The following is a 72,089-nucleotide window of genomic DNA, read 5'->3' as shown; positions in this document are numbered from 1 at the left end:
TTAATAGTTTAAAATAAAAATATTCAATGTGTAGTTAGTTTTTTGGTTGCTAAATGTTAAATGGCAAAAAAATATGCTCGATATTTGCATTTCGCATGCTGTAATGTTCGTTTAGAACTAAAACAGTTTAGTGAAGTTAGTTCAGAGAAAAATATTAAAAGTTTAAATGAAATTCGAAAGAAAGAATTGGATTTGATTAAGAAAAATGATAAAATCTGTAAAAAGTGTTCAAATGCTTCACAACGAAATAAAAAGTAATAATAATAATGAAGAATCTATAAACGATAATTCAATTAATACTGGGAATCCTGATAACTCATTTTCATTTCCAGTAAGCGATTTATCAGTATTTTCAGCTAAAAGTGTAATAGGCAACAAAGATAATTCTAGAGTTTCAAATTCACAAGTTGTTTTAAAAGAAACAACTGTCAAAAAATACAATCCTGATGATGAATCAATATTTGTAGATTTTTTTTGTACTCTTTCATCTCACAAAAGCTGTTTTGTTTGTGGAAAGAAAAACTTATACAAAAAGTTGGAAAACATTTCTAATAAAGCGATTGTTCAAGTGATTGTTCAAAAAAATATATTGATTTCACCTGGTTCGAGGTGTTGCAGCATTCATTTTTATCGGTCATTAGCTCTATTAATCAAACAAAGTATGGAGACATTATCGATTGGTAAAGCTAATATAAAACTCAAAAAGAAAAGATTAAATCTTTTCAAAAAAATGCGTAATTCTGTACTTCAAATTTCTCTTTTTCATGTATAAAACAACTTTGATTGAATATAAATGTCTTAAAATAACTGGATTTACAAGAGAACAATTTATTGAAATAAGCGAATCACTTGATTCAATGAGAAATTCAATCCCACGCACTGAAACCCAGGCTTTGGCAATATATCTATTCTGGCTCAAAACTGGTTTAGATCATTTGACAATATCGATGTTTTTTAATTTGGAAGTCAAAGAGTCACTTACCATTGATTTTGTTTCAAATAATCTAAGCGTGAACCACATCCAAAGAAACGAATTATTAAAATACATTAGCCTTATTGCTAAATTGGTGATCAATTGATATTATTAGCAGATGGAACTTAATTGTCTATTGTCTAAAGAGTAGCAATAACGTTTTTCAGCGTGAAACATAGTGTCCAAAAAAAGAAACACTTGGTAAAGCCACTTGTGATATGTTTTTCTATTGGATATATCTTAGATGTTTATGACCTTTTCGAAGCAACAAAAAATTGACGCGACTATATTAAGTGAGATTCTAATAAGGATCGAAGCTTATGTTATGTAATTCAACCAAATGATGTCATTATATTGGATCGCAGATTGGTGATTGTATTGAAGAGCTTAAGAAAGATTATAAACTTGATCCAAAAATGCCAGCTTGTCTTTGTCACACTTCGTTACAGAGACTCGATAGGTTAGCAAAGTTATCTATATCTTCCTTAAGCAATCGTTTTGAGGCTTTGATAAAGTTCGCAACATAAGACTTGTTCGTATGCTAGATGGTTACCAGATTGTTGCTGTGTTGGTTAATAAATATTTTGGAAGATTACTCTCCATTAATGACAACAAAGTAGAAATCATTAAAACTATGAAAGAGAACTTACTCAGAAAATTGGTCAAAGAAAAGAAGCTTCACATTAAAAGTGCCTAAACTAAATTGGAATCCCAAGATATTAAAGATTTTGTGGTACTTGATCAAAGCACAATTCAAACCTATATAACTATAGGTTCCTATCAGTTTTGGCAAAGCTTGAGTTATATATTGAAGCATCTTAACAAAGGAAAATTTGAGTTAAGACTTAATGAAATAATTAATATAACCCAACCTTCTAAAATAATAAACAAAGGTGTTTGGTCATACCCAACATCAATGATCAATTTGGCATCGATTCTTGGTATTGTACCAGTAAAATAGGAATGCATACTGTCTGTTGCTGTAGTCACATCGCAAGCATTATTTTATTTTTTTTAAGCGACAAAAAAAGAGTTAAAGAATTTAGTGAAAGAAAATAGTGATGATGAGATATAGAATGAAGAAATGAAGATATAGAATGAAGAAATGAGATATAGAATATAGAAGAAAATAGTGATGATGAGAATAGAAAATAGTGATGATGAGAATGATGATGATAAACAAGTCTACGAAAAGAAAATTGAAAATAAAAGAAATGGCAAAGGTCAAGAGCTAGGTTGAGTGAGTCAGAAATAGTTAAAGTTCAAAACTCTGACAAGAAGAACACTTTTCCAGATGATTCCTTACAGATACTGTCATCACTAAAGAAATTCAAAACTTTTTAATCACCTTATAAAAACAAAAACCTAGAATGGTTCTTTTTAAAAATGCCTAAATAGGGATATAAATGTACAATAAAGTCTAATTCAACAGCTCTCATTACTAATAACACTTGAACAATTGATTGTTTTCTTTTATTCCTTTGGACATCAGTTCAACTCACACCAAACTTGTTGAACCTTTTGCAAAGCAGTCCTTTGAAAATCTTTATATGATATAATTCAGCTAATAGATAAAGATAAATGGGATGAAGCAAAAAGTAATTGGATAGTAAAAATCTGTAAGATTTTACCATATGGAAGCTCTCTAATAGATCATTTTGGATCTGAATATGAGTTTTTCATTAAGTATTTAACTGATTTATAATCTTACGAAGGCACAACTGAATGCAAAAACTGTCAAACTACTAAAAAGAGACTTATAAAGAACATTTTTTTGATATTAGCGATGTTGTTCTAAACATGCAAAAAGAAAGACTATGTTCAGATTGTGGCAGCATTATGACTATTAAAAATTGCTTTTTTGAGAAACCTTTTTTTTTATTGGTAGAAACAGCCCAGCAAACAACTTTTACAGTTGATGACCTCCCTGACAAGCTTTATCTATAGAACAGAATAACCTATCATTTTTTGTGCTGTACATTTTGTAAAAACAATCACTTTCGATCAATTTTCCAGCTAAACTCAATGGCAGGGCTCAAAATAGGCGCTGGACATTTAATTTATTTAATAATTAGTTAATAAATTTAATATTGTATATAAACTTCATTTTTTGCACTTTTAATTTTTTACCCTAAACAAAAATTGAAGTTGAGCACACAGCTACGTTAATAAAATATGTCATTTTTTTGAGTTAATTCATTTTTTAAAAGACCTCAAAGTATCAATTAAATAGCCCGGTTTTTATCATTTATATTAAAAGGTCGCAATTAGTTATTAATTTAAATTTATAGTTTAGTATTTATTTAGTTTAGTATTAACAATTTACAAAGCATTTCGCATGGTATAGTAATTTTTAAAAAAGGTAACAAATATATTTTCCTTTTCAAGTTTTAGTTTTCTGAGCTTAGATTTTTTCTTTTTCTTTTAGATTTTATTTTTTTAGATTTATATTTGGAATTTATCTTACAAATTTTCTTTTTATTTTCAGTGCATTTTGAAACGCCTAGAGTTGTCAAAACAAATTGTGCGGTCAAGTTGTAAAAATAATATATTCTATGCGTGGTCAGGAATGGCAATTGATCACACTTTTTTATTTTTTATCGGACATGTCCGTCAAACTTGAGTATTTATTTTTGAGTATTAAATTGTCTGGAATGAAAAAATTCATTATACTGCAATAGCGTACTTAATCAATGATCTTAATCCAACTCAACATGACTTGGCTATACCTAACCACTCGGTTAACACAAGCTTCTACTTTTTGAGTAATTAAAAATTTACTTTGAATTGAACTGATTGCAAAGTATTGAAAAAAGATATGATTTTTCAAAACTTTAAGATATTTTTTGAGTAAAGAATTGTAAAAAAAAATTAAAATCAGCATAATTGTTAACTCATGTTGTTGTTTTTACTCTTTAATGTAAGCATATATTGATGAAAATGCATAAATTATGATAATAAAGAAAAATGACTTTCAGATTGTTTTTTAGGAATGTTGCCAACAGAAATCTCATTATATCTTTTTTTATTAATAATCATTTTATTATTATTAAATCTCTTAATTATTAAGAAACTTTAGAAGTTTAAATTATTTAGAAGTTTTAGGATCCCGCTTGGCAATAGGGTGGCTGGAGAGAATATCTTATTGCGTCATTTTAATTTAATTTTAATTAAATTTTATCAATTTTTAAAAAATTACAAAATTATTAAACTGATAAGGTTTTTAAAAAAATGCAAATTAATAAGCTATATTGTTTTTAAAAACATTCAAAAATAAAATAATTCAGAATGTTTTTATTTTTATTTTTTTACTGTTTACATACATCTACTGACAAATTAGTAGAGCATGCAAAAAGTGCTGATATATCGACTGACAAATAGACAATGAGGAGTGAGGAGTGCTGCTACATTGACTGACAATTTTTTTAAATGTTAATTCACCTCCTTAAGGCCCAGAAAGCCACTACAGACAAGGAGGCTACTTAATTGTGGTTACAATCACTTTTATCACTCAATTCTATAACTTCGAAACACAAACCTTCTCAATTCTATAACCGTCGAAACAAGGTTGCTGTGTGGAGAAACAAGTTGATAGCAGTACTGCCAGGGGTGTGGTGAAGATCAAACTCGAACCTCTTGCTTAAGAAGGTAGATTAGCGTAATATAAGTAGGGGTAATATATATATATATATATATATATATATATATATATATATATATATATATATATATATATATATATATATATATATATATATATATATATATATATATATATACGTATATATATTAGGGTGGTTGAAAAAACAACTTTTTTTAAAATAGTCTGCTGCACTTAACTAAATGTGTTCTATATAATAAAAAAACACTAGCGAAATTTTTATGTTAAATTAATGAAATTTAATTTTTCATAAAGAAAATTATGTTAGCTAGAAATCTATTCCATTTTTGTTTGAAAAATGCATGAAAAAATTTAGTTTGGACTTTATTTAAAGATACCAATTTTGTGTAATATGAGCATGCTCAAAATACACAGTATTTTTTATTGAAAATGCCTAATTTAAAGTCATTAAAATTGCAGTGGTTTTAATTGCTTTTTGAATAAAAGCAAAGCAGTAAAAATTTTTAATATTTTAACAATACTAAATATCTTTCTGTAATTCAAACTCAAAAAATTTATTGTTTAAAGGTTTGAATTATTAAAATTGAAAAAATAACGAACTAACTTTTTTTAATGTGTAAAACAGTTATATTGCTTCAATAAAAAGTGCTTTAAAATTTGATATTTTAATGATAAGTTTTGTTAATAATGAATCATTATATTCCACAAATTAGCTCTAATTGTCAGGTTGGTATTTTTTACTTAACTAATGTTGAGACGTTAACAATTGATCGTGTATACCCGAAATGGCTACCCTGTGGATCCTCCTCCTGTCTAGTAATAATGCTGCGCGTTGGGCAACTTTCACTAATAATTCTTGCAGGGGATCTAAATGGCTGCTCTACTGATTTTATCTGTCGTTCTCACCAACTCATTCACCTTAATGCACATCCTACCTGAAAATCAACTATTCTCAACATCATCTTAAGCAACCCTTGGAATTAGGAAAAATGAGGTTGACAATAATTAGCCAACCTCAATCTTTCAGAGGTTGGCAAAAAAAATTTAATACAAAGGTCTTACCATAAAACATAGAAACGAGGTTGGCAATATTTTGCCAACCTCAAATGCTTTAAGGTTGGCCGTTAGTTCGGCATTGCTGAATACCTACCTTAATTCCAAGAGTTGTCTTAAGTAATGGAAAAACTGATTTTTAGTGAAAAATCATAGAGATTGCAGATGAAGGACTAATCACCACCCCTATCTCTGGACATTAGCAAACCAATTAAACGATCATTTTCATAGTGTTTGTATCAGTAAGAAACAACCTCACCTCTAGTTCTTCATCTACTGAAAAGTAAACTCACCTTTTAACCCCCATTTTTACACTTGATAACATTCTCAACCAACTCAACATACTAAAGATAGGATCATCAGGACCAGATGATCTTTCTCCACTTTTACTCAAGTCTGCTTGCTTTGAAATTGCCCTATCACTCTGTTTCCTATTTAACTGCCTCATAGAAAACAGTTACCTACCTGACTAATGGAAATCAGCAAACATAATACCAATTCCTAAAATATCTAAGTTTTTGAATGCATTATTACAAGTTTCATTATCCATCAGACCAAGCACATATGGGTCTCAAACAAACAGTTCAGTTTCCTTCTAGGGCGCTGTACAATGGATTCTATTATTCAAATTATAGAGGACTGGAGTTATGTTAAAGATAATAACAAATCATTTTTTGCAATATTCTTTGATTTTGCAAAAGCATTTGGTCTTGTCAGTCATGCAAATTATTGTTCAAGTTAATAAATAATCTACCTAGCTGGCTCACTTCCTGTATTGCAGCTTACTTATCTTACTGTCGCCAAAGGATTAAAACAATTGATCTCACCACTGACTGGAAATTCATTGAAGACAGAGTAATTCAAGATTTCTTGGTCCAATTTTGTTCATTCTCTTCATTTCTGACATTAACTCCCATCTCCCACCTGAAATTATTCTCCAAAAATATTCTGACAACAGCCTAACTTGTATAATCTACAATAAAGTTCCTGCCAACTTACCTTAATCCATTTTAAATGGTGTTGTACTATGGTCTGTTGTCAATGGAATGAAACTTTATAGCTCTAAATGTAAAATCATTTGAATTAAACCTAGGTGCTCCGAAATTCAAGTTATACCTTCTCTCGTACTCAGCAATGCTAAGCTTAAAAATGTCAACTGCTACAAGTACCTTGGAATCATGCTCAATGAGAATCTTGATTGGGATAAACAATGCCAAAAGTGCACAACAATATAAAATCAGTACCATATCTACTCAAATGCCTTAAGCAAATGAGGCACACTCAACTCAACCTTCTACAAGTCTATAGATCTTACGGTATTAGTCACTTGATATATAGTGCTCCTGTTCTTACTTCATGCAGTCCTGCTGCAAAAACAAGAGATGCATTTCTATAAAAATGCCCTAAACATTATTGGAATTGATGTAACCAATTCGAGCAGCTTCAATATTAGTTTTTCCATTAAAGAGTTACTAGACAAGATCTGTATTAATCCTTAAAAGGATCCTTGCTGACTTATACCATCCTATAACCGCTAATTTAGTTCACACCAACAGCAGAAATCCAAGCAGATACCCATTTACTCTGAGCACTGCAAAGACCACCACCAATCAACAATCTTTTATTTAAAAATACCTTTGTATTCTTTGTTATGGTGTCAGCGACTTCTACCTGCCGCAAAACATTGGGAGCTCTACTGCCTTTTTAATACATAAATAATGCTTGCCTGCATTTTTGATAACCTTTTTTTTTAGTATTTAATGATGTATATAAAATTGTACAATAAAGATTTATAAATATAAATTAAATAAAAATATATATATATATACATATATAATGTTTATTTTGTTTATATGAAAAGCTAATAATTTTATTTTATAAAAATGTCGAAGAGCTACTAAATAAAAAAACAGAGTTGATTTCCAAATTTCCACGAAAATAAATTTCTATTAAGCAAACACAAACCTGAAGATTAGATACACGTGCTTGTAACAATAGTTTTTCTATTATTTTATCTTGTGGAGATAAAAGTGTAATAATGTCTAATTAACTTTTTTATTGCTTACAAAATTCCTTTTAAATTTTTTTTTTAAGAGAATCAAAAAGAAATCTGTATTTCAAGAAATTAAGTTATGCATATATTATAAAACATTTGACAGATATGAATCTTCTTAAAATTATTGATGAATTTTGTTGTGTGAATATTTTAGTTATAATTTTACATTATTTTGTTCATATTTTTTTCCTTAATAAAATTCTTAACAAGATTTCTACATTTAAAACATCAATAACATTTATTAACTCTATAGTATTCATTTAATCATTCATATTTTTATTTATTATATATTCATATATATATTTTTGATGGGAGAAAAGCCAGGATTCTTAAAGTATCTAAATATATCTACTACAGTTTTTTTGCTTTTTTTAATTCAAAACTTTTTCCTTAGTGGTTTACTTATTAATTTGATATTATTTTATGTTGCAAATGTTTGGCCTTTCCAAATTACACATTCTTGAGTATTTCTTAATGCAGTTTGAAGATTTTAATGAAGCATTGTACGGTTCACATCGTTGGTTGGATAGATTGTAACATTCCTTGCTTGTTTTGGTATCTATTTTAGCTCTAAATTGTTTAAATATTAGCAAATATAGGAGAGATTTGTACAGAAATAACCAGTGAAAACCGAAATGTATAATGAAGCAGCTTCAACTTCTTATTTGTTATTGTTTACAAAATAATAGATTTTAAGATTGCATCAAGAGGTACAAAATTTTGAGTTCTAATAGATTTTTTATCAAAAGTAATTTTTCATGAATAAATGCATCAAATTAAATTAGCTCAACAAATATATGCATATTTTATAATTGTATATAAAGTTAATTCTGTTGCAAATGTGTCACTTTGATTCTGTATTTTGTAATATGGTAATTAATATATTTTAGAAATGTTTTGTTATGCAATCATTAAAAAAACTATTAAAAAAATTACATAAATAGTTTGCAAATTTGTTTTGCATCTGTTTTTAGTTGTTTTAAGTAGTTAAGAGTTGATTCTGCCAATTGACTATGCTAAAATAACCTGTGGTAGTACTGAAATAACCAGTGTGGTTATTTAAATGAGTGTATATCAGTACAGCCACTGTCTTCTCACATGTCAAAAGTGCACTCTTCAGAGTGAATTGAGATATTTAGATATTTTATAGATTTGAGCAAGCTCCTCGAAAGTTAACAGCAAGTAATATGAACAGATATTTAAAAGAGAGAGATCATTACATTGTGACTATTTTGCACGCAAAAGTTGCGCAAAAATCATATGGTAATGAGAAAAGGTAAAATTTTTATATGTTGTTTACAAATCAAAATCATATTTAGGTATTTTTCAACTTTCACTCGTTTTAATTTAGTGATATTTGCAAAGAAATCAAAGTGCTAGGGGAAACTATGGTAATCAAAACTAAATAACTAAGAACCTAAGTGATTGAAAAGATTTAAATAAACCTTTTTTTAGATTTTCAAAAAGTTTTCAAAAATTCCTTGAATTATAATTGTCATTTAAAATTTGCGAGCTTTTTAATAAAATAATATAGTAAAGAAATAATAGCCTTATAGCTATGAATAGTTAGAGAATTTTTTTCTGAATTATATTAATATATTTATAATTTCAAATCAAGTCTAGATGCAGAATTATTTTAGTGTTAAAATGAGGCTATAAATCTGAGGCTTCATGTTTTGCTTGAAAGTGCCAAAATAAATACTAGCAGACTTCAAGTCAAATGCTGAGAAATAAAAAAAAAACTGTGTATAACTGTGTATATAAACAAAAAAATAAAATTGTATATTAATTTAATACTTAAATTTTAATGCTTTTCAAAAGTTGGCAAGAACCTTTTACACAACTAAGTCTGAAAAAGAAAAGAATTAAGCTGTAGTCATGTAAAAAAAACTCAGTGGCAGCTGAAAGATTTGCACCATCAGTCATTATTTTAAGCATAACTTCATAAAACAGTTTGTCTAAGCAGGTAGGAGGGATTAGGCTAGTTCTTCCATGTAACATTTTAGTTTGACATAAAAATGTTTTGCATAAAAAAGTTTTTCTGAATTATTTGCAAATTTCATCATCAAAAGCATAGATTTTTAATGAACACATATGATAACTAAAAATCATGTGCAGTACAACATAGGGCTGTTAATTTTTGAAATGAAAAAGCTGGTATCAACATTTAATCAAGTTGTTTCAAGTCTGATAGACAAAAAAAATTTCCACTCTAATTTTGATTGATTGAGCAAAAAACATGAAAACTTGAAATTTTACAAAAACATTGATTACAATTGTAATTTACAAGGAAACTTCATTGAGATTTCCATGCACTTATCATTACTACTTTGATAAATTTTTTGTCTTTGTTATGCTTAAGCCAATAGAGCTTCATCTATTGATTGGATCACTCTAAAGTTTCATGTTGTCATCCAACACATTTTACAACTCATCCAACACTATAATAGTTCTTTGAGAATTTAAACAGAAAGCAATTGAAGCACTTCCTTATCTTTATAATTCCAACTGGCAAAGGAAAAAGAGATCAAGCAACCACCCAGAGTATGAAAACAGGCTGTAAAGCTGTAGAATTTAACAGCATAAACTTGATTAGGAACATTAAAATCATTTAAATAGAATGTTTGTAAATCAAGACAAGAGAATTAGGAATGAACCATGTCAGAATTTAAAAAAGTTATTTATCTTTAAATTTACTTTAAAGATAATTAAATAGTTATCGTTATTTATGATAATGATACTGTTTCATAGGCATTACTTTCATGTTGTAGGGATAAAAATTCTTGCTACCACCTTTGTTCATTTACTTATTGATTGTGATTTGATGCAAAATTTAGTTTTCTCCTGCAGAAGATATAACCAGATTTAGAATTATATTTTGGGATATCCCAAAATATAATTCTATTTATAAACCAAATCTTATTGAGACGCTTCCCCCATTTATTTACTTTTACATGCTATCATTAAAAAAACTTTATCTCAAAACTAAACTGGTTTTAAAAATTAGAAAGTATAAACTCACTAATAAAAATACATTTAAAAATTCCCAACCACTTGTTTAAGACCCTCTTCCCCCTCTTCCCCCCTCCTTTTTTCCCTCTGTTTATTACATCCGGACAAATCCCACCAACCCTTTTATTCCCACCCCAAACCTTGTATTAAAGGATATTCTGGGATCATGATATCAAGTGGCTTTTCTTTTTTTTCTGTTTTTAAAACTATAGCATACAAAATATATAGCTAGGCAACAACTGTTAACTTACTAAGTTACCACACCACATAACATATTGCTAGGTTAGGCTAACAACACCACATAAAAAATTATGTAACTTCTTTTTTTTTCTTAAGTTTTTGAAAAAAATTTATTCAAAATTTTATATTATCTTTTTTTAGATTTTTTTGCCCACCACCATGCGTATATTTAAGTGGAAAAGGTTGGAAAAAGCGTAAGGAGGAGAAAGGTGAAAGCTGCCAATTATATCCATTTGTTTTTACCAATATTGGATCGCCAGATCAACCAGGTTTTCAACAATATGATATCAATGAAAAAGTTAGAACTTATGTTAAAACATCCAAAATGTTAATATAATCATTTATTTAATAATTTGTTAGACACTGACTCATTTTTACTTCATTGGGCTTAAAAACCTTTAGGAAAGTGAGATAAATTTTAATTTTGTCAGTTTTTTAATTATTTTTAGTTGTTAGTTTTAGTTGTTATAACTGTGTTTAATAGTTTGTCAATTATTTCATATTGTAGGAAAATATTGCATACTGTTCTGCAAAATCAATGTATATATCTGATGTAGATAAGCGTAAAAATTTTATAATACACTCTCAGCTTATATTTCAAGATGGAAAAAACTTGGGTATTTTTGATTCAAAAAGAATTAAGGTATTTAAGAATTTTTTCAAAAATTATACTTTTTTTTGTAAGCTAATTAATTGACAAGCAACTAAAATAAAAATTCATAATTTTTTTCATATTTTTAGACTTTCTTAAGAGTTTAATTTTTTATAATAGGTTATATCAAAACCTTCAAAAAAGAAACAGTCATCTAAAAATACTGAATGTATGTTTATCTTTTTTCAATATATTTTTCTGTTTTTTCGGTATATGTTTCTGTTTTATTGATAAGTGTATATGTTTTTTTTTTATGTATGTTGATGTTTCATTTGTATATTTAAGTTATTTGGTAATAAAAAATTTATTTATTGAATAATTATGTTTATTATTTAAATCAATAAAAAGTTTAAAGTATTTAGTAATTAAAAGTTTATTTATTTTAAATATTATAGTATGCATATCTTCAAATTCAAATGTTGCATTATTTAATCGTTTGCGTTCACAAACTGTAAGTACACGCTACCTTCATGTTGAGAATGATAATTTTATAGCAAGCAGTTTGCAATGGGGTTTTTTGTCAATTCATTTATGTAAGTAATTTTATATTTTTGAATTTTGTAGAAATTTGAGTTTTGTATTTTTTTTTTTGAATTTTGTGGAAAATGATAATCTTTTTAATTAATTGTTCACTTTTTTAAGTTTATTTTGAAATAAGTTTTAAGAAAAACTTACTAAAAATAATTATTTAGATATTTGCAAAAGGCAATGCTGGTTGTATTTTAACAAAAATTCTGATTTTTTTTTAAAGAAAAGAATATTTTTAAAGATGCATATATATTTTTTTCTTGAAAAATTGGTCCAAAAACTGGAAGGACTTAAATCCTAACAGAAACACCAAAGATACATCTGGACTCGAATCTTAACAGAAACACTAAAGAAAAATATGGACTCACATCTTAACAGAAACACCAAAGAAAGAACAAAAACAAAGTTGCAAAAGATAAGAAGAGACTAAAAGTGCAAGAAAAGAAAATACAAAAATTACACCTTAAAAATGCTGTTTTGCAGATTTATGCAATAAAATTTTTCTTTCAATTTTGCGCTTTGGTTGCGAAATTCACAAATTAAAAAAAAAACATTTCAATTAAGTCTGGTCTCTCCTAAGTTGACTTTTTTATTTTTATTTAGTGAATCATTTATTGTGTAAAAATGAATTTGTTAAAGAAAATGTTAAACATAGTAAACAATTTTCTAAGTTAATAAAATTGATTTAATAAAGTTAAATAAAAGTAAATTAATTTAAATGAGTTATAAATGAGTTGAAGTTATTAAAACAAAATTAAAAAAAGGTTTTATAAAACATGACTAAGTAAGTTAAAATATAATGTAACAAGATAGTTAAGAAATTAATTATTCTTATTCTTTTTTTTCTTGATAATATTTAAATCCTGAGGTTTTACGCAATTTAAGTAAATGCAATTTCAGGCTCATACTCTTGGGTAATCAGTAGGACATAAATATAACTGAGTGGATAAGTCTTAGACAAAATATTTTATATGAAAGTTGTTTAATATTGTATTTGTATATATACAAAAAGTGATAACAATTTTAGAACATGTTTGTATAACCTTTAATAAATATTTCTTATTAGGTAATGATAATGAACCTGATGGAGAAGAAGTCACTGTTAATGAAGGCATTGTGCATTATGGACAAACAGTCAAACTAGTTTTTGTGAAAACTAATCTTGCTACCCCAATGATGGTATTTTTTGTTGTCTAATTAAAAATTTTCATAGGTTAAAAAGCATTGTGGAAACCATGTACTTTGATTAACTGCATATGACAAAACAGTGCAGAAACTATGTAACCATGGAAACCATGCATCCTTAAATTTTATGTGCTTTTTTTGTTACAATTTGATGTTAAGTTTTTTCTAATATTAATAAGTGCAGCTTTTTGATTCCTAAATTTTTTTAGGATTACAGCTATTTCACAGTAGAGGATAAACCTAAATATTTCTATTAATCTATAACTATATAAAAATCTATATAATCTATATTAAAATAAAAAGAGCGAATTGACAAAAATATATAAATAGATAATAGCTAAAGTCAAATGAGTTTTAAATTATCTTTTTTGGGCTAGTAGATGTCTAAAAAGAAAAACATATTACACAATAATGATGTCTAGTTGACACTGTTTAGAAAGAAGTAATTCTTTTGTTTAACTAGTTTGTTATCTTCGTTGTTGTTATCCTTGTTGTCTTTTTACATACTAAAGCAAACATCACAAAAAACTACAAGGAACACTTTCTATAAATTTTCAAAAATAATTCATTAATTGTAATTAAAAAAATAAAAAATTAATCTGCAATTAGTAATTTGAAAATATTAAAATTTCCTTTAAAAAGGTGTTTGAATTTTCTTAAAAAATTTCTTGAATTCAAATTGTTTTGAAAACAACCTTATTTTCTGTGCTCAAAATCATCTCTACTCCATCTTCTGATCATCTATTATCTTGTATCCTCTAGTTTATATAGTCATTCAAAATTTTTCTTGCACAACGAGCTATTGTACTGAGTTGTTTTAGGTTTTCTTTTAATTTACATATTTCAGATTATACGCAAAGTTGACAAACAAACTGTTGTACTTGATGCTGATGATCCTGTTTCACAATTACACAAGGTTGCATTTTATGTAAAAGGTACCAATCGAAGTTATTTGAGTATAAATCAAGAAAAAGTTATAATGTTTCAGGTGCTTCTTTAAATTTTCATATATAGTATAGATAATTTGTCATTTATTTTTTGTAATTTATTTAACTCTGTCAAACAGGTAGATGTTAATTTTTTTAATTTCTTTTTTTAATTATTTTCTATATGAGCTTATAAAATGATTTTTTTGACATTTAGTGTGCTTTTAAAGTGTTTTATATTGCAATAAATTTCTTCAGTTTAAAACATAATGTTCATCAAAGTTTTTATTTACAATTTCAAGGCATCGCCGTGTTCCAAAGACCCAAAAAGAGATGTCATATCAGATGCTGCATCATGGACAATTATCAGTGCAGGTGATTAAGTTAAATACCAAATAATGACCAATTAGGGTAATTTACTCTGGTTTGATTGTATTTAATATAAATAAAGATTTTAAGTTTATTTAAATTATACATCTCTATGTTTAAATCATTTAAAAATTTTCTATAACTTTTGAGAGCATTTAATTAAGTTTTTAGAACATTTGTCAAAAACTTTTGCAAAATTTTAAAAATAACAGTTTTTACAAAATAGATTTTAAAAAATTTCAGTAAAAAATCAATAAGGTTTTTTTATAGGATTTTCAATACATTTGGAAAAAGTTAAGTTTCATATACTGTGAAAAATTATGCATTATACTGTAAAAAATTAACAATAATACTGTAAAAAATAATATTTTTATAAAATATATATAATAAAATAATAAAAATAATAAAATTTTAATATAATTTTTTACAATTTTTCAAAATGATTTAAAAATGACATCAGTAAATATAAAAATAAAGGTAGAATTTAGAGATGTGTCATGCACCCAGCTTAACCTCTGTTTTTTTTTGGATCCAAGCTGAACACTTTGCAAATCTATATATTTCAAGTAACTGCCAAAACTGCCAAAATAATTTGATTTGGGTATCTGGAACATATATACCTGGTACCCAAGAAAATTTCCAGAATAGATGTGGGAATTTTTCCCTGCTACTCTGAATATAAAAGTGCTGGGTATTTTTACTTTTTTAAACATAATTACTTTTTTAAACATAATCATCTTTTAAATTTTAAACACAAATCATTAATTATACTTAGCCTTTTGTTTGTAATACTTTAACCTTTTTTTTTTGTTGTTTTGTTAAACCATTTTTAATTCATTTTTTAGTATATTACTCCGAGGTTGAGAAAAACTACCAAAAAAAATTTAAATTACTAGGACAACCTACAACAAAAAACTTCTTTTTTAAAAAAATCAACTTTAAAATCATCTGATCATAAAAAAAAATTTTCAACCAATCAAAAGAAAAGAGTATTTAAAAAATTGATAATAAATGCTTGTATAAGACATGAAAAGTCAATAATCAACAAGTAAAAGTTAAACCGAAACTACTATCCAAATATACAAATATAAACATACAAATATGAAAGTAACTAAGTAAATAAGTAAGTATATGCAAATAGACAAATAAACAAGTTAAAAAGACAACAAAGAGTTTAATAATGTTTGTATTTAAATGGCTTCCAGTATCAATTAAAAGTAAGGCAGTCTTATTACCACTTCTTTTTAATTTATCAAAGACATGCCTGAATTAGTTAACTGTATCTGTAAGCTATTTGCAGATGACAGTAAATTATTTGCCATAATCAAAAATACAATATTTAGTATCAAATTGTATTCCTGTTTATAAAACTTAAAAATTTATAAAAAAATTTGTATTTAGTTTTTAAACTTAAAACTTTTAAAACTTAGTAAATTTAAAAACAAGTACAATAGTTTATTGTCAATTTTTTAACTACAGTTAGCAACTATACTTGTAGAATTTCTAGAATTATATTATATTTTACTATAGTTCTAGAATTATATTATATTTTACTATAGTTCTAGAAATCCTACTCTGCAAAGGTTTGTATTATCTTTGCTGTGGAGAAATAAATAAAAAAGTTAGTATTTTTTTGAAAACTCTTCGACATTAAAGAAAGAATTATGTTTGAGATGATTTGCTGTAAATGATGTGATTCAGAATTTACTAAACCAAGTCCTTGAAATCTTGTTGTTCATTATGCAAAGCATGGTTTTTTTAGAATTGTTTCTAGATTGCAGAGCAAATGTAAAAAGTTTCTAGAATGCAGGTATTCATAAAGGGAGGAAAAAAAAAAGTATGAGAAAACAAGTTTTAAAATTTAATTTTATCTATGTTTAAAGCAAAGATTAATTACAAACAATATAATACTTTTGTTTAAGAAAAAAGAAAAAAAGAAACAAGTTCCAGAAAAATAATTTTAAAAAAGCAATCTTTCTATTAAAATATTTTACATATCATTTTTTAAAAATATATTGTTATCTATTTATTAGATATTTATCTTTAGATAAAAGTACTTACAGGTTTTGTGAGGGAGCTGGTCCAGTTCAAAGCAAAATTGCTCCAGTTCCATTTGTTTCTAATTTGCATGTAAGCTCTGTATTTTTTGTTGTTGCATAAACTTGTTTTTTTTTTAAAAATAAAGCATTTAAGTTAGCATTTTGTTATTTACAGTTAACTGGAGGGGGTGATGTTGTTACAATGGAGGTCAATGGTGAGAAATTTACTTCAAACTTAAAAGTTTGGTTTGCTGATGTTGAGGCTGAAACTATGTATAGGTATTTTAAAATTAATTGTTAAAAATTGAATAAATTATTATTTTTATTGATTAATTTTGTTTTTTATAGATTGAGAGTTATAATACAGGGTACTAATTTATCTTAAAACATTAATAGTATTATTATTAATATAATAATATTAATAAATAATAACAATAATAAAAATAAAGTTATGAAGTAAAGATAGAAACAAATATTTTTAGTTTTTATTATAGGCAAAACAAATCAATTTTAGAAAAATAAATTTTCTCTAAAATTGAAATAATATTTCATTGTTTGGCTAAATTTGACATTTGTTTACTAAATGAAAAAAACAGCTTTGTTGGTAAATTACTAAACAGTGTCATAGATTGATCTCTAAATGGAGAGAACAGCTTTTTTTGGGCAATTACTAAATGTAAAGCATTATAGGTTATTTAGTAAATAAAAAGTAATGGAAATCCAATGCTGGAAATTTTTACGTATAGTGAATACACAAAAGTTTAAATGTGTTTTGTTTTGAAAGTGTAAAAAAACTTGTTAAAAATTTTGCTTGATCAATTTTAATTCTAAAGAGCTTATTTGCAATGTAAAAATAAGATTTCTTTCTTTTTTTTTTTATTCACTCTTTGTATTACTTTTTATTATTTTTACTTATTATTACTTTTTATTTACTTTTTTTACTCTGGAATGCATCTTTGATGATTGATTTGAATTGATTGAAAAGTTTGGCGATTGATTTAAATCGTTTGAAAACTGATTGAAGTGCAAGTAGGTTTGAAAATTGTGAATTGTGTTTGCTATTGGTAAAATGTGTTTGTTATCAGTGAAGTGTTTGTTATTAGTGAAGTGTGTTTGTTATTAGTGAAGTGTGTTTATTATCTGTGAAGTGTATTTGTTGTTGATAAGGGCTTTTGTTTTTACTTTTCTCCTATCATTTGTTTTCATTGAAAAATTTCAATCCAGGATGTAGTGATTTCTTTTCAAAAAATTTATTTACCTTCTTTCACTTTCATATTTGTAGTCATATTCTTTCAAAAGAAAATTTTTTTTCAGTCTTTCAGTCTAACATACTTTTAAAACTGTTAAATTGATCCAAAGTATTGTTTGATATTTTTCATTGTTTCTTATGAAATTCTTCAGTTTTCTGCTTACTCTCATTTTCTTTTAAAATTGCTCAAATTTTAATTTTATAGAGCCCACATTAAAGTTACATACAACTTTTTAGAGTTGTATGTAACTTTAATTAGAGTCTTGTACTTCTTTGTAGTGTTCTTTCAAAAGATATATATTTTTTATATATAGAAATATTAAGTTTTTGTAACAGACTAGCACTTATGCAAAAAGTTATATAAAATCTTTCCTATTAAATTGTTTAGCAAAAGAACAAACTTATCAAGTTTTTGTTCTTTAACAAATAAAATGACCATAACCTTACACCAGCACTTACAGATGTTTTGGTCTAACTAAGCATTTGTTTGGAAGTAAACGTAAATATCTTTGTGCCATGCTAACTTTTTGTCTTTTTAAATGTGTTTTCCTTGACCTCCAGATGACTATTGACTTCTAAAAATGATAGCTTTTGTTGCTCTCCTTCTGCCCTAAGCATAATTTGAACACTTTTTCAAATCCTTAGCCTGATTGGTAGATCCATGTATTATGTGTTGCCGCTTGACCTATGACATACTCATAAGTTTTCTTACCATGAACAACAAAGTGGAGTGGTTTCTGGTCAACACTGAGTTTTTATGCTGGTTGTTAGCGTCACTATTGCTGTCAAATCATGGACCTTGACACCTGTTTTGATTACATTTACACTTTTCTCTGTATGTCACATATGTTGGAACTATTTCTTTTTTATGTTTCTTTTTGTTCCTTTGTTTAGATTTCATTTATGATGTTTTTTTCCACTTTTGGATTAATTTCTAATTGTGTTATCCTAACTTTATCAAAGTTTGGAAAATACAATTATGTATTGAAAAAACCAAAATAAGATTTTATGCTTAGCGATGGGTTTAAATCCACGAAATCATCCGGGTGTTCAGAGGACGTCGCACTAAACCACTAGGCTATTGAAAATTTATAACATATAGAAAAACAAATCAAATTATAACCTTTTTAAACTGATTGTAATGGTTTAACATTTTTAAAGGGTACTTTAATCAAGTCCAACTATATCGCATAGCAGCATTTCATAGAAATTTATAAAAGAAATATTTAAAAACCACAATCATTTATAAAAATATATATATTTATTTAAATGTGAAAAAATCTGCTTATATAACGTTATGTACAAACTTCTGTAAGTTTAAACGTCAGTTTAGACTTACAGAATTATTTTTAACATTTTTAATTTATATATATATGCAACAGTTAAACAAACATCAACACAAGTTTCTTTCCTCATTTTTCATTCTCCTTAGCTTCATAAAAAGACATTACATTACTAAATTTTTAAAACTTTTTTAGCAATTAAAAGTCTTTTTGTTTATACTGTTTTGAATTTTTGTTATTTAGGATATTTCATTTTAAAAAAATCAATAAGATTAAAAAATAAAAATGATATTTTAGTACCCAAGTAAACTATTTTATTATCCAAATTTGATGACTATTAACATACCGCTCAGAGAGCATCATACCTAAGCATCGAGCTACTAATGCTTTCGATAAGATTTCAAAATAAATTCTTTTATGAAAATTAATAATAGTTAATAATATGCCATGACTCCTAACTCGCCCACCCCTCCCTTGATAGTTCTGCTTGCTGGAATTTATGTTCTAATTTAATAATCCGCTAAAACCGGTATTAAACAGCTTCATTAAATTTTTTTTTTTGTTGAGAATTTATTATAGAAAAATTGCTACAAGGAAAATCTTATAGATAGAATTAATTTATTTGACATACCTGGCTCCCCGTGACCCATTTTCCGAGTCCTCTTTTGTTTTGTAAATAAATGTAATCCTAATGAAAGTTTGAAATTTTTTAATTTCTTAACGTAGGAAGATGTTTAACTTTTTCTTTCGAAATAAATAAACAGGGTAAGAGTTCTAAAAAGCTCCAAGTATGCGAAAAAAGTACGCATGTTAATTTTTTTTTTTTTGTTGCTCTAAAAGCAATATTTCAATAAATTATTTATACATACATACATTCATACATAAATAGATAAACTGGTATATAATCAGTTTATGTATTTGTAATAAACTATAAATACTATAATAAACTGGTAATAAATAACTGTTAAAAGAAATGCAGGTAAATTTTTAAAAAATGAAAATTTAAATAAATAGTTTTTAGCATTATATAAATTATTTTAAAATAGAAATGAATACTTCTTTATAATCTACACCCAAAGCTGCATAAGAAAAAAATATTTTTATTTTAATAGTAAATTCTTTTATTCAGTTTTGTATTTAAATAAAAAGTATATGTGAGCTATTGAAAGTATTAATATCTAAAGCTCTTTTGAAACAACTAAATTATCGAAGTCACTTAGTATATGATTTTATAACAAGAGACGAGCGATCGTTTTTTAGAATTATTTTAATATTTTATTAACATTAATAGAACTTAATGTTCTTTTAATTTTCTATTATTTTAATATTGTTTTTGATTTTTGCAGGAATGACGTTTAAATTTCTTTTTATTACTTATTTGACTGTTTTTTTGTGATAACGATATTTACGATTATTTTAGAAGTAGCGAAACACTCATTTGTCTAGTGCCTGATGTTTCCTTGTTTAAAGATCGATGGAAATATAAGCAATCGGATTTTAGTGTGCCTGTTTCTTTAGTAAGAGATGACGGCGTAATATATCCTACGGATTGTACGTTCACGTTTACTCCTGAACTTTATTTTACCGATGAAGCTGGTTTACATGAAAGAATATCTCGCTATGTTGCTCCCACTAAACTGCTTTAATTTGTGCAGATTTTTTTTTTATGACTAGTAACGAAAACTGTGGGCTTTGTTCTCTATGGATTTCTATAGTTTTACGTTTTAGGATGCAAAAAGAAAATATTAGCATAGTTAGATTTTAAAATGACACGAATTATGTAAATATGAAAAAATGTTTTATTTATTTTTTTATTAAGTGCATATACAAGCATCAGAGTAAAAAATTTTTTTAACCTTATATTATTATTGTATATTATTGTGTGAGAAAAAAGTTGTAGTTATCGTATTAGCTTATGGTTGCACATTTTGTATTATAATAACATTCAAGCATTATTTGCATTTTATTTTTGCATTTTTGGTGTAACCAATGCTTTGGACAAATACGTTTTGCCAAGCAATAGCGAAGTGGTATTTGCCAAGCAATAGCGAAGTAATATAGGTAGTGTATAAGGGTGTAGTGTATAAGGGTGTAGTGGTATTTTAGTTGCAAAACTTATTCACGTCAGCTCAAAATCAGCTCAATTACTCAAACAAAAAAAATAGGAAGAAATCGATAAGAAAAAAATTTAAAAAGAGTAAAATAATACAAATAGTAAAAATATTTTTATTTGATATCATAAGTTCTAGTATAATATATATATATATATATATATATATATATATATATATATATATATATATATATATATATATATATATATATATATATATATATATATATATATATATATATATATATATAGACACATACATGGGCAATTCCACGTGAAAACATCCAGGGCATGCAACCCTAAGTCTCAGAATTTGCTGATTTTTGCACCACTCAAAGATTTTAGTAAGTTATGAACATCCCCAAAATTTTATCATCTAATTCCAACCCGTTCCAAAGATATAGCTATTTTAACTTTGACATGAACCATCAAAAATCCGCCATTTTGTAAAATGGTTTTGGACATTTGTTAGATGCGAGTTGGAAAGCTGAAAATTTGTACCTATACATATTTTGGGCCAAGGAATCCAATGAAATAACTTAAAATATTTAAAAAAGAACATAACACCTAAAATTTAAACGTTTATCACAATTGCACTGGGGCGAGTCCAATCACAAAAATGCCGATGTAGCTCGATTTTTTTATTTTTTTTTATTTTTAGAAGTTATCCTGAATAGTTAAGTTATAGTTATTACAAAGAATTGTAGAGTGGTCTTTTCTAAAACAGAAATAAAAACATGGTCAAATCTACTTAAATTTATTACTTAAAAGACAGTTGTTTTAATAAATCAAAAGAGATAAAAAAGGTGGTAACTTGACAGTTTTGTAACTGAAACAGTTTTGGTTATATTCAACTGTTCATGTAGATATTTTAGACTTGTTGTTTCTGTTTCCTTAGTAGTTTTATTATTTTTCAGGAATTTAAATTTAGGAATGTTTATAAACATGAATGTTGATTAATGACGTAAACTTTTCTAATCCTGAACAACCTTGACCACATGCATGAATTGAATAAATTATAATTTTTTTTTAGGGATAATAAATAATAGAATATTAATAAAATGGAATCTTGTGGATTCGGAAAAGCTTTAAATGATGACTGCCACAAAATATATTTTGTACGAAAAAAAGGTTTTAAAGATTTTTGTAATCTAAAAAAAATTTGTAATTTAAAAAGAAGGTTAAAGGTATATATATATATATTTATATATATATATATATATATATATATATATATATATATATATATATATATATATATATATAGTCTAATATTTACATTTAGAAGCAGAGAATGTTTTTAAAAATTAATGATTTTATTTTAGGTCAAACAACCATATCTCTTGAAATGGCTCGTAATCTTAAATCTAAAAATCTAGACTGTATACCAGGATGGAAATTTTGCCGCTCATGTGTTAAATTTCTTTCAAATTGTGATAATGCAATGGAGTGTAAAATTGATGGTGATGTAGCATTTGTCAACGATGATAAACAACAGTTAGACAACTCTTTAATATTAATTGGAGTCTCACCAATTAAAGTTCATGGTGTCGCAAAGCATCAACGAGTTGTAACAGCAAAAAAAAAAATAGGCAAAGCCTACACAAAAATGGAAGAAGTAGTAGCAATGGCTTATGGATTAAATATAGATAACTTTAGTGTAGCTTCAACTTTTTCCTGTCATGATACAGATAAAAAAAAAGCAAATGATCTTGATCAATTGACAACTTTAATGAAAGAAAATCTTAAAGTTGAGCCATTAAAAAGAAAAATTCAAATATTAACTCTTACACCTGAATCTTGGTCTAGAAAATATGCTTCAGAATACTTTGAAGTTTCTGAACATCTTATACGTCGTGCTAGGAAACTTAAAAGTGAAAATGGGATTCTTGCTATACCTGATAAAAAAATAGGCCATAATATACCTGACTTTCTCACAGCTTTGGTTCAAGATTTTTATCAACAAGATGAATATTCTAGAATTATGCCTGGTAAAAAAGATTGTGTTAAAGTTAAAGGTGGTCCTCCACAACAAAAAAGATTATTGATGTGCAACCTTCATGAACTTTATATTGATTTTAAAAGTAAATACCCTAATTTTAAAATCGGATTTTCAAAGTTTTGTAGTTTGCGTCCAAAATGGTGTATTAGTGTGGGACCAAGCGGTACACACTGTGTATGTGTTTGTATTCACCATCAAAACTCAATACTGCTTGTAAATGCTAACCAATGGAATGTTACATACAAAGATTTAATGTCAAAATTAGTATGTGACACAAGCAATAATGAATGCATGATTCATAGATGTGCCAAATGTCCAGGTTTTGATAACTTAAAGGAGTTTTTAGATGAGGAATTAAGTGAAATTGACGAAGAAGAAGAAATTCAACTTAATCAATGGGAAAGTACTGATAGATCACAATTAGTTACTCAGACAGCTAGCTTATTTGAATATAAAGAACTAGTTGTTTCTCACATTAATCAACTAACTTCACATTCATATATTGCTAAATGCCAAACTCGCTATTTGAAAGAGCTTAAAAATAGTTTAGGTAAAAATGAATGTATTATACTGGCAGATTTTGCTGAGAACTATCAATTTGTAATACAGGATGAAATACAAAGTTACCATTGGAATAAACAACAATGTACATTACATCCAGTTGCTATATATATATATTTTAAGGAAATTTTTAAACCAAATATTCAGCATAAGTCGTTCTGTTTTTTAAGTGATGACAATGACCATGATACATGTTTTGTGTATGAATTTCAAAAGAAAATTGTAGAGTACATTAAAGAATATTTAGTGGATATTAATAAAGTTTATTATTTTTCAGATGGATGTTCTGCTCATTTTAAAAATTATAAAAACTTTATAAATCTATGCCACCATAAGGAAGATTTCGAGATTACAGCTGAATGGGTATTTTTTGCAACCAGCCATGGAAAATCCCCTTGTGACGGCATAGGTGGTACCATTAAAAGGACAACAGCAAGAGCAAGTTTACAAAGACCATTGGAGAACCAAATATAGACAGTTGATGATATGCTTGACTTTTGCATCGCCAATATAAACACAATCATATTTTATAAAATTACCAAAGAAACAGTATCAGCAAGGCGACAGCAACTAAAGGAGCGATTTGAAACAGGCAAAACTGTTCCAGGGACCAGAAGTTACCACCATTACATACCCATTTCAAATTTTGAAATTAGTTTTAAACGAACAAGCGAGCATGAAGGTGTAGACAGATTTATATTGTCAAAAGCAGCAATGTCTGATGCTGTAATTGTACCAAATCTAAATGATTTTGTTGCATGCAAGTACGATTCCTTTTGGTGGGTAGGCATGGTTACAGAGATAGATATTACAACAAATGATATTCAAATGAAGTTTATGCACCCTCACGGGCCTTCTCAAAGCTTCATTTGGCCACAGAGAGATGATATCTGTTGGGTACCATTGTCGAGTTTAATTGTAGTAATCAATGTCCCAACAACAAGATCAGGGCGAACATATAACATTGATGGATTGATTATAACACTATAACTAATAAATTTTAATTTTTTTAGTTTTTAGTTATTAAATATACATATTACTTTTATTTCTTGACTTTTTTTTCAAGTGCTCTTCTTGTCTTAGAGTTTTTATTTCTTTTCAAATTTTTATCTTTGTTTGATAAAAATGAAAATAATGTTTTATAATTAATACATTTAAGTATATTTGACGATGTTTTTATTTCTGTTTTAGTAAAGACCACAATCAGATACTTTGTAATAACTCCAACTAAACTATTCAATACAACTTCTAAAAAAAAAATAATTCGCAACATACATCTTTATTAATATAATTCTCCCCCTTTTTAAACTTTAATTTTTTAGGATCAGATTTTAAAAAATTACAAAGGAAACAGAAACAACAAGTCAACAATAACTACATGAACAGTTGGATATAGTCAAAACTGTTTCAGTTACAAAACTGTCAAGTTACCACCTTTTTTTATCTCTTTTGATTTATCAAAATAACTGTCTTTTAAGTAATAAATTTAAGTAGATTTGACCATGTTTATATTTCTGTTTTAGAAAAGACCACTCTACAATTCTTTGTAATAACTATAACTTAACTATTTAGGATAACTTCTAAAAAAAAAAAAAAAAAAATCGAGCTACATCGGCATTTTTGTGGTTGGACACGCCCAAGTTTAATTGTGATAATCGTTTAAATTTTAGGTGTTATGTTCCTTTTTAAATATTTTAAGTTGTTTCATTGGATTCCTTGGCCCAAAATATGTATAGGTACAAATTTTCAGCTTTCCAACTCACATCTAACAGAGACTATGTTCAAAACCATTTTACAAAATGGCAGATTTTTGATGGTTAATGTCAAAGTTAAAATAGCTATATCTTTGGGACGGGTTGGAATTAGATGATAAAATTTTGGGGATGTTCATAACTTATTAAAGTCTTTGGGTGGTGCAAAAATAAGCAAATTCTGAGACGGGTTGCATTTTCAAAAAAAAATTGGATGTTTTCACGTGGAATCGCCCACATATATTTATATATTTTTTATTTTATTTACCTTCCCAAGGCCGCACTATGCGTCACTAAGCGTAAATAGGATTTTTCATTCCTTGAAGATTTTTCCAATTTTAACTTTCAAAATATTTTTTTTATGGAATTAGGTTATTTAAAAAAGGACTATTTATAAAATTTAAAAAAAAGAATAAAATTTTTGCGGTATTTCTTTTTCAAGAGGGGAAATTTTTGGGTTAAAAAAACACATTTTTGATAAATTTTTGAGTTGCTTATAAAAATCAAACCTTTGTATTACACTTTTATATTATCAACTTAATGATATATTAATTAAAAGCCAAAAAGTTAAAAAAAAAAAAAATCATAATAGTATTTTTTTATTTTATTTCAGTCCGCAAATATTAATGGATTGTATTAATACGGAGGTATATCAGCCAGTTTTATATTTGATACAAATTTATGTAACAAATCGACTTTTTATTAGTAAAAATATTCTGGCTATCACTGTAGTAAGATACGGGTGTGAATTTTGTAGAGAACCAACTCAGATTCAGAGATTATCTTTTTCGGGATATTTGTTTCAACTTTTAGTTTCCGGATTTCCCCGTAAATACAAATTTAAATATTGAAGAGTTGCCTTAATTTGAAAACTTTCATTTTTATTAGAATAAAGCGTCTCATAGCTATATTTTGGATTTTTCTAGTTAAACGTCTTATTTTCTACTTTTTGAGAGTTTTTGAAAGTTATCTCTAAAAAATGCACATGCATCATTTAAAGCTTTTATTCGTAATTTTTCTAGGTGATCGTTCTTCGTGTTAATATTAATTGCACAGGGTAAACTACACTGGTTTGGATTACACGGCTTTTCGCGTTTAATGCAATTGGATTTAAAATACAAGTAAGAATATAAACTTACTTTATAAGTTGCTGTAAGCACGACAATGCAGTGATTTATCAAAATAGTCCAAATTTTTCTTGATCGGAACTATAAAGTTTTCCTTACTTAACCAGTGATAAAATTAATGAGTTAAAAAAATAAAATAAAATAGTTTAAAAAATTTTAAATTAAATAGTTACAACCATAATCTTTAAAATTAATATTTTATTTTGTGATTTTTAAATATTAAAATAAAAGGACGTCATAATAGTTAAAGCTTTTATACAATTTATTATTTGTAGAACTTAAAACTTGGTTTTGTGAGTTTACTGGTTGTTTTTTTTTAAAGAAGCGATTAAGGAAGTAAAGTGCTCCAATTTGAGAAAACGGTTTCCTCGATTGAAACAAAATAGTCTTGATAAAACCGAATAAATTTCCAGCAACAGTGCAATCGATCAGGTCAAATTGAAAAATACTACAGTGATCGAAATTTACTTAGCCGCACACAACTTTTATTCGAAATTTTAATTTTTAAGGAAAATTTATTAGGTAAAAAAGAAAATATGATTTTTATTGTATAGCTTAGTTATTAAGTATTTTATTAGTAAAGTATTTATAATAAAAATATATCACATTAAAAATAGAAAAAAAAAATAATAAGGAATGCACTTTTTATATGCGAATTTTCGTTAGACACACTTTTAAAAATTAAATAATGAAAAGGAAAAAAATATTTTTTTTAAATTTTAATATTTGGTGGGTCCTCCGTGGTTCTTAATCACTTCAAAAATTCTATTTGGCATTGAATTAATGAGCGATTGGAGTGTCATTGGTTGAATTTCTTGCCAACACCTATTGACTTCACCTCGAAGCTCTTGAATGCTGCTAAATTGTCGTCCATTTTCATAAACCTTTCGAGATAAGATTCCCCAAAGGTTCTCAATTAGATTGAGATCTGGACTATATGCAGGCCATCTCATCACTTCGATGTTTTTGGATTCAAACCATGCCATAGTTTCTCTTGATTTATGAATGGGTGCATTGTCTTGTTGGAAAATGACTTGATCTTCCAAGTTATTTTCCAAAAAATCGATTAAGACATCTTCTAATAAATCTGTATAATTAGTGGATTTCATTTTTGTTGATATAAAACATATCGATGTCTTTCCATTGATACAAAATGCTGCCCATGTCATTAATGATCCACCACCAAAATTGCGTGACAAACGAGGTGCATTGTTTTTTCGCAAATCATGCCAGTAATAGCTAAAACCATCTGGTCCATCAAGATTAAACTTCTTTTCGTCAGAAAATACGACATATTTCCACTTTTCTCCAAAATCCATATATTTTCTGGCGAATTCAAGTCGTGCTTCTTTGTGTATTTGCTTTAAACATGGTTTTTTTAGTGGTTTTCGCCATTTTATATTATCAGATCTTGACAATATTTGTTGAACACGTCTAGGAGTGATTGTCAAACTTACTTCTGATATGATTTGACTCGCAGTTAACTTTTGTTTTGTCGCTAATTGTCGAATTTGTTCCACGTTCCTTTTCGTTATCTTGTAGTTTTTACGTATTTTTTGATTGACGCCATATACTGACCCAAGTTTCAAAAAGTTTCTAATCACCTTTTCAGATCGTCCAATTTTTCGTCCAATTTCTCTATTAGATAACCCGGAATCCTTATATGCTTTAATTAAACCTTTTTCATGGTCATTTAAAAATTTTCCATGTGCCATTTCACTAAAAATATGAAACATTAAATTTTAAATTTATGAAAAATATTTTTATAAGTCAATTATGAAATTACATACAATTTAAATTGATTTTTTCAACACCAAAACTAAAAATTATATCTCAAATTTAATAAAACAGAGCTGCGTCTATACAAATTTCGCACTCAAATAAATCAACTAAATTTTTTTATATAAAGAAATTATAAAAACAATGATATCAATTATCTTTTAATTATCAATTAACAAACAAGGGTATAAATATATCACATACAGAAATTTCTTAATAAAACGTTTAATTAAGTCTCTATAATGAAAAATCTGATAAAAATTGTGTGCGGCTAAGAAAATTTCGTTCACTGTATATTGTTGTTTGTCTTAATCATAAATGTTTTTATAGTTAAGCCATCTTCGTTTGAAATTTATTTTATAGGTATTCCAATTACGGCAACTATCCCCTATATTTTTATAACATACTTATTTATTAACTCTTTAAGTCATTGCTCATGCAAAAAATATTTTCAAAAAAATTGCAAAAGCCATCAGCTTAAAGCTAAATCAAGAAAATATGTTAAGGAAATAAATTTCGGATTTTTTTTCAAAATGTTTTACGGATTTTAAAAGTAAGACCTGGATAATCATTACAGATTATTCTCCAAAAATTTATAGTCATAAAAAACAAGATGATATAATAAATAAACATGCTTTAATGTTCAATTAAGAAAACATTTGGTTTACAACTCTTTATTACTGGTAAGCTTAATTAATCCGGAAAAGAAAAAAACAAACTCTTTTTTAGGTACGTGTCACGTGTAAAAATTATTTCAAAATATTTATGCGTCACAGATTATTAACCTATTTCAATTTTTAGTTGAAGTGCGACGCTTAGTGGTCCGAGAGGGCCACTACAGTCAATAAGGCTACTTTTTTCCAGTTAAAATTCTCTCAGTTCTTTAACTGCAAAACAGAAACTTTAGCAAACAAGGTCGTTGCGCGAATATACAAGTTCTACCAGGGATGTGGTGGGGATCAAACTCGGAGCTTCTCGCTTTGGATCTTTTTCTTTTTTATTGGTACTAGTTAATTTAATTTGTATTCATTGTTTACATTTTACATGATTGAGTTTGTTAATTATTTCATTATATTTAAGCTTATTTTTTTTAATAAGAAGGACATTTTTTATGATGTATACTTTGACATATTATTTTTCTATAATAAAAACTTTTTAACTATCAAAAGTTTAACAATAAAAATACAAATTATTTAAACTAACCAATTGAACTTAGTTGATATACCTTAAAATAAGATTTCTTTAATAACATATAAAGGGATTTTTGCTTTGTTAGGATTCAAATAACAAAATGTAATTTTGTTAACCTTTTTGTGTTTGAAATTAATTTTCAATTTGTTTAAGTTGAAGAATGGTCTTGGACCATTCAACATCAAGATAAATATTTTTTTAACAATTCAACCATCTTTGCTTTTTAAACTTTTATTCATCTAGATTTTTCCCTTGAACATCAACGGTTTAGAGTTCACTCTCGCTTTCATGTTTTTCTTATTCAAATAAGAGCTTTTTAAGTCTTCTGTTTAAACTCCATCAACTTCTTTGTAACTCCTACTTTAAATAGTAATTGCCTGCAACCTTGTAACAATTGAATTTTTGTTTATAAAAAAAAGCTTTACTCATTGAGATGTTTTCTATATAATCAACAAATACTTAACTCGTTACTTTTAAATTACTTAAAATGGATGAATGAGGGAATGAAATTTATTTTCCAAGCTTGTGAAAAATATGTTAATATTGAAAAACATGTTAGTATTGGGGCTTTGTGTTTAGCATTAAACGCCAAAAGAGCACGTCAAAGTTGATCTGGGGGAGGTGTTGCAGTCTACATATCCAATAAGTTAAGCTGGGTAAGACGTAACAATCTACAAATCAACATAATAGAGAGCATTTGTTTGAAAACTTTTTTGCAAAGACAAAGAGTATATTATTCTGTGTATATTATCACCCACCGGATTCCCAACTTCCTGACCTGTTTTCTGAAATGATATCTAAGTTTGATTCAATAGAAACAATATTAATGGAAGATCTTAATGTTAACTATTTAATGCCAAATGATCATATCAAAGTAAAATTTGTACTATAATTCCATGGTTTCAAACAACTAATAAAAAGTGCTACAAGAGCAACATTTGTATAGTTAGACTATACAAATAGTCTAACTCCATTATCAAAATCTTTCGTAATACCGATATCCTTTAGTGACCATGATCTGATTGGATGCATTTGCAAATCCAATCATGCTAAGTACAAACCAAAAGTAATAAAGTGTAAAAATTTTAAACAATACACTAAACAGGAGCTCTGTAGTTTGCTTCGTAGCTGTGATTGGTCTTCGGTTCCACTTTCAACTAATGTAAACACATCATTAGCTAGCATGAAACACATAATTTTAACATGTCTTGATACCTTAGCCCCAAATATTGAAAAATGCATTTGAGGCAAACCATGTCCATGGCTTGCAGGGGAAGTAAAATACCATATGAACATACTTGACAATCTACTCCGTAAATTTCGTAAATCAAAGTTAGTAATTGATGAATGGGTTTTAAAAAACCAGAGAAATGAAGTTAACGCTATTACAAAACAATCAAAACAGAACTACCACCTTAATACAACATGAATCTGCAAATGAATCAGAAAGTTTCTTGGGTAACATTAAATATTTACCCTTCCAAAACTAAATCTTCAACTCGTACAAAATTTATTAATAACTGGTCTCCAACCTCTTATCTTCAAGAAACATCATCTGCGTTTTATGAACATTTCTGTAACTCAGTATCTATTTGAAAATAGTATAATCTTTTATCACATTGGGAACCAACTCGTACTTACAGGTCTTTTAAGATATATTTGTAACGGTTGATCAAATAGAAAAAGAATTAGGTATGTTAAAAAACGGTATATCCCTATCAATACTGAAAGACGCAGCTAACGTCTTGTTTAAACCACTTACTCACATAATAAACATGTCTTTGAAGACATCAACCTATCCAACTGATTGGAAATGCTCAAAAATTCTTTCAATTTACAAATCAAAGTCCCACAACGACATTCAAAACCACCGACCAATATCTGTTATACCAAGTATATCAAAAACTATCGAACGAGTTGTACACATCCAATTATCAAATTATTTAAAGGAAACCAGTTTGATAAATGACAATCAGTTTGGTTTTCGACGTAAACGATTAACAAAACTAGCTGCAACGCTGTTTGTAGATAACATAAAACGAAAAGTTGACAAAAATAATAGTTGACAGGTAAAATAGTTGGGGCAGTATTTTTTGACTCAAGTAAGGGACTTGACACTTTAAGTCACGGAATACTTATCAACAAGCTTAACAGTTATGATGTTCATGATACTGAGCTCTGCTGGTTTAAAGATTACCTATTTAACAGATCTCAAACAATTTGTTTTCAAAACATAATATCTGAAACAGGAAAATTTGTAGGTGGTTTACCTCAAGGATCAATATTAGGCTCTTTACTTTTTGTAATTTACTTTAATAAACTGGTACCTTATTTGAAACATTCAAAACCTGTTATTTACGTTGACGACACAGTCATATACGTTCCTGGAAAAGATATATTTATTATAGAATCATGTTTATCATCCGATATGGAAGAAATCTTGAAATGGTGTATAAAAAACGAGCTAATACTCAACCTTGGAGTCGGTAAAACGGAGTCCATGGTACAGGAAAATTTCTCTCGAGACAACCAAACACAATGAACGTTTCTTAAAACTTCAATTCAATATGTTTTACCTTGACTAAGATAACTTAAAAAAATTAGATATTTGTTAACACCACTTGCAACAGAACGTATTTACCAGTTGACCGTTTTAACCTACTATGGAAATTTTTGCCTCAAACTACCAAAATCAAAAACAGGTAAACTAGACTCTTTGCATACACTTGCATCTCGTATATTAAATGCAAACAGCAAGCACAAAGTGAACACAAAATCACCATTCTCACAAACTCTCGTTGCATCTTGCCAATTAACGAAGCAGTGCATTTTTGGTTTATCATGCTCAAACTTTACAAACTACTTTGAAGTTGTCAATCAATCAAAAGCAACAAGAAATAACAGCAACCTAATTAAAACTCCAAAAATCCGACTTGAACAGCTAAAAGTTCTTACTATTACTCTGATGCAAGAGTCTATAATGATCTGCCATTAAAATTTAGGAAAATCAACTCGTTGACTAATTTTAAAAATAAGTTAAAAATCTGTTTTAAATAATGTTTTTTTTTGAGCATTATTTAAAATCTTTTAAACATTTCTAATAATCTTATTATTCAATTGATTATGATTTTTATTATATTTTATAACAGGACTTACATTGATAACGGAATTGTAATAATTTCCGAAGTAATTTATCCCGTAAAAAATATTCGTCAAATAAAATAAAAATAAAATTCCTGATCAAAAGAAATAAATTAAACATATTTCTTATTTAAAAAGAAAATTTAAAATGAGTTCTTATTTAGGCTGAAATTCTTTCTTAATATCGCTTTTTTTTTTGGCTCATTGAGCAAATACTTATCCAATAAATTCTACAAACCAGTAACACTTTTTCTCTTGTTATTTCTAAAGTTTTTCTGTAACTTTTACTACATAACGATCTTTCAGAAAATAGTTTCAAGAATGACGTATAAGTAGACACAGCAGAAAATAAAAATAAAGTCACACAGTGGTAAGTAAACAACCTACTTATTTTACTTATATTATAAAAATTAACAATTTTTTATTATTTGTTCAGTCTTAACATATAATTCAAGCGCCATATTGTTATAGCCAATTATGTAGCTTGTATGCAATTTTCTACTTTTTTAATAGGCACGTAATGTTAAAAAGTATTTCGTTAAAAAATAAAATATACTATATATTTTTATTATTTAATCTTTTTAAGGTATATGCAATCTTCTATATTTTCCTAAATATTTATCTTACAGTTGCTACGAGCCGTGTTAGTGCAGTTGTTTTAGAAGCCAGATAATTAATTTCAATAATACGTTCAAATCATTGGGCCTATATTGATTTACCTAAAAAAAAAATACCAGGTCAGATATTTCAGTTGACCTGCTATCTTCTTGTGCATGCCTAACTGCGTTACATAAAAAATTCAAGCAAAACCGTTAGGCGTGACATAACTCAAGTTATTATATATTAAGTACTCAATTTATTACAATTTAAAAATTATATAATAGACAATAAGTTCAGAAACTAAAATTTACAAAAGTTAATTTGTTATAAAGAATAAACTGTTAAACAAATTTTGTACAAATATATTTGAAGTTTATTTCTGTAATGTGTTTGAATTATGGAAAAATTATGTTACTAATATTAAAAAAGTTATGAAGCCAATATTCTCTTTCAAAATACCTTATTGTTTCTACAAGTAATGGTATTGTTGCTACAAGTGATGGCTGCATTCTATTCAATAACTAACCACAAACTGAGGTTCATTCCACAGCCGTGAATTTATTTTTTGTGTATGTATCATTTAGAATATTTTTGTGATAACAAACAACCAAAAGAAGTTAAAAATTTTAAACGTTTCAGTTGGTTATTGCTTTTTAAGGAAATGTGAGTGGTGGACATGATGTTTTTTATCCCGCGATAATTTCGTTAATGATTTTTTTGCAAATTTTCGACTTCGTTTTATGTTGATATCTTGAGAGCCGATTTGCGCATAAGCATCGTCGTATGTGGCTTTATGATGTTTATTTAATTTTTCCGTTTGTTTTAAGACATTTTTGGTTTTAATTTTTTTTGCATTGATTAAACTTTGTTTCATGTGTTCAATTAAAGTTTGAACATTTAGAGATTCATCGTCGCTTTTTTCATCTTCTTTTAATTTTTCATTGTCTGTTTCGTTTTCGTTTGCAACTTCATTATTGTTAATCACCTCTTTTGCATCTTCTTTGGAGTCTTCTTTTAAACTTTCAGTTTCTTGTGAAGCATCTTTGTCATTTGTTGATTTATGCTTTTGCAGCTGATCAGCAATTGCTTTAACAAGTTCAGGAGATACTAGAGGTCCCTTCTGTACTTTTGAAACTTTTTTGTTTATTTCTTCCTCGTCTTTAACTTCATCGTCATTTGCTTCTTCTGATGCGGCGGCAGTGGCTTCTTTGTTTTTATTTGACATAACAGCATAAGATGCTTTTAGCTCCATTTCTTTTTCTTTTTCAGCTTTTTCCAAAGCTTTCAGTTTTTTTAATTCTTGTCTCTCAAGCTGAACTTCTATATCAACATTATCTTGTTCAACTTCTTTTCCCTCCTTTAAATCTCCGGAAGATTCAATATCTTGCTTATTTTTTAAGTGTGCAAGGTTAGATTCTTTTATTTCTTCATCTTTAAGAGCAACTTTCTCTTCCTTTAGTTTTTTCTCTAAATCAAGTGCTTCTAGTACTTTTTTTTTTTCGTCTTGATCTTCTTTTTTGTCTGGTGTACCCTTATCATCTTCATTTGCAGAAATTTTATGAGATTGTTTTTTTATTTTTCTTGTTCCTAGCGATAGATTATTGTCTGCATTAAGCGGGTCTGTATTGCCTATATTTGCATAGGGATCGTGATCAAGGCTGCTGGTTAACTCAAGATTGCTACCTAAATGTTAATTTTTATCAAAATAAATTTTGTTTTAATATAATTTTCATCTATTTTATAATAATATATTTAAGCAATATTAAAATTATTAAAGAAAAATGACGCAATAGCAAGTTTAACAATGCTTAATTTTAGAGATTGTTAGTCTTAACAGGTTGCTAATCAACATATGAAAGGTTACTAACCAATATCTGAAAGGTTGCTAATAACATTTGAGAGGTTTTAATAAACATTTGAAAGGTCTTTATAAACATTTTACAGGTTGAAAATCAACATTCGTGAGGTTGTAAAGGTTTTAGAAATTACTAACCAGCATTTTAGAAGAATATGAAGCTTGAGTCAATTTTAATAAATTGATAGTTTGCTTCAAGGTATCGTTATTTGACACGTCAAGTAATTTTACCTTAAGAGAAATATTAACTTAAGCGTCCAGACAGGTTTCTATTGTCTTTCCTAGTTTTAAAAACCTTCATTTACGGTTTTTTTTTTTAAATTTTTTTGAGATTATGAGTTTTCTAACCATATTTTGTTTAATTGTAACCTCTGTCCATGATTCTAAAAGAATTGCTTTTACCATATTTTTATAACATCAAAAATTTGGTGGAATCTCTAAAAAATAAACACAACGCTAAAGATAATATATATGCAAATATATATATACAATGCAAAGATGCACATTCAATGATAACTTAATGCAAAAATCTTGTTTAAAATAATACAGGAAAAAGTTCTTACAAACTTCTTTTGTTTAAAATGTAATATAATTTAAAATGTAAATACCGAAAGAAAAGTGTTCTTTTAAAGTTTATGATGGAAATACACCAAGAAAAAAAAGTTTTTTTGAGTTTTTGTTTAAAATACACTAGAAGGAAAATGTTATTTTGAAACTTTGTTCCAAACAAAGACAAAATTAAATGACCTTTTCTATGAAAATATCCTTTAATACAAGTCCAAAGGACTAAATAGAAAAACAGATGTGACGACAACCATTATTCTTTTGAAATATAAATTCAGAAATTTTATACGAAATTCTGTGAATATATCATGAATTAAAACAATTTGGGACTTTCCATATCATTAAAATGAAATGAAAAAGTAAAGATAAAAAAATGCTTCAAGATTTTGAACTTTTAAAAATAATGATCTATTATGTGTGTCAAATAGGTATTTTAAATAATCAGTAAAATTTAAAACTTTTTGATTTTTACATACTGACTATAAAAACCTAACGTTTTAAAATTTAATTTTGACTACAAAAACCAGAAATAAAGTTTTTTTTTAAATCAATTTTTTATACATACATTAATAGATATTTTTATTTGGTTTTTATTTAAATTAAATTTTTTTTTTTTTTTTACGTTTTTTAATTTAGTTGTCATTTTTTATTGTTTTTTTAAATCAAATGAATTTATAGGATTTTAAAATAATATCTGATGAAGCTTGAGGTTTTTAAATTAAAAAAAATATATCATGAAGGTGATTACATAGCATCAGTGTAAAGTTAAACCTCTTTTTTAAAATTTATTTATCAGTTTTATTGCCATTACATTTAACTAGGGATCACAGGTTACAGTATACGGTATACAAACTTTACGGTATACGTTACCGTATACTTGGTATACTAAAAGTTAATATACAGTTTAGCATACCTATTGACTTTTTTTTATGACCTTTTTTTTGGACTGACTTGATAACTTAATAATTTATTATTAAGTTATTATTATATTATTATAATGAATTAAATTGATCTACCATATTTATTGTATGACTAATCAAGGTTAAAGTGTTTTTATTTTTAATTGGTATTTTCATGAAGCTGGATACGTTATGATCAAATACTTCATCTTTTTTATTTATCTAGCGAGAATGTGTATCCAATGGTTAATAGTATAATAAAACACACTAAAACATTAATTAAAAAACAAACACATTTGTTTTACGTAAACCGTTAAAACTTTTTTACAAACTTGTATTACGGTTTCGCTTTGAAAAAAAAATGGTTTACGGTATACTTTACAGTTTACTTTATTGTATACGGTAAACTGTATACTAAATTTTTAGTATACCGCGTACTAGCAATCCCTACATTCAACATGCAAACCCAAAGCTTTTTCTGTAATCAGAGAATTGTGTAATGTGGTAGCAACCTTTTAGTAGTGGCAGCAACGTTTTAATTACGGCAGTCTCTTAACTCTCATAAATATATGTACTGGCTTATTATTTTTTAACTTTTTTTTTTTTTTTTTGCAGTATTAAATACTTAAATGCATATTGTATTGAATTATAAATTAAACTCGATTACTCACCGTGTTTGGGCTCTTTTAATCCTTTTGATTTTTCGATTTTTTCTGCATTTTGCAATTTTGTGGCAAGCGCTTTTAAATGAAGATTTTCTTTAAACAACAATGAGTTTTCTTCTTTTATTTTTTGCGCCAAATGTTTTGATTCGTTTATTTCATTTTGGCCTTCTTCTTTTATTTCATTATCTCTAATAAAAGTTGCTGTAAATAGAATAAAAAAATAGTCAACCCTTTAAAATTTTATTTGCATTTAAATAACATTTTATTGCATTTAAATAACAGTAATTCAAATTTAGTTTAATAATAAATAAGTTAAATTCAATTTAACAATAAAGAGGTATACCAGCCATAGTGTTTACTTTCGCCCCAATTTCCACCCCTCGTGTGTGCAACTTCTGTTAATGATTTACTGTTTAGAAGCCCCTTATAAATAATAAAAACCAAAAAAATCTTGCACGCACGAGGGGTGAGAGTAGATACTTCAATTTTGCTAGGTGTTATTTAAAATGGCTTCTTAGCTGTTTTTTTTAAAGTTTCTAACTTGGAATTGATAAAAGGCTAATCTATGAAATAAAGGGCTAATCTATGAAATAAAAAATACATTTTCAACTATATTTCAAAATAAAGACTTATAAATCGCTTGTTAAATTTTCTTTGCTCAGTTAAGCATTCATTTTATTTATTAAATATTATATTATCTAGTATTTTTAAGTATGTTTACATATTCTACACAGTTGTTTTTAAAATTAAAAGGTTCACAAAAAACAATTTAGTTTAATTCGGAACACACAATGTAGATAGATTCGATTCATGTTACTTTAATCTTTCGTTCACACTAAATAATAAACGCAAGTAGAAATATGATGATTTGGGATATCCAAATCATGTTTTTGAGGGCATAAATCATCAACTAAATAAAGTTTTGATTTTATATTAAAAATACTTCGAAAATTCTGTCTTTTGCAATAGGTAGTGCATATAAACTTGTACATTTTACCTTCGCCGAAAGATATTTCATTCGGAAATTGATGGACATTTAACTTATCTCAAATATCCGACTCAATGAAAAGATAAGGAGAAACACCATTAAAATTATTTGAAATCGAAAGTTGATGTGAGCAATAAGAACACTTTTTTTTTAAGAAAAAAGTTCAAGACTACGTCTTCACCTAATTTTGAGAAATAGAGATCATTAATAGTTCTAGGTGAACTTTGCATGCACAATTGATTATTGCAAACTACTCGTGACTCAACAACTGAATTGGCTTAATGAAATTAATGAAATGCTCCATTTCAGTTCCGAATGTACAGATTGAGTGATTTCCATTTTCGTCTTGAGAAACACAAAGCTTGCAAACGTCTCAGGGCCAAATACTTTTTGCTTTATTCCAATCATTGGAATCAATGAACCCTATTATAGAAGCAATTTTTTCTTTGATATCAGAGTTTTTCAAATTAATCAATATGTTCTTAGACAGCTTGCTTGAAGTCCAAAGTGCAAGAAAAAAATAATCAATTGTACATGTGTTCAATAATTTAACTGGCTTTTTAAAATTTGATTTAATAAGTTTTCCTCCCCATTTAGGAATATTACTAAAAAACCACAAGTTTTCACTTTGTTTTTCGTTAACTTTCAATTTCTTTGGACTGACTACATCCTGCTTATTTGACAGCGAACGTATTTTATTCTTGATAGATTTATCTTCATCTATGCTTGAATTACCATCAAATGACTCAGAAGAATAAAATAAATTAATTTTAAGCTTCTTTTTCAAAAAAATTTTAAATTTTTTTGACTCATAAATTTCATCTTCCGAAGTTTCAATTTGTGTCAACATTGAAGTTTCTGGTTTAGCGTTATCCGTAAAAAAGAATGTTAGTTATCCAGCTGGGTTCGGAAGCATCTCTAAGTAGTTTCCAAATGCTAAATAATAAATTACGCACAGCAGCCTACAGTTCTCATGCCGGTCTTACAAGTACAGTACCATCCTTCGATTCCAGTTTCATCATTTGCATTAGGTAAATATTGCACGTACACTTTATACTTTGTAGACCCAGAATGATGAGATCTGATAATAAGAGAAAGAACTTTTGTTTTCCCTATCGATTGAACAATTTTACATATTGCCAGTTCATATTTTCCTTTATTGAAATGTTCATAAATGTAGCTTAAACATTGTCTAAGTTGATATGAGCCCAAAGTGATGTTGTTTTTTATTATTTCTTCAGGCAATTTAGGAAAACCAAGTACAAGTGTTGCTTCAATGTTTACAAACAAACTGTTTTTGTTTAGTTTTTCAGTTTTGACCAGCTTTTTTAAACTATCTTCTAAATGAAGCTTTGCTTTCATGTTATTAATAATTTTTTGTTTGTCATCCTGGTCTGAGTAAAGGCGCTTGAAAAATCTATTAATAAGGGATGCTGCAATTCTGTAGTCGGTGAGTGTGTGAGGCAAACATTTATTGCGCACTTTATCTAAGGCTCTGAAAGATGTTTTTAGAAATGAATTTGTGACTTCGATAACCCAACGACACTTGGTAATCATTCTAGATTGATTAGCTTGTAATGTTGTCAATTATTTTTGACCTTTTTCTACACATGCAGGACTCCAAATTATAAGTATTTTTTAAGTTATCAAGACAGTCTCGAAAACCTCTATCAAGTAATATAATGTCACTAGGATGAAGCAATTTTCTAAAATTTTGGTCGCCTAGAAGTACATTATTCATGATTGAAGCATCATTTTTTGTAGCCTCGTGAAGTCCAAATACATTGACAATTTTTCCATTTGATATAGAAAATAAAAAAGGTTAAACCAAATGTGTTTTTTTTTTGTACGCTGAATGTATTTCATTGAAAATAGTTGTTGCTGTTCTTTTGACAATAAAAGTAAGTTCCGTCGACAAATAATATCAACTGAGATTCTTTAGCATTAAATATTTCTTTGGCCAATTCGCTGTTATTTGCTAACCATTCACTCCTTGTTAAGTGACCTACACCTAAGTTATTAGGGATGAAATCTTTGACAAAAGCATCTCTTACTTGTTGCAAATATCGAGATACTTCAAAATGAGAGTCAATATCAAAATAATCAGCGACAGTGTATTGATCAAGGCCAGCTTTTAGCCAAAACAGAAAGATGGCTAGAAATTGAGATTTAGATCTACTACTGGTGTTTCTGAGTGAAATCAAATCTCCACTTAGTTCTTCAAATTGCTGTCTATTGAATCCAGTAGTTCGCTGGCAAATAGAATCAGGTAGTTTTAAAATATCAGAAAACTTTGAAAATAAACTGCTATGCTGAACGTAATATCGAAACATTTCTAGTAAAGATTTAACTTCTGATACATTTAGTTTCACATTCTTTTTCACAACAATCAGCTGATTTAAAGCTATATTGTTTAATAATCCAACTTCGTTTAAATGCTCTCCGCAGCATCTTGATTAGAGTGGAGTAAATTTTAGTATTTTTTACAATTTGTTTAGCCTGGGTGTGCAAAAGTTGTCTATTCATTTCAGAAATACTCTGGAAAAATATCAATGCTCTAGGAAATTATCTTGAGGTGCCTTAAGACCTCTAAAATTTTAATGGGTCCCTAATATTATGTAAAAAAAAGTTTTTCAAAAGTATGTCATGTTGGGTCTCAAAAGAAGCAAAATTTTATAAAAATTTCAAAAATAACAATTATTTTATAAAAAAATTATTTTTAAAGATTTTTTTAAAATTATAATTAAAAAAAATAAACTTTTTTCATTTTTAGTTTAAAAGGTCATTTTTTCTGCAATAAACTATAAAATAACAATTTTTTTTTTAAATAATTGTTATTTTTGAAATTTTTATAAAATTTTGCTTCTTTTGAGACCCAACATGACATACTTTTGAAAAACTTTTTTTTACATAATATTAGGGACCCATTAAAATTTTAGAGGTCTTGAGGAACCTCAAGATAATTTCCTAGAGCATTGATACTTTTCCAGAGTATTTCTGAAATGAATAGACAACTTTTGCACACCCAGGCTAAACGAATTGTAAAAAAAACTAAAATTCACTCCACCCTAATCTTGATCCACTAGGTATAAGAACTTTTTTTGGACATAAGCGTCAATAATGCATTGCCTTGAAAAGAACTTGAAATTTTTTGAAGAGTTATTAATATGACATACGAAACAATAGCGATGAGAAGCAGTTGTTCGAGGTATATTCATCAAAATTGATGTATTTTTTTCGCTCATTTCTTCGCTTTTTTTAGCTCAACTAATTCTTTTTCTTAACTCAACTAAAAAACTTTTTGAAGACTTTAGTGATATTTGTTCATTTTGTTCAATAATCGGTGGGCAAGCTGATATATGATTTGTTTCAAGCGTTTTTAGACAACTCAAGATTCGTAGTTTGAAAATCAAACGACCGAGTTTCTATAAATCTACCTAACGGTGAATTTATTTCCTCATTTTCCTTTCTCCGTGCTCTTTCAATACAGGCAGCACAACATTGTGTTCCAAGCTCAATGGCGTTTTTGTTTTTGTTGATTATTTCTCGAATTTCATTTAGGAACCTCAACTTAATTTCTAAAAAAACTCTAGATTCTCCACTTTTTTTTTTTACTTTATCCAATCTTTTGAAACAACATCCATCTTCCCATCTTCAACTATCTATATTCTCTTAAAGTTATTTCACTCATTTTTAGTTTTATTTTGAAAAAAATTAAAACTTATTTCAAACTGTTAATCTTTTCATTTTAGTACTTTTTAATTTTAAACAAACAACTTTTATATGCCCGTTGGGAATTCTCTTCCATTGGGAGTACAATTTAATAGCATTAAGAGGTTATTATAGTCAATTAAGTAATAGAAAATTGCGAGACTTTTTTTTAATTTTTCCTATTAAATAAGCGGTTTAATTAATCGTAATAATTGATTAACTTCTATATATAAATAATTATAATTAATCGTACGCATTATAGTTGGAATAATAGTGTTTTTAGTGGTTTAAGAAATTAATTTAAACATAAACCAAAAGGGGCGAAAACTGATAGTCAGACGCTTAACCTCTTTAAATTTATTTAATAATCTAAATAAATTTAATAATAAAGTTAAATTAACTTAATCATTAATAAGTTAAATTTAATTTGATAATAAATTTAATTTAATAATAGATATTTAAATAACAATAATAATAATTTTATATTTTAATAATAATTATAATAATAAATTTTTATTTTTATTTTAATAAATAGGCATTAAAGTATTAATAAATTTAAACGTTTAAATGACTTAAATGATTTAAATAACCTAATCGAGCACTAAATTTATTTATCAATTTATTATTAACATGTAGGGGAAAGGCGCATATAATGGCATACTTAACTTTAAAGCTTCTTTATTCAGTATCCTTAATACCAAAAACAAAAGTTTTAATATGGATACATTCTTTGTTACATGTAGACCAATAATAATCCTAGGAGAACAATAATAATCCTAGGAGACCAATAATAATCCTAGGAGAACAATAATAATCCTAGGAGACCAATAATAATCCTAGGAGACCAATAATAATCCTAGGAGACCAATAATAATCCTAGGAGACCAATAATAATCCTAGAAGTTTTTATCAGTTTTATTTTTTTATTAGCTATTTTTATTTTTTTTAAAAAAAGCACAAGTATGCCATTATAGACAACTACTGCTCCTATGATGGCACAGGGGAGGATGGGACTGGTTAGGATCAAGGGTAACTTGACTATTTCATTTAACCGCAGAGTTTTCCCTCAGAAATGCCAGAAAATACGCGTAATCATTCTAATTAACCTTTTCGTGCTACACAGCAGCAGTGTAGAATTTCGCGCATGCACATAAGAGGTATTGCGTTTTATATGTTTTTTGGACCAAAAACTTTTTAGTGAAGTAAAAATTCCTTTTTACTAACAAATATGTTGTTTTTATGAAAAAAAAAAGGCTTTCTCAACTCCTCAATATTGCAACACACCTAACTCGTCAGTATGCCATAATAGGAAGAAGTCATCATTTTCATTTAAATAAGCCTTGTTTAAAAGATAAAATTAAAATGAGTATTCCACTAAATGCACAAAACTTGGAAATAAAATGGATGATAATTTTATTAATCACAATCTTAAATATATATAGGGATTAAAAATACAACAGCACATCCCAAAATCAATTTTTGTTGTTTATAAAAGCAATACTCGTGCATAAGGGACCTATTTTTATTACAACTAATGTAAAGTCAGTATAGACATGCTGGTCTTATCACTTTTTCACTATAACCAATATTTATGAAGATATGACCTACCGGTCATCATAGGCGCCTTTCCCCTGAAAAAATTGTAAATAAGATAAAAAATTTATAAAGAAAAATTTTATCAAAATCATTTGTAACAATTATTACTTAAACTTTATCAACTGTTGCTTAAGGAGGCATAGGTTTAAAATAAATTTATCAACTGCTGAAAAAGGTGGGAAGAATTAAAAAAAAATTATTAACTGCTGTAAAAGGTAGCAAGTATCTAAAAAAACTATCTACTGCTGCAAAATGTGACACGGATTTAAAAAAAATCTGCTAACTGCTGCAAAAGGTAGCAAAGATAAATACGATTTTCCAAAGCCATAATATTTTAAATTTAATAGGTTTTAAAAAAACTGTTTGAACAAATATATTTAATAGATATTAGAAATTAAAATAAAATAAAATCAAGCATTTCACTCGATTTTAGGGCTGTTGACAGGTACTTTGGTTACTGATTGGGTAGCATTATCAAATAACGGGTAACCGTCATTTTAAAATTCCATTTTTTCCCATTTTTTTAAGTTTAAATCATTAATAGTAATATAATAGTTTAACAAACTTGCTATGTGAATCTTGCTGTTAAAAGTTTCAATAGATTTTTTTTTATCATGATTCAGAATTTCTGAAAACATTGAACATAACGGTAAAAAAAGTTATTTCAGTTAATGATTCAAAAACCGACATACTATTTCAAAAAATGAAAAAAGGAAAATGATTATTTTAAAGCTCATTCAAAGAAATCAAATTTTCATTTAAGTAAATTAAATTAAATTGTTGGTTTCAGTTTCTTCTTAAAATGTATACATTTTGTTTGAAAAAAGAGTTTTTTTTTTGTAACTGCGTCTTAAAGTTTATTCAAATTAAAACAAATGTTGTTTTTGGTGGTACTAAAGCTATTATTAAAATGTTAAATAATGTATTAAAAAATTGCAAATTAGAAGTTTTATATATAAAAAACTAAAATATACAAATTTTAAAACAATTTGTAGTAAAAAAATTTTTTTTGCCTCGCTTACCCAAATTTAAAGAAAGATACGCAGATTGCAATATCTCAAGATAGGGTCATTTATTTGCTCCAAAACTTTACAATAACATAGGTCCCATATTGATGTAGGAGTTGTACTAGAATCATCTACTGTATGCGTATAGTTTAGGAGTAAAGGCAGTTTTTCCATATTTAACCAGCTGCGGATGTCAGGTGGAGGACATATCAGGCATTATTTCATGAACTATTTTGTATCAGAACTTAATTTATAGTATAACTCCTGTATATGGTTGTTTTTCTGATTCATTTTCAATGTCTGAGTAACCTTTTCTTATATTTTTAAGGATTTTTCTTTGTTGTATTTCTTTTTTTTGATGATTTTCTCCTCATATTTCTGTTTCGTTTATTGTTTTTTTAATAAACCCTTTATTAATAATTTGTCCGACAGGAATTTTTAAACGTTCAAAAATTTTGCAAATACTAGTAGCACCTTCATTAAACTGTAGTATTGCAGATGAAACTCCAATCTCTAAAACCTTTATTCCAACAAAAATATTTTTGGGGCATTTTTTCCATATTATTGAATTTAAAGCTTCATAATTGCTTTGGGTTTGCCGTAAACATTTGGAAAGTAACTCATCGCTTGAAAGATCTTGAAAAATTAGGAGAAGAACAACTTCGATTGACAATGGTATATTCAATGTGGGTTTGTATTTGTTTTGATTATTAAACCTATCTGTTTGCCGCAAGCACCAACTGTTTTTGGATTTTGGATTGGCAGAGTTGATGGCGTTCGATGGGATTACTTATATTACTAATATGAAATAACACAGTCCAAACAGATTTCTTCATTGGGTATAATAGTTTATTCTGTCTAATTGCCATTCCATAATAATTTTGAAGTTTATTTGTAACTTTATCTGTCAATCTTCCTACCCCATTTAATTTTTTTCCATCACTTAGTATTTTTCCCTTCATACTTTGAAGCAAACAGTGGTATAGTGCATCTAATCGATTCTGAACGTGACCATTACATTCTAATTTTTCAATTGTTATTTCTTTGCCATGTGGTTTAGAAGACTCAACTTCATTAAAAGATAATGTGTCACCATCACCAATATATGAAATGTAACGCAAACCATAACTTTTTATTGATCGAGAAAACATTAAAATAGCACCTGCAGCCTCCATAGAACCTGAAGATTTTTTGTGATTTGCTTGGCAGATATGATTTGTTTGCCAATTCAGGTACCCTGGTTTTTTTTTTCCCTTTCCACATGATACATCCTTTGTAATAGTTGAATAAAACTGCTGTGTCTAAACACTTTCCATTTTCTCTTGAAATTAAAGTTACAACACCATTCATTGATAAATACCCACGTTTTTGCCATGTACCATCAACTAAAACCTGGCAATTTGTAATGGTATTGTTATCAAAAGTATTGGTAGCAAGTAAACTCTTTGTTTCTAAAGCAGCATTGTTAATGCTTTCTGAAGCTGCATCGTTATAAAATGTATGCAATTTATCAATTATTAATTGATATTCAGGAAATGATAATGGTGTTGGCATGTTCATAATGTTTGCAAATGTACGGATTCCATGATAACCTTGACCAATCTGACAAAAAGCTATAACCATTTGATAATCAATGCAGCTTACAGCTTTTCCTAAAGTAAGTTTATTTGTTTTCTGTGAGCTTTCAAACTCATATTTTCAGTCACAATTTGTGCAATTTAAACATAGAAGATACGAAAATCCTTTTCACATTTGGAAACTATTAGATAAAGTTACTGCTTTCCTACATTTAGGACAAAAAATAAATTGACCCCCTAATTAAAAACATTGATATATTACAAGATTTTGGGGCAAAACCAAATCTTGCTTGGCGTCGCTAAGGCATTGCTAAGCGAATAAATTTATACCTGGCTTTTTAAAAACCTTATATCTCCTCATTAAAAAAAAAATACCAAAGTTCAGGCACGTAGCAACCGGGGGAGGGGGGGGGGCAAAACAAGGAACAACTCCAAAAAAGTGACATCATTGAATGAAAAGTGCAACTTTTATAAAAAAATATTATTTTTTTAAGCGAGTACCCGCCAGTTTGTATTTTACGACGTATTTTCAAAAAAATTTTAAATTTATAAAAAATATTATTTGTTCAGGTTTAAAATGTCACTTATAATCACTACCACTTAATAAAGTTAATTAAAAAAAAAGTCATTTACCTCCTTATAAGTTGTAAATTTCTTGTAGTTAAGCCGATTCTTTGTACCCCAGACATGGAACAAACTCCACACATTTGTATGTTTATACTTATGTCAAATGCTTTGCAAAAAATTGCGACGATTTGAGGCTGGGAACAAAAAACCTTAAAATTTCATCCCTAATATTTCACACGGAAACTTATGATGCATTAAACTAAAACTTTCTTTTTTTAAGATAAAAACGAGTAAATTCTACATTATAAAAGTTAAAAAAACTTTATTTTTCTTGTAAAAAACTTGCGAAATGCGAAATTTTTTTTGATATATAATCAAGTGAACTTGCATTTGTATATAACATTTTTCATGAAGTATATATAATCTTGATGTATATATAATAAGTTTTTGTTAATTATAACTTTAAGACTTTTTTTATTCTTATTACTATACATTTTATATTAAACTCATTTTTTAACTTTTATTTTTAACACCATTGCCAAAAACTTAATATTGTAAAAACAGGAACGCTACACAGCGGTTCTTGATAATCAGGCCTTCTAGTCTTTTGCGAGTTTCCCACGTTTTTTTAACTACAACACTGTTATTTTATGAAAATTTGTATTATTACATTGTATATACATATATTGTATATTATTGTATATACGTTAAATTACTTTTTGTTCACATATATTTATAATTTTTTTATTTTATTAGTTTTTTATACGAACTTGAATTTTAAAAAAACAAAATTAATTGTGAAAAAAAATAAATAAATAAATGAAAAAACACAATTAAAATTTTTTTTTTTACGTAATTACATTAAGTAATGATAGTATTAATTAAAAACATCAACAAACGAGTCAAAATATTTCTCTTAATTAAAATGTCATCAAAACAGTTAAAAATCAAAATAAAATTCTGCACAACTATCTACAAAATCCTTACTCATCGTTACTTTCAATCGCTAAAGCATCTGAACCTAGCAAAACTGTTTATATGGTATTGTTTATATGGTCATAAAACAATAGAAGAGCTCTATATATATCGAACGATTAAAAGGATCTGGAAGAAAGAGTGGCTTTAAGGATAAGAAAACAGCAATTAGTATTCGACGATCATTCACTCAAAATCCCTGCTTATCAAACAGAGAACGAGCTAAAAGGGATAAAGTTTCAGAGTTTTTTGTCAGGAAAGTTAAGAAATTTTAAAATTTCAAGGCTTATCGAGCCATTAAATATCCAAACCGGTCAGATAAGCAATCTAAAACTCGAGCTCAAAAACTTGATGACAAACGAAATTTATGGCTACATAATTATGGATGATAAAATTTACATCAAATGTGACTTCAAACAGTTCCCAGTTCCAAAATTTTACACTTCAATTGTTCGTGGACGTTTCAGCATAAATTTGATAAGAAACTTCTCTTGTGCAAGCAATATACGGCTGCGGTTTGAGATCTCAAGCTTTCGTCACACCGTCAACTTTAAACTCGGATGTTTACATCAAGGAATGCTTGCAAGCTAGACTTTTGTCATTTTATCGAAGTCACGATGTCCCTTATTGGATCTGGTCTGATCTTGCTTCTTGTCATTATTTTAAGAAGACCGTAGAGTGGTACAAATTGAGAGACATCAAACTCATATCAAAAAGCTTAAACGCACTAAAACTTAAACCCACCAGTTCCGTCCCATTAAGAAATTTTGAGGATGTTGGGGATATTTGCGTATGAGTGGCAAAAAATAACTCCAGCTAAAGATTTGATAAAAGAGTAGACAGTAGGAAAAAAAAATTACCAAAGACACTGCGCAGAAGTTGATGCCGTCGATTAGCGTAAATATTCGTTTATTTATTCGAAAAAATGTAAAAAAAAAACTTTTTTATAATCTTCAAATTCCTTATATTAAATTAAACATTGAACTTTTTTCATTAGTTTAACTATTTTATTTAGGAATGTATCGGAATTTCGGTCGAAATTTGATACTTTGAATTTGAATTTAATACTTTGAGGTCATTCCGGTTCCGGCCAGAATTACAATGTTTCAGGCCGGAATGCCGGAATTTATTTTCTAACTTTTGTTTTAAGACATGAGACATAGAATGTATTAATTAAATCAAAAAATCATTATCCTACAGGGTAGTCAAGAACTATTGGTAAATCTAGGCAAAAAATATAAATTTCTGAACGAACATAATGTAAATTTATTTGCAATAACCAATTATGTAAGAATTTCTAGAAGTTTAGGAATAATGTTGTGCAAAAAGAGTCACTATCCAGTTTTGGGCAAAAAATTAGCTTTTTTTTCATTAAAAATGTTACTTGCCCCTGAGAACAGTCTCATTTTAAATGTTACTTAACTTTCAAATATTTACAAAATTTAGGATGCCTATTACAGTAAATATTTAAATTTTAACCTAAATGGAAAAATAGAAAACAACGAAATGATTTTAACTAGAAATATTATGCAGGTTAAAACTTTCTATAAATAGAATTATAAGGAACAAATAGAAACAACATATTAGATATAAATGAAACAAGAATCAAGTTAATGAAATTGATTATATATATATATATATATATATATATATATATATATATATATATATATATATATATATATATATATATATATATATATATATATATATATATAGACACACACACACACAAAACAAAACATACACATACACACACACACACACACATATATATATATATATATATATATATATATATATATATATACATATATAATATATACATATATATATACACACATATATATATATATATATATAATATATATATATATATATATATATATATATATATATATATATACATATATAAAATCAAAATAACTTGATAAAAAATTTTTTTATTAGTCATTCCATATAAAACATAAATAACAGTAGCCTAATATTTTCTAAATTTTTTTGTCGTATTTAGATCTAAATAACGGGTGATGCGTAAGTTATCGGACAAAATAAAAACGTCAACAACTTATTTATAAATTAAAAAAAACCTACATTTTTTTAAAATAAAGTATTTATCTTTTAATAAAAACAAGTTATTTTTTAAATGAAAAAACACCACCAACTGCAATCGATCTCAATTTTGCTCTGACGTTTTTCATTGGCGACTGTAAAAAATTTAAATTGATTTCTTGTAGTTTTAATTTTGATCAATCAAAACTTGCTCTGTTGAAGCTTGCCAATCTCCCTCGTAAACCTTCTGTGCCAAATGTCCTCGAAAGTGTTCAATTAGTAGTGCTTGAGGCACATTAGGGGAGTTGAGTTCTTTATCAACGTAATAGACATATTGATTCATCCAATTTAGAGAGCCTTTTATAATAATGAGAACTTGCTCAATCTGGCCAAAATAAATAGTTAAAGTCTCTATGATACTTGTGAATGAATGGAAGAAGTCATTTTTCTAAACATTCATCAATACAGATCAATGAATTAATTGCTACAGCCTTGGAATTGCAAAACAATGGCTTGGACATTCCACGGTCAGATATGGCTATTCACGTTAATAATGTTTTTGAAAACTTCTCTTTTCCTATAAAGTGTACACTTTCTGGGCATGTTTTTTGTTGTTGTTTGTGTAGTATCCAGAAATTCCAGGCATGTTGTCCCCTGCAAAACAAAAGTATTTTTTGTCATCGATGACCAGAAGCAATTTTGTGTTATAGAGTTGTTTCCTGCTTCTTTTCTTTGCCTTTGCCGGAATTGTTGTTCTATAGTGTATTTTAGAGTCTTTTCACGTTTTCTATATCTAATATTCATTTTTTTTAAACTGATGACCAATTATCGATTGATTTACACTGAATTTAAAACCTATGTTTCTCTGACTGACCCCTTTTCAATTGTTGACAACCCTCGTAAATTCGGCTTTCTTTTCTCTAGTCCAGGATGTTGGACAACCAGGGTGCTTTCTATCAGAAAAAGATTGAATAGTTTCAAACCTTTTTAAATTGTCATATATTGTACTTCGAGTAAATCCTTCCTTTTCAAAATGATGTACGATTTCCTTTTTTTTTATTGTTGATATTAGATTTATTTACAAAAAACATTTTTAGTCGCTTTCGAAAAGATTCTCGTTCAGCTACATTTAACCTCATTTTAAATAATTGTGTTTCAAAAAATTATATTTTATAGAACGTTTATGTCTTCGCATAAAACCACAAAAACAAATTATTATGCTCATATAATTAAATTCAGATTTGTCCGATAACTTCCACCTCACCCGTTGGTATACATGACACGTTCTAGTAATTTGGAAAAACATGGTAAAACTGATATATGTCTATAACTAGTATTATCAAAATCATCTCCAGATTTATAAATAAGGGTGACTCAGGCAATTTGAGTTTATCTTGGATAATACCTGATTTTAGTGAAAGATCAAAGATTTAATGCAATGATGGTTCAATGATATTAAATACTGATTATACGACAAAGCTACTGATATTATCAAAGCCCGGACTTTGTTGTTATTTAGATTATTTAAAGCGGATTGCGGATTCATTAAAATCTAGACTTGCTATTTTTGTCATCTTTTCTAAGGTAAGATTCTTAATCAAGTAAGAATGAAATGTTGCAGAACTCGATGGAATTTCTGCTGCTAATTTGTGAACCACATATAGAAAGAAGCTATTTAGATTTTCAGCTATTGTAATCTTATTACTGTAATCTTATTACTGTTACCTTTCTTCAAATAACATACTATATGTTAATCAATACGGATTCAAAAAAAATAACTCAACAGAATATGTAATAATCCAAGTTATTCACAATATTTCGGAATCTTTTGAAAATTCTCAATTCCCATTGGGAGTTTTCATAGGTTTATCAAAAGCTTTTGATACAATTGATCATAAAACTCTCCTAAAAAAACTTAAACATTATGGAATTAAAGGAAATGTTTTACTGTTACTTAAAAGATATTTTAGCAACCGTAAGCAGTTTGTTTAAAGTAATTTAACTGACCCACCCAATCTATTAAATATAACCTGTGGTGTTCCCCAGGGTTCTATACTTGGACCCCTTCTCTTTCTCATTTACATCAATGATTTCCATAAAGCTTCGAACTTGATCGCTGTCATGTTTGCAGATGACACTAACTTCTTTTTATCTGATAACAGCATTACAACATTATTTCAAAATATGAAATCGAATTAATAAAAATTTCTGAATGGTTTAAAATAAACAAGTTTTCACTAAATGTTGAAAAAACTAATTGGATACTTTTTCATCAGCTTCTATAAAAAAACTTCTGCCTTGCAATTTACCATTACTTTTTATTGACAAAATTATAATAAAAAGAATAATTAATACAAACTTTTTGGGTATCTATATCAATGAAAACCTTAATTGGAAATATCACATAAAATTCTTATGTAACAAAGTTGCTAAAAGTATAGGAATATTGTATAAAGCTTGAAGTGCTTTAAATAAACGTAGTTTAACTCAATTATATTACTCCTTTATCGACTGTCATTTAAACTATGCAAATATTGCTTGGTGTAGTGTTAATAAATCCAAACTTAGGCCTCTTTATCGTGACCAAAAGCATGTTGCTCGTCTTATTAATTTTAAAGATAGATTTACTCATGACAAGCCTCTCTTATTTGAAATGAAAATTCTTGATATATTTCAGCTAAATGTTTTTAATATTCTTTGTTTTATGTACAAATGTAAAACTAACTCCAACTCAGTTTCTTTCCATAATTTATATACCTTAAAAGATAAAAATTAATACAACTTAAAAAATAATAACTTAATTCGTCAACCATTCTTTCAAACTAACTTTGGAAAATCAAGCATTTCATTTCGTGGAGCTTCTCTTTGGAATAAAATAGTTTTAAAACATTTTGATTTTTCCTTGGAATGGAGTTATTTCTTATTAAAAAAAAAGCTTAAGGAAATCATTTTGTCTATTGATGATGTATTTTTGTTATATGTATGTGTGTATGTATATGTATATGTATGTATGTATATGTATATGTATGTATGTTATATGTATTATTATAGTATATGTTAGTATAAAGTGTGTATGTATATACGTATATGCATGTATAGTATATGTGTGTATGTATATGTATACAGTTGCGGACAAAACTACGTGAACGATTGCAGATAGTTTTTTGAAACAAAAGTTTCATCACCTTAAAAAAAGTTTTTTCTCTAATACTATATATGATTGAATAGAGCGTTTTTTGCTCTATAAGATTGTGTAAAGTGTATTCTTTAATAATACGTATAAAATCATACATGTATAAACGTTAAAATAATTTCGAAAATTTTGAGCGACAAAACCACGTGAACGATTTATAAAAGCGTCATTTTTGATGCAAATTATATTATATTCACATCGAAATCAGTGCTTTTAAAAATCGTTCATGTGGTTTTGGTATTCTAAGAACTTACAATCATTTAAATTTCTCAAGATTATTCTGTTTAACATCAAAAAATTAAAAAAATTAAACTATAATGGTTCGTCAAATTGGTTCAAAAATTGAAAGCTTGGTTTTGCGTTTGCGCAAAGAAGAAAAATGGTCCATTGGGCAAATTGCAGCTCATGTGAAGATGTCAAAAGGTGGAATACATAAAATTATACACCGAGAAAAGAGCAAAAAGATCGTTAAGAAAGGTGGTCGTCCACGTATTACGGATAAGCGGTAATATTCCTTTAATTTTATTTTTTTTAATATTTAATCTTAATAATATTAATCTTAATGTTAATTTTAATGTTTAACATTTTATTTTTTAGTACTGATCGAAAAATTGTGTGAAAATCTCTTGAGAGTCCACATTTGACAGCCCCTGAAATTCGTCTGCAAACAGGCATGGAAAACGTAAGCACACGAACGATTCAAAGGCGTTTAAACGAAGGAGGTCTTTATGGGCGCAGACCTGCAAAGAAACAATTCCTTAGGCCCAGGCACGTCAAAGATCGCCTACAGTTCGCTAAAGATCACTTAAACTGGACGGTTGAAAATTGGAAAACAGTTTTGTGGTCGGATGAAAGTAAATTTAACATGGTTTGCAGCGACGGTCGAGGTTATGTTAGGCGTCCAGTAGGTAAAAGATTTGCAAAAGAGTATACAATAGGAACTGTAAAATTTGGGGGTGGCAATATAATGGTTTGGGGGTGTTTCTCCTGGGCTGGAATTGGTCCGTTGTACCGTGTAAACGGTATAATGGACCAACTACAGTACAGGGAAATATTATCTAATCAAATGTTGCCACACGCTTTAGAAAAAATGCCTCACAATTGGGTTTATCAACATGATAATGACCCTAAACATACAGCTTTGACTGTAAAAAATTGGCTCATAAATAATAGCATAACGGTTTTGAAGTGGCCTGCCCAATCTCCCGACTTAAATCCAATCGAAAATTTATGGATTGAAGTTGAGCGACGCTTGGGAGGTCGCAAATTTCAAAAACCGGATGAACTTTTTCGAGCCGTACAGTATGAATGGGAGGCATTACCAAAACAGTTACTAGAAACTCTTGTAGAATCTATGCCAAGACGGTGCAAGGCCGTTATCGGTTCTAAAGGCTATGCAACTAAATATTAATGTTTTTTTTTTTTAGAATCTATTATTTGTTGATGTTAGTAAAATTATTCTTTTACGTTTGTATAATCGTTCACGTGGTTTTGTCGCGCAAAATATTTGATGCTTTATGAACATTTAGATATGTTTAATTTTAAACAAATTATTAGAGAATACACTTTACACAGTCTTATAGAGCAAAAAACGCTCTATCCAACCATATATAGTATTAAACTATAAACTTATTTTAAGACATTGAAAATTTCATTAAAAAAAACTATTTGCAATCGTTCACGTAGTTTTGTCCGCAGCTGTATGTATGTATGTTATATGTATTGTTATAGTATATGTTAGTATAAAGTTTTTTTAGTATATTATAGTATTTTTACATAGTTTTTTTTTTTTTTTAATAATAAAACTTGTTTGAGTATTGTTTTTTTCAAACAAGTTTTTATAATTTTTGTAAATTATTTTTTACAAGTTTTTTAAGGGAGAATTCACATACGCAAGTATTAATTCGCTAAAATTTTATTGAAACGCTGAAATTTCAGTTTTATTTCAGAAAAGTAAATAACGTTTATAAAAAACTCTGCAAGGAACCCAATTATTTATTTTAATTCTTTATAAAAAAAGTACACTAAAAAAGTTAACGCAAAAATGGTTACAAAAAGGAGATAACTTACCGAGCAAATGAACCAACTTCGGTTTATCAATTTTCATAAGATTTTGTTCAATTATTGTTGTTTTACTGTCAGTTTCAGATAAACTATCGATATCAGATACTTCAGGTTTGCCAGAAGCTTCTTTTTCCTCAGCGATGGAGTCCTCTATAAGTTCTATTGGTTCTCCTTTTTCAAGTGCCAAGTTTTTTTCAGTTTCATCTAGTTCTTTGGTTTCGTCTGTCGACATGTCTTTATCAGAAAGCGTTTTTTGTAATGAAGACATAAGTTTTTCTTTAACTTTGAATGGTGTTTTCTCTACATCTTCAATTAAATCATTATTTTCCGAAACATCTTTGTCGTAAATATTATTAGAAGAAAATGAAGATAATCCAATATCAGAGATATCTACTATATCATTTTCCCAGCCTTGACGACGTGCACCTTATGAAAAAATGTACATTTTTATACGAGCTTTTGTTATACAATGTTCATCAGAGTAAGTTACAAATGAAATTGCGCTTTTTTTACACAATTAGATTATTTATTTTCCAATTGAAAAGAAAATATTTTTATAACAGTAAAAAGTACTAGTCATACGCTAAGTTCGTATAACAGGTACTTTTTACATATAGCCGTGTAGCTACAACCTTTAAAAATTAAGAATTTAAATTTTTAAAGAATTTTAACAGCTTTCTGACTAAGCAGGATACACCAACTTATCCCAGCTAAGTATTACTTTATAAAATGTTACTTTTATTAACAGTTGCGCTATCTCGACAAACATTCACATTTTTGAATAATAGTGTTACAGGTATACATACCGCAAAAACACCAAAAAAAGCACATCTCAATAACTTTTTTATTATTTGCTTTTGAGAAAAACTGTTTTGAATGTGTTTAGAGTTGCTTAAAGTTTTTCCCAGCTAGTTGGATTAATTTTTAAGAAATAGTTTTGTTGTTATTGTTAACTGAACATTTGTTGTTTTTTGTATGTGTACCCCAAAAACCGCATTCAATTTATCGATTGTATCTCTGCAGCTAGAGAACCTATGAAGCTGAAATTTGGCGTGTCCTAATATTATTCGATCTGCTTTATATAAAACCAGTTACTGCTAACTTAATCTTGGAGAAAATACCCGATGCACCACAAAGACCTCAACAAGAATGCAACAACAATCAATAATCTTTTTTTGAATTAAAGTAATCAGTTAAAGTACTATTTTATTTATCTATGTTATCTAAACATTGTTGTAGTAACCTATTGTTATAAAAATTTAATAAAGTCTGTAGCCATTTTAGATGTCTGAGTTATTACTGCTGTGTTCAAATATTGTTTTTAAGAAAAATATATATTATTTTCTTTAAAAAAAATCAAATACAATGATAATTTATTGTTGTTGTTTTTTATTTCAAAACATAGTCTATAAAGTGAATTCTATAAAATGTACCCCAACAACAACAATAATACTTCCTTTCTTTAAGAGGGCGTTATAAAGATTTATAACTACTTGAGAAAAAAAAAACTTTTTTCAGTATCTAGTTATAACCCATAGATAATAGAAAAACTATATTTTGCTAAATTATTCTCTGGTACGGCTTCTAGGCTCCTACAAAACAAAAAAAACTACACACTTTTATAATTGAAATTTTTACTCGAGTGCAAATACCTTAGTATTTAACAAATAAGAAAACCACTAAAGCTGCTTTAATTTATAGACTGACATATTAGCTATCATAATATATCAAGTTTTTTGAATCCTGAATCTTTTTCTACATGCTAGGTCACTTAAGCCAACATTGTGGTTTTTGCGGTACGTATACCTGTAATATTGAAAAAAACAAAATACTTACAGAAATACTAATAAAAACTAAAAGCTTCATTTTTTTTTTACTATATTTCCACAAAACTTTAAATTTTTATTTGACTTCAATAAGTTTTTTGAAATAATTAATTTATTTTAAATAGTTGGTTAATTTTGATTTTAAAAGGTTTGCTTTTAACGAAAGATTATTTAAATATCAGCGTAATTGACGTTAAATTTATTAATTTGACGTTAACTTTATTAATGTGCATAATACGGTAAAATCCCGGTAAGTCAAACACTGTTTAACTCAAACTTTTGTTATCTCGAACTGTTTTATTTGGTTTTTTTCAACTGCCTGAATTAATTACTCTTAAAATTCCCAAGAACCGTCGAGCCTCGGATAACTCGAACTTTTTTCGTTTCCTTTCAGCAAATTTCTTCGGATAACTCGAGCTTTTCGTGATGTAAATAATAAAATCAAAATAGCTTGATGATAATAATTTCTTTATATTTTCGTTGTATTATATTAGGAATGGCTCATTTACTTACTTTTTTTTTACTTACACGAGTAAGTTGATTTTTATGAAAAAGTTAATTTACATAAATAGTTATAAAGTTCAAATTAAATTTACTTTTCAGTATAAGTAATTATTTCTTTTAAAACGATTTTTACTTTACAAAGTGTTTTAACATCCAAAAGTAAGATATTTAAAAGTAGATTAAATCAAAAAGTATTTTAGTTTTATGTTAAAGTAAATCACATGAAAAAGCTGTTCACTTTTACATTTAAATGTAAACTATTTAAAATTACATTACATAATATAATAGTTCTTCAGACTGTAATTTATATATATATGTGTATATATATATATATATATATATATATATATATATATATATATATATATATATATATATATATATATATATATATATATATATATATATATATATATATATATTTATATATATATATATATATATGTAGTTGGTTAATATACATTAAGTTAGTTAATATTCATTTATATATAAAGTTGGAACAAAAGTAAGTGACATTTACACAGACATTATTGCTTATGTAGAAGATATAATCCTACAAAGTCCTACTCTTTCTTCAAGAGTTAGTAAATAAAGTTCAAGCACAAACCAAAAACCTTCACATCAAACTAAATACTGAAGAAACCAAGCTAATTATCTCAGGTAAAAGTTCAATTACAAAAAACAGAATTCAAATTACTGGTTCTTCCCTAAGTTTCAAAAATAAACTAAAACATCTTGGATTCCTATGGGATAATCAAGACTATATACAAAATATAGCTACTCTCCAAACAGAAAAATTCGAACGAACGTCCAAATTCAATTTCAATCAGTCTCCTGAACTCTTATAAAATCTGGAATTCGTTTTTGTCAGTCACTAACTATGGTGCATTTGTTCAAATCTCTGGCTGTACCAAATCTATCATACAGCTTAAAAACTTGTAATTATTACAAAACATTTTTTAAGTTAGATGCTGTCGGAAAATCAGTATTAGAACTCCTTTTCAGCATATCAAAGTACAGCAAAAATGATCTGCATTCCCTCTTTAAAATTGATGACCATTCTCATTCGAAACAAGCAAAATCTGTTTATCAGACTACTGGTGACTTATTTTTTTCTGATTTTGATACAAATATCAAAGGATAATAAGGATAACTACTTTATTAACAAAGTTATGCAAGTTTTCAACAGATTAAAACTAAACTTCGCGCAGTGTTTGATAGAATAAAATTGGATTGATTAAAAAAATCATTGTCAAACGCCCAAATGCTGACGTCGAAGATAAAGTAGCGGCAACTCTAAACAACTCCTTCGAATTCTGGAACATTAAAGTACAAAGAACCATATTCAAAAATTAAAAAAAAAAATTAAAGAAGATATTTCCCAAAATTATCTAAATTAAACTTCAGACCATTGTATAAATTATTAGTTTTATACACTTTGTACTTCTTATCTGTAATTTGGGTGATGAAAAGAATAAATAAATATAAAAGTAACTAAATAATAATAAAATAAATTTTATTACCATAATTGTAAAAAAAAAAGTATATTACCATAATTGTAAAAAAAAAATTATATTACCATAATTGTAAAAAAAAAATTATATTACCATAATTGTAAAAAAAAAAATTATACTACCATAATTGTAAAAAAAAAATTTGCATATGAAAATGAATTACATTTAAATAATATGCTACCAAATGTAAATAAAGTTTACAAATAAAATAATATTTTATAAGTAGGTGTATTTAATTTATAAGTAATAACAATTAGTTATTAAAAATAAATTATATATGATAAAATTTAGATTATATAAGATTTAATTTTATGTAATTTTCAAAGTAAATTAAAAGTATATAAAATAAGTAAATTTACTTATAGTCTACAATAGTTTTGAGAGGATCTTGTACAACAGTAATGCAAAAAAGTAAAACTTTAAGTAACTAACATTTAGTTTGCGGCGATATTTGCGGTTTTACGTACTTCTTTCCTGTAAAGTTTGAAAATATCAATAATAGGTTTTTGCCCATTATTACAACCATCTCTAATCATGGTCCATAATTTTTTTGGCTGTAAGAACCATTCTTTGAATCAAACCGTCTCAAAAATATTTAATACCTGGACAACCATTCGTAAGGCCTAGTGGCTGAAACATGATAGTTGGCAGAAGGCGCATATACTCATGAGAGACTCAGAAAGGATAGACTATTTGAAAGGAAAATAATTTTCTAAAACAGTGAATTCTTTTTTACAAGTTTTTATTATTTAAAAACTAGAAAGAAAAAGTTTAAACCAGTCTTGGATTATGGGGGCTATAAATCCATGCCCCGAAAATATAGGAGCCACATTTTTTTTAAAAAAGAACACTTTATTTTTGCAAAGTTTTTTCTCAAATTTGAAATGTAAAATACCCACCTGCTCAAGAATATCCTCAGACCCGAAAAGTCTTAGTTAAAACAAGTTAAAAGGCATTTTATATGCGTAGGAAAAATTTAGTTTTTTTTTAATGTAAATATCTTAGTTTGCGTGTAGTATTAGTGGCCTTGTTATCGCCAGTGTAAGCAAAACGGTCCCTCAAGCAAGTGGGTCCAGGGCCGCGAGGTTTAGGAGTCATAAGATATATTTAAAAAGTTTTTTTTTTGAAAAGTTATTGTTCCAGAGAAATAGAAATTGGTTACTATGGCCATGTATTCCTACTGGCCAAAAATACTTTGCTAAGCCACTGTGTAATATGTGTATAACCCGAGCTGTAGCGTTGCAACGATTTATACGTAGATTAAGAAATCAAAAAAATGTTCTGTAATGGCTTGCTTTATACATAACAGTTAAATTGTTGTAAGTAATAATCTCAACCAAAATCAATCGTTTTTCATACTTATATTAATATTACATTTCAAAATTTATTTAGCTAGACATCATTATATTATTGGTTTTTCATAAAGTCTTTAAATGAGTTTAACTTGGTTCTTAACAATACATTAAAAGGTTTTCAGAAAACCTTATTTGCACGTAACTGTATAACAATATTATTAGTTAAAGAGGCTGTTGATTAAGTATTTCTAGTCCGTTATCGTCACATTATCAAATTATAATAATGCGGCCGTGGCGCAGTGGTTATAGGGCTTGCTTTATAAGATCCAGGTTGGAAACGAACTCTGGACGTATTTTCGCGTCACGGTAAGGAAGGCGTAAACTTTCCAGTCAAATGCACTTCCGCGGTGCTCTGTGACAAGACCGTTAGGTCTTCTTGGCGCACCTAAATAACAAAGTTAAAAAAATAAATAAAATAAAACCTTTTTACATTGCTTTTGACATGATATAATACCACGCAAACCACTCGTATTTAAATTGATTTAAAATTAAATCGTGTATTTTGTTTAATTTATAATTTCATGGATAATATTTTTTTATAACACCGTTATTTTTATGCTTAAAAAATAAAATTATTCTAAATTTTTGTTATTTATTCAATATTTCTCCTGTTTTAGAATGTTTTAGGAAGAAAAAGATATTTGAAAAGATTTACGGAGTAAGTAAAAAAGTTTTTTCAAAAGTTGGAGAATAAGGTAGATAGTTCGTCGCGACTTTTCAAGAATTTAAGTTAACTTGTTAAAAAAATTGTTTATTTAAACATCAACATATGTTATTATATGTTCATGTTTAAATAAAAGCTGTGCAAATTTTTGCGATAATCGGAGTCTGGGAACTGTAATTTTCCCAGAAAACATTAAAAAAAAATTTATCTCCCTCCCATGCCATTAGCATATATATGTTTGGATTTTGCTCCATGTCGTTACATAAAGTTAAATTTTCAAACAGAAATAAACAGCTTTCTACGGGCCTGGTTAAATATGTGATTCAAATCTGGCTGTTTAAATACTGTGATCTGCAATTTGCACGACTCCTTGACGGAAAATTTTGATCAAGGCCACTAATCTATTTCCTCCCGACAAAAAAATGAATACTAAAATCAAAAAAATGTCTTTTCAAAGCTATCTTGTAAAAAATCTTTCTTTCTAAAAAATAGTTAACCAATTTTAGAGAAAAAAAATAATGGTAATAATGAAAAGTTAGGGCAGGAAACAATTTTAACATGCATATTTATCGGGACTACACAAATACAAAAAGTCTCAAAGGTCTAACAAGTCTAGAAGATAACATAAATCAATTGCAAGATTCATAAAAATTGGAGTTTCCCGGTTGGCTCTGAAAACAATATAAACATGCACGTTTATCAAATTTTCACAAGTACTGAAAGTTTCAGAGATCTGGCTAGTCTGGAAGGCAGTAAAAAATCATTTGATAGATTCCGGGAAAACTGAAAACCGACAAACCACTCGTAAAGTCAAATAAACGGTTAAAAAAAATTGCAAAAAATTAAAAAAAGTTTATTCTAAAGCACTATTTCAATTGAATAAAATTTTCTTTTTCTATATTTTCTTGGGCGGGTCGGGCACTAACGCCCCAAAAAGATGGTTATTGGGATGCCTAGAGTAAAGATTGAGCGGATTTACTTATCTTCTTTTTTCAGATAGATTATAACTACGAAAATGCAAAATAAGATTATATCTGGTAAAAACGTCTTTAACAGCTAGATTATACCAGATAGTTTACATGACTTATAATTTTTTGAAATTGTTTTAGCAGTCAGTTTTAGTGTTTGTCCCCTCGGGTACCAAACATGTTACAATTCGTCATATTACCATAACAAAATATTCAATCAAAAAAGGAAATGCAAAGAAAAAAAACTGGAGAAAAAGCACGCACGAAAGAAACAATAACTAAGTCAAGGTTTGCAAAAATCGTTCAACCATTTGGGTATCAAGAAACTGTGCCCCCCCCCCCCCCTCCTTTAAAGTTTCATTATGATCACTAATCTTTTACTTTTACGTAGTCTTTGCTAATTATTTACTTTTAGTAGTCTTTGGTAATTTTTAGTAGTTTTTGCTATTTTAAATAATTTATTTGTTGGATGTAGCTTTGTATTACTTTTTGAAGTGTTTTTTAAATACGTAAGATTACTTCATAAATAACTTCTTTTACATATAAAAAATAAATTGCATTTCAATGTAAATTTCTTACATTTAAATTACTTTTGAAAGTAAATTTGAAATTTACTTTACACGACTTACCATTAATTGTAAATTAGATTTGCAAGTAAAAATAATCATTTATTTAAAGTAAATTACTTCTACTTGCGAAAATAAACTTTTTCCCAATGCTTTTATTAACTCATCGTCTCTGTTCGTCCGTTCGATCATATCTTACACTCGTTTTTTGAGCCGCGTGTTTTTACACATGCGTACAGCCGATGTAAATAAAATAGTAATATCAGAAAAAATTGATTGCAAAATTTGTGTTTTAATAACATATAAAAGCATTGGGTTTTAAAAATTCGTTTTTATTTTTACTTGCTCAAGTAGCAGTTACGCGTTTAAAAAACTAAACTTTACTAGTTAAGTTTTACATGTTATATAATTTTATGTTAAGAAAAAAACAACGAATTACTTGAAAACGTAAATAAGTTATACACTTTAGTTTGAGTTATGTAAGGTAATTTACGCTTAAAAGTAACTCGCGTTTTTAAATCAAAATAAGTAAAAGAGCAACGCCTAATTGAAGAGCTTAGTATATATACATATATTATTATTTTATTAATCACCCTCTGTAAAATTTATTTATAAGGTAAAAATACAAACTAAGAAAAAAAAGAGAGATAAAAAAAAGTATCATTAAGGAATATTTTCTTCAAGTGTGTTTTTAAAAATTGTTCGCTGTTGTATCACATTCCAACATTGAACCACCGGTACCCAAATATGAAGGGTAGCTTAACGAATTACCTATGATATGACTCGATGTCTAACTTCGATCCGAAAAGTGAAGCCGCTTTTTGCCATTTTTACAAATGGTGGATTAAAATTGTAAACAAATATTTTTAACTTTTCTTTTCTTAAATGAAGTAAATATATTGTAAATTTAAATATTATTTACATAAAAATGTTAAGCAGAATTTATTATGCTTGTAAAATAATAATTTATGATTCCTTTGTTTATTTTCGATTAAAAAGGGACTAAAGTTTTGAATAGAAAAGTAAAACGACAGACGCTTTTTAAACATTTTTATGAATTAAAATACTTTTTAATAAATATAGGCTCATAAATAAACTTTTATAAGTATTTTATAATTATTAAAATTTGTGTTTGAATTATCTTTAATTTATTGGGAACTTTTGACTTGCATTTTTAACTTTTATTGCACACTTTGGCTTCAGGTTTTGCTCTTTTTGCAAATGGCTGACTATTGTTATAAACAAAAAAAAGCGGCTTTATTTTTTGTCCAATAAAATCCCGCAAGTTAGACATCTAGTTATATAATATATCATTGGGAACTACATTCTCTAGGCTGGGTGATTAAAAAAAGCAATTGCTTTTATTCAGTAATTGGTCAATTTTACGTGAATAAAACTTCATTAGTTTTGCACAAATTTTTATTCACGTAAAGTTACGCAATTTACTCAGTAATTGCTCAGCTTTACGTGAATAAAAACTTATGGAAAATTGCTGAAAATTTTATTAACGTGAACCTGAACGATTACTAAGTGAAGGCATTTGCTTTTTTTTATTCACCCGGCCTTCTGAGCCTCTAAGTTTTATTTTTTTAACCAGCATTAAGGTTTTCTTATTCAGTTTATGAGTATGAATAATTCTTTTATATCATCTAAAAAAGAAGATTCAACTAAACAGCAGTTAATTTGGGAATTAATGATGTCAAAGGTTACTTTATTGTTTAAAAGGCCGATAAATAGATATATTTTGTTTTGGTGTATATTTGACATCTCCTTAATTTTTAATAGAGAGTGGATATGGTTTTTACTTTACGCGGAGACATTAAAAAGCGATCTTATTGCGTTCCTTCCAAGTGTGGCGAGTCTTTTCATTGTTGACTCTTTATTTAGTGCTAAAAGGACTCAAGTCACAAAATAAATGTTTTACGAAAATCCATTTTAATCAGCCATTTTAAATTCTTATTTTGAATTCTTATATCTCTGATCAAAGTAGATTTTCTCAAAACATTTACTTTGTGACTTTGTGACAAGTACTTTTAGCACTAAGCTTTTCAATTTAGATCTGAATAGAATAGATCGTTATCAGATGTAAAACAATGCTATGATAAAACGGTTCGAGGAAATAATCCACCCCGGAAAAAATTCTTCTAGAAATAATCCCCCAGAAAAAAAAAATTCTTTTTACAAAACAATTTTTTGACATTTATAGATTTTCTGCCCAAATCAAAACCGTTTGTTAAATAATTTGTTAAATGAAAAGCTCAGAAAGACATCCATAAAAGATCGTTTTTGATACTTAAGTCAGCAATTTTTAAAAACTAAAATATTTTTAATGTCTTACACAAGAGCTGCGTGAATAGAATGTGGAGAGAAGTGCGAGGGGAATGTCCCTCGTACTCTTCTCATAGTACTTGTGTCGACGCAAGTACCAAGCATAATACGGCGCGAATGAATAATTCTAAAATGTATTGGCCATGAAGCATAACTGTTAAGAAATCATTTAAAACTTTGGAAAAACCAAGTAACCACTAGTACAGCTAAATACTAATAAAAATATATATATATATGCATATATATATATATATATATATATATATATATATATATATATATATATATATATATATATATATATATATATATATACTGGGATTTGGGGAATTTTTACCTACTAAACAAATCACAATAAATTATTTTACAGTTCTAATAAACTTTTTTAGACGTAATTTTATTACCAAATAATGTCAAGGTGTGTCTGGTAATGTCATGATGTTGGTTAGGGCCGACAACAAGGGTTTCAAAGTTTTTTTTTTTTTTGTAAATCACCTCCCCAAGGCTGAGAAGGCCACTACAGATGAGGAGGTTATTTGTGGTTATAACCTTCTCTCAACTCTATAACTCCGAAACACAAACCTTGACGAACAAGGCCGCTGCACGGAGAAACAAGTTGAGCGCGGTACTACCAGGGAGTGTAGGGCACAATCGTCAAGTTTTTAAAAAAATCCTCTATATCTAGTATTTTATTAAAATAAAAATGTCATTTAGAAAGAAAGTAGGGGATACGTGCCCCCTGACCCCCGGTATTGTTGGCTCTGTTGGTGAACTTTTTTGAATGCTGTCTTTTAAGTGTTGGCGTTTAGCCAAAGTTTAACTTAACACAAAATCAATCATTTGTTAAATTGAACTATTTTCCTTGGTCCATAGGAGGTTCAAGTTATCGGGAATTAACTGTATTTTATTTTCAATAGACATTATTTATCTTTCATTATTTCTTTTTTCTAGCTTTTAAAATAATTCTAAAGTGTTGCTATAAAACTTTAAATAGAAAGCAAAATACAACCAACGTATTTTATAAAAAACCTGCAAGTAAAAATTTTAAGCCGTTGATAAAACTGTTTCCATAAAATATTTTTAACTAAACATTTTTCAATAAAAGTATTTCTATCAACACGCTTACGTTTTGTTATAGACAAACAGGCTAGTTTGCAAAACTAGCTTGTTTGTCGGTTTTTAGTTAGTGCCAAAATTGATAATAATAATAACAAAAAACTGCCGGAAAATGACAGCTAAAATTTTTTAATAGAAAAACAGTAAAATTATAAATAGTAATACCGTTGTTTACTAACCGTTTTGAGTTTTCGCTTTTGAAGAGATTAATGTTGACGCTTCTTTTTCATTTTTGGTGCTATCTTTTAAAGAACTCTCGCTTTTTACCTCCTTGCTGCTAGATAAGTTTAAAACATCTTTTTGCAAAGACATATCTTTCTGCAATGACATGTCTTTTTGCAATGACATATCTTTCTGCACAGACAAATCAACTTTTTGTTTTGAAAATTCTTTTGCTTTAGTTTTTTCTGTAGAAGTTTCGTCAGTTGTGTCTTCTTTGGCTTCAATTTTTGGCTGAACTTCGGCAGCTTTACCGTCGTTTTTAGCTTCAACGGCTGGAACACTCTCGGTTGATGCTTCTTCTTTTATAATTGAAAGTGGTTCTTGTGCAACTTTTACGGTTGTACCGGTGCTTTCTAATTTATTTGAATTTGGAGCATTTTCTCCAGAATTAGCATTATCGCCAGAAACTACATTACTTGTAGGTTTTTTATGCATTGCTGATGGGTTTAGAGCAGCGTCATCAAGAGCAATTTGTTCTAAGGAATTTAGAGCTTGTGAAAATCTTTGAGTCTTTGGTTTTTCATGAATTGGCAGACCAACATTTGTCATTAAATCATAAGAACTTGGTCTTAAACCTCCCAAATTGTTTAAAGAATTTATTTGTAAATCAGAGGGATAATCTCCAATACCAGGTTTCAAATACGCATTTTCATCTTGGCCAAAGTTTGGAGTGAGGTCTTCATTACCATATGACTGCTTATTTAAGTTATAAATATCATGAAACGAACTATCTTTAAAACCATTAAAACCATATCCTAAATTGTCTGGTGATCCTCCAAACGGCTGCTCACCGTACGGATTATTAAATGAAGTGCTTTGTAGTGAATCTTGTTGTTGTATATAAGTTGAAGGGTATGTTTGCATCCAACGTTTTCCATTTTTGGTTTTTGAAAACGATGACGTTTTTGTGTTGGTTAATGCTTTTGTGGCTGATGCTGTTTTTGTAACGGACGATGTTTTGTTTACTTGTTTTCCTTTTAAGATCTTTTTTTCGGAGCTCACAAAAGACCAAATTACTACTGTGATTACAATGGTGTTTACAGTACCAATTAACTTCATCTAAAATAAATTATTTACTTTTATATTAAAGAAACCTTATGATTTTCAATATTTTCAAATCATTTGGTAAATAAAATTCATATAGTTTTTTTCTATATTAAAAAGTCCATAAATAAATCCATTATAATACTTGTATAAAACCTAGTTTTATATAATATTATATTAATATAAAAAAATATTGTAATTATATACAAACAATGTTAAAATAATAGTATTTCGGTCAAAGAATCCAAATTTCGCTATTAAAACAAACTAAATTTTATGCTCAAAATTATAAAAAACTTTTCATACGTTTTACCCACTCGGTGTAGTTAAGGCAATTTTAAAATATAATAGAGTCTGTATGATATTTTGTTGACTACGACATATTTCCGTTATATGATCAGGTCTGTGAATTATGAAAAGACGAAAAAAATTTAAATGAGAAATTTTGTGTGTATCTTAAAAATGTAAATGTTCATAGCGAAAAAACCTAGACCGAAGATTCTTTTTTTTAAAAAAAAAATCTTCCTAATATCCCAATCGCTTGTCCAAATTTGAATAATATTTTAAACAAATACGTTTTTTAGGTAAAATGAACATCATAGTTTAATAATATGATTAATTCTGATCGTTTTTTGACCATATTTCTTAATTATAAGCTCTTTCTTGATCGAAATTCTTGTATTTTTTGTGAAAATTGATAGAAATATTGTATTTTGACAACAATATATAGTAAATATCGGTCAGAACCGATTAGAACTAGGATCAATAGTAAATTAAGGCACTTTTTCAGAAGATTTTAACTAAATTCATATTAGCGCCGATGAGCGAAAGTGATCTAAAGACTCCAAAATAGTGTTGCGTAGATTCACTATTAGGGGTAGTAAAAAGGTTTTGAAAATTACATATAAAAAAGAAAATTTTCTTCAAATATTAAAAAAAACCTGAAGCAAAAAAAAATTATAACATCTAAAGCTTTTGTTTGGACATAATGCGCTAATAAAATCATACTAATTTCAAATAATAGAATTCGAATAATTTGTAAATCGCCTTAACTATATCGAGCAATAAAGCATAATGCGTTCGTAGTGATTGTATGTTTAGCTGCTTCGTGCAGTCCAAATCGATATAATTTGACTTGAGAACATTAATGAATCTCATAATTTTATTACAATCAACTTTTATAATTGTACAAAAAAATGAGGAATTGTTTTTTTCTCGTTCCATTAATGATTTTGCCATTATTACTTAGTGTTAACTAAAAAACCTAAAAAATACTGGTTTCTAAAATTCAACTACTTTTTCTCTAAAGTTACAGATGAACTCTCCACAATTGCTTTTGCGATTTACTTAATTCCCCTATATAACTTAAGTAAAGAGTATATTTATACATATGTGTGATATACGTAATATTTTTTCTCTCCATTTTTTCTTACAACGTTGATCATTTTCTATAGGTTTGGCATTTCAAAAATTGCGGAATTGTAGTTGGTGACGAGGCTCTCTTTTTGTATCAATCGTATCAAGCTGATTTTAAATACCTTGGCTTGATGTTCTATTGAAAGATAATTTATGTGGACACCATAGCATATTGTTATAAACACCATATGTCACATTGTCAAAATACAATATATCACGTCGTCATAAACACCGTATATTAAGTCGTCTTTTCCAAAATATCCAAAAACTTTGGAAATTTTATTTCTTGAACCTAACATTCTTTAAAAAGTAATTGTTGCAAAAAATTCAAATATTTTTTTTTTCCTGATATTTAAAAACCAAAAACAGCACAATATGTAAATCTTATTTTTTAATCATAGAGATAGGAACGTGGTCTGCTTTCATACTTTTTAAAGTCAATTCTAACAATTTTTACGTTTTTCTATCATTCTATAATTTTTTATCTGATTTCTATAGCATTTATTTATTTTTTACTATTTATAAAAAATTGTTTTTGATTTATTATTTTTATTAAAAAACACTTCGTCTACTAAAAAAGTTGTGATATTTTGTTGTTCTCGTATTAATTGTGCGACGGAAAAATTATAAACTTATTGCAACGTTTCTATAGCAACAGCCTAAATATTTAATAAGTATTTTAATATATTTTGTAGAAAATATTCTCTTAAGTAAAATATTCAATCTCTTAAGTATCAGGCTAATTTTCTTGCATAAAAGTAAGTTGCAAATGCCAAGCAATTAAATAATATGCAATCAAAAAAGGGATCCGACGCATTCTAAGCAGTTATTTTATTTTGAGCATTTAAATGAGCCATTTACTGCATATCTTAACAAGCTAAAACAATTATAACCCAATAATCCCTATACATGAACTAAGACTTTCATTATATTGAAAAAGTAAAGACCATACCTCTTCAATATTTTCCACCCTATCATACTGAGATTCCTTATGTCAAAAATTAAATAACCATGATCTTTAAATTAATAAATTCTCCCGAGTTTAATTGAACCAAATCAAAACGCTCACAGTCGGTCACAGTCACTCACTGTCGGCATCTTCACGCTTTAATGAGTTTTACTTTTGTAATATTGTCATAAACTTATAGGAAGTTATTCATGCGCTGTAATGCAAACAACGTCAAACGTAACACTTTTTTTCATCAAGTTAAAACAAAACATTTGAGAAATAAAAAAAATATTTTACATACTTGCTTTATATGTTTTTTAACGGTTTCGTTATTTTTTTAATGTTTTCATTGTTTACTTATTTTTTATATTTTTAACGATTTTTTAAAAATGTTTTAACAATTTTTTCTGTTAATGTTTTAACAATTTATTTACATTTTTATACATTTAAACGATTGTATTTATCATATTTTTATTTTTTATTATATTAATAGTCAAGCAATTGAATTAAAAATAAAGTGAGTTGTATAAATTATTTATCATTTTGGCTGGAATTCCCTTTGGAATGAAAAATACAGTTGTTAAAATTTGTAATTACAATAGAGGCATTGTAACTTTTAAAATATGCTAGTAAATAATCGTACTTTTCATTCCAAAACTTTGATACTATCACATACAAATTTTAACGCGTGGAGGTAATCGAGGCAAAAAGATTGTTTACACAAAAACTTTTACTGAAATAAAGGTTTAACATAAATTTTCTTTTTAACCTTATCAGTATGATGAGATGGAAAAAAATCTCCGTATGATAGGGTGAATAGAAAGTCTCCGTATAATAGGGTGAATAGAAAGTCTCCCTATGTTATGGTGGGAAGAAAGTTTCAGTATGATAAGATAGAACGAAAATCTCAGTATGATTGGGTGGAAAAAAAATCTCAGTATGATTGAGTGAAAAGAAAATTTCAGTATGATTGGTGGAGGGAAATCTCAGTATGATTGGGTGGAAAGAAATCTCAGTTTGATAGGGTGGAAAGAAAATCTCAGTATGATTCGGTGGTAAGAAAATCTCAATATGATAGGGTAGAAAAGAGTTTCAGTATGATAAGATGAAAAAAAAAATCTCAGTATGGTTGGGTAAAAAGAAAATCTTAGTATGATTGGGTCAAAAGAAAATCTTTGTATGGTTGGGTGGAAAAAGAATCTTATTGATTTAGGACGGAAACACATAAAAGGGTTGTTTAAAGTGTATAATAAACAAATTTTATTATTAGGAACACTTTTGTTCCTGATCATAAAAGTTCTATTGGTATTTGTTACAGCACTATTTAGGCTAGTTAGTACACTTTGTAGGCATGGTTGTATTACAAAATGAACTTTTATATTTTACTGTTCCGTTAGTCAGAAAATGGTTAAATTCACTGTAATTTTATATAACAAACAAGTAGCTAAAAGGATGTGATGACGGTTTCCACGATATCTAGGAATGATACATCCTGGTAGGTTACTATTGTTTAAGAAATTAGCAAATCATTTTGGGTCATCTTCTACATCTTTAAACTTCATCTTGTTCATAGCCGAAACTTAAAAAAAAAATTAACTGTTTTATTATAAAAAGCTATAATCATTAATTATAACAGTATCAAACATACCAGTTAGTAACTACCAAACCTACCAGTTAGTAACTAACAAAAAAAAGTTTCCAACAAATCATTAGCATTTATATTACCTGCTAATGTGATTAATAACTATTTCTTAGAAAAAAATTTTTTATAAAAAGATTGATCTTTATGCAGCACCTATTTACAATTAACAACAATACAATAAACTATTTCTAGTCAACTTAATAATTAAAATAACTAAAACTTAACTTTTCTTATTAATAGATTTTTTTAACGAATTCAACTGATAACAAAAATGAATATCAACTTAGTTGAACATTATATGCTCAAAAGCATTATTATAAGTAAATCAAAAAATGAATATCAACTTAGTTGAACATTATATGCTCAAAAGCATTATTATAAGTAAATCAAAAAATGAATATCAACTTAGTTGAACATTATATGCTCAAAAGCATTATTATAAGTAAATCAAAAAATGAATATCAACTTAGTTGAACATTATATGCTCAAAAGCATTATTATAAGTAAATCAAAAAATAAAAAAATAAAAAAAGAGCAACACTAATAAAAGAAGTAACAAAAATGCAACAAAAATATATATTTCATTTATTTTGTTGTTTGACAATAAGTAATCAACATTTATATATACAAGATGTCTGTAGAATGAAGAAGACAGTAAAATCTTGTCAACAAGCACCGTTTTTGTATATTAAAATTGTTAAACAAAAGAGTTGAGCGTAGTAAAAATCTACACTCTGTATATTGTAGACTTAAACTTCGAACCTTGTCATTGTTCTTCTACTTGTCTACTATTGAATTATACCACATTAG

The 72,089-nt window shown here is 27.5% G+C and overlaps 2 protein-coding genes across 5 annotated transcripts in view; one reads left to right on the top strand and one right to left on the bottom strand.

Moving 5' to 3' along the window:
• The window catches only part of LOC136071944 (recombining binding protein suppressor of hairless-like), a 50,404-nt gene extending 29,306 nt beyond the window's left edge, over positions 1-21,098 (top strand). For all 3 annotated transcript variants that reach the window (XM_065797850.1, XM_065797851.1, XM_065797852.1), the window contains 11 exons: positions 8,855-8,980; positions 11,098-11,254; positions 11,465-11,599; positions 11,729-11,777; positions 12,004-12,141; positions 13,203-13,315; positions 14,169-14,309; positions 14,550-14,622; positions 16,664-16,746; positions 16,831-16,934; positions 20,608-21,098. In XM_065797850.1, coding sequence (XP_065653922.1) covers positions 8,855-8,980; positions 11,098-11,254; positions 11,465-11,599; positions 11,729-11,777; positions 12,004-12,141; positions 13,203-13,315; positions 14,169-14,309; positions 14,550-14,622; positions 16,664-16,746; positions 16,831-16,934; positions 20,608-20,833 — 1,345 coding nt within the window. In that variant the 3' untranslated portion in view covers positions 20,834-21,098. The remainder of the gene's footprint in view (positions 1-8,854; positions 8,981-11,097; positions 11,255-11,464; positions 11,600-11,728; positions 11,778-12,003; positions 12,142-13,202; positions 13,316-14,168; positions 14,310-14,549; positions 14,623-16,663; positions 16,747-16,830; positions 16,935-20,607) is intronic.
• A 12,566-nt stretch (positions 21,099-33,664) lies between these two features.
• Positions 33,665-69,834, bottom strand: LOC136080767 (uncharacterized abhydrolase domain-containing protein DDB_G0269086-like). Of its 2 annotated transcripts, XM_065797848.1 has the most exons (5): positions 69,641-69,834; positions 66,186-67,287; positions 55,172-55,591; positions 37,442-37,636; positions 33,665-35,135 (listed from the first exon to the last, which is right to left on the bottom strand). In XM_065797848.1, the coding sequence occupies exons 2-5, from the start codon at positions 67,285-67,287 to the stop codon at positions 34,096-34,098; spliced, it is 2,757 nt and encodes a 918-aa protein (XP_065653920.1). In that variant the 5' UTR covers positions 69,641-69,834; the 3' UTR covers positions 33,665-34,095. The 2 variants fall into 2 exon arrangements, with proteins under 2 accessions (XP_065653920.1, XP_065653921.1); XM_065797849.1 differs by lacking the exon at positions 55,172-55,591 and having other exon boundaries at positions 69,641-69,780.
• Between the last annotated feature and the right edge of the window lie 2,255 nt (positions 69,835-72,089).

This window comes from Hydra vulgaris, chromosome 05 (genome assembly GCF_038396675.1).
Source record: "Hydra vulgaris chromosome 05, alternate assembly HydraT2T_AEP".
In the NCBI taxonomy this organism is placed as follows: Eukaryota; Metazoa; Cnidaria; class Hydrozoa; order Anthoathecata; family Hydridae; genus Hydra; species Hydra vulgaris.
This window is presented reverse-complemented; position numbering and strand designations above follow the sequence as displayed.

Bases quoted from the DNA above. Each gene is read 5' to 3' on its own strand.
- LOC136080767 (XM_065797848.1), bottom strand. From the start codon at position 67,287: ATGAAGTTAATTGGTACTGTAAACACCATTGTAATCACAGTAGTAATT. The intron at 55,592-66,185 runs GTTAGTAAACAA...TTTTTTCATAAG, and splicing joins AAAAGCGAAAACTCAAAACG to GTGCACGTCGTCAAGGCTGG. The intron at 35,136-37,441 runs GTGAGTAATCGA...ATTAACATTTAG, and splicing joins ATTAAAAGAGCCCAAACACG to GTAGCAATCTTGAGTTAACC.